Raw genomic sequence first — 72,089 nt, forward strand, 5'->3', positions numbered from 1 at the left:
GTACACTGATGAAGAAATGATTGGAAATTAGAATTCAAGCTAGATATTTTGGAGGATTATGATCAGTGATACTATGGTTTCATTAAAAGATTGTTTTAAAGACAACTGAATCTGTGAAAAAGTCAATTTCATAGTAGGTGTGTAAGTGGTGTGACTATCTTGAAGTTTGCTTAAAGCATCGGCTAGGGGACCTGGGAACTCTTTTCCCTGGTACTCGGGTCAAAACATAACCAAATTTCTAAATGGATCCTATCAATACAGTGGCTGGGTGGTTGGCTAACCATGGGATTGGATGGGGTTAGGCTGGACTGATGGATCCCTAAAATAAGACTCAATTCTGTTATGTTAGAATATTTGAAGTAAAATCACGGATAATCCTTGTTCTATGGAAAAGAATCAATGGTTGTGCCTCTTGATGAGGAAAAAAGCGTTGGTCTCTATGATCCAAGTGCGAGTTCCTCCCTTGACCCAACCATGTGACCTGTGGGTTTGGTCAGAATGTCAATGGGTAAATTTAAGGCTCTTGACTATGTTAGAATAAATTTTCCTAGAGGAATCGCCCGTGCTTTCTAGGTGAGGGAAGTTTTTTCGGGTTCAGTTTTGGAAGAATCAAGGGATTAGTCTCTTGTCCGGATATCCATGGGCGAGGTCCCGATTGAGAGGCTCTGCCCTGCGCAAGAAGTGCTACTTTCGCTGCTAGCATCCCCGAATTCGATGCGCGGTGGGGGCAGGGATCTTTCAATACTATATATCATTAGAGAGGTCTCGACGATGAGTAGATTCCAAATGTGCAATATCCGCCAACTTTTGATTTGATTTGTAAAAATTTCACCATGAGCCCATTTCTCTAGAGAGAGGAGGTGCGGAAATACTTAAGGGGCAAAAATGAGAGTCCATATTTCACCTGATGTATGGTCCCGCACTTATCCTAAAGGATATCGAAGGATCTTCATTCTTCATCTCTCACTCATCTTCTTGGAGGACATCCTCTTCATCTCATCTTGAGGACATCCTTTTATGCTATCTTGGAGGACATCCTTATCTCACTTGGAGGACATCCTTATGCCCATCCTTCATACCACTTGTACCCCTGTGTTTTTACATCAGTTTTGAGCTTTGTTATCTTCTTCACTCTGACCATGTCTTGTTTTTTGTATTCGTTGTGTCCTCTACCTATGTTCTGTATTTGTTGCATCCTCTACCTGTGTTCTATCCACCTCATTATATTTTTTGTGTCCTCTTTTCATGTTGCATCCTTGCATGCTCAATACATGCTCCTGTGGTAGTCCAATCAGCCCATCTAAGAGTCCTCTCTCAATACGCAACCATAGTTGGCGGAAGAGGTTCAACTACATACCACGTAGGAACCCTCTTCCACCTCTTCCTATGATGGCTAACCTTGGTAACCCCACCCATTGCAACATGGGAGGCCAAGCCAACCCTCTTGATATAGCCCATCCTCCTGCCCGAAAAACCCCTTTCCACCGTATTGGGCCAAGTCTACATCAAGCTTCCCACCTTCAAAGAACCATCCACTTAGGATGTGGAAGGCCACATCCAACGGTTCATCTTCATTTGTAAGAGGCAAGGTCTTGCGTTGGAGGATGCCTTTTAGTGCTCTTTTCGTCCACTCTTCAAGGTTTTGTAGACAAGTGGTTTAGTCAGTTTCCAATCTACCACTTTATAGACTGGACCACTCCCAAGGAAGCCTTCCTCCGGACCTTCTACCTTGGTGACTATGAGGACCACATTCTCTAAGAGCTAGGGAAGCTCCAACTTCTACGAAGGGAGAGAGTGTAGGAACTCATAACATGGACCATAGTGCTGGTGGCCCGCTTATCGACTTTCCCTGGTGATATCATGGTGCGTTAGTGGGTGACACAAGCCTTACCCAGGTCCACCCAGCATAAGATTCAAGAGAGTTGGTCCACACCAACCACATTGTTAGAATTTCAAGAGCTAGCCTCCCAACTTGAAAATGCAAGACTCATGTTTGACCTTGAGGTCAACTCTGTAAATCCAACAATGACACAATTGAATGACCCGATAACTTAGCTGAAGCGAGAGTTGGAGGCACTCAAAGTGAGCCAAAAACCTCCTAGCAAGGACATACCTTGATCCAACTCAAAAGGGAGATTAAAGAATTAATGACCCAAGAGAAGGAAGCCAAAAAAGGGTTGTGGTGTGCTATATGCAAGTCACACTAGGACACATCATCCAGGAATGTCCAAAAATGAAGTACTACTCCTTTTGTGAAAAAGGAGGACTTGAAGATAACGAGTGCTACTACCTTAAGCGCTTTTGTCAACTTCATCCACAACAACCTCCTCACCCCCCCACCCCCCCCACCCCCCCCTCGAGTCCCCAATCTTACACATTATGCCACAATTGTTGTTGCAGTTCCACAAACCTTCCATGCTGATACACCTCCTCCTTACCCACCCATCCCCCAAGTGACCTACCCTCCATCGCTCATGCCTAACCCTCTTACGCCAACCACCATGGCAGCAGCCCTCGTACACCATCCTATTTACCGTACCCAACCTCGTAATCATCTTATTATTTGCTATAGATGTGGGAAATATGGTCACCACACCAAAGCCCGTATCCTCTTCTTGAAGGTGCTCCACCCTACTGAGATTTCCCGGAATCCAAGGATCATTATACTCGGGACTGCCCCAAGCAAAGGGCATCCACATCCTCTGACTTCCATTTTTTGGCTCCCACCACCCACTTAGTATCCATTGGACATACTCCATCTCTAGGACAGTCTCCATCCACTTGCCAACCTTCATCTCCCACTCTTGGAGTGTCTTTCACACACCTAACACCTTCCTATGAGGAGGCTCCACCATCCACCATAGTGGTCACTTGATCACAAAAGAAGGCCATGCCTAAAGAGCAACAAGAGTAGGAGCCAGATGATAAATCCCTACCCGTTCCCTCCAAACTCATAGATCAATCCTTCTCGCAAGCTTTCAAGGATATCCACAACCAACTGAAGGCCATGCCTAAAGAGTAACAAGAGGATGAGCCAGATGATAAAGCCCTACCTGTTCCCCGCACACTCATACATCAGTACTTCTTGCAGGCCTTAAAGGATCTCCACAACCAACCTTATGTATTGGACAAACCAGCTACTCCCTCTCTTCCACATTCTCAACCACAACTTACCCCTTTCTCAATGGAGGATCTACTCAAGGGGAATACCATGTCAGTAAACCTCTTTGATCTACTGTGGATTAGCCTGAACTTCCAACAATGTCGTAGTACACTATTGGATCAACTCAATGGTACATCCACCAATTCTAGTGGTGGGCAATATGGTGGGTTTCCCCTTCCCTTCGGTGTTCCCGGTTGCATGGGTATCAGCCGTTGCCAATCCCTCTCTTACACACTATCGGAGCCCCCACCTTTCGGTGGAGATTCCTGGTACCTCAATTTCTGGGGCCATTTCGATGGTGGATCTAGGGTTAAACTCATAGTAGAATTCACACTCCATGAAGTAGGCCTCAAGGTGATGTGAGGCAATTTCTGTGTTCGGATGGCCGACCAACGGTAGTGAAAGGAGTCATTGTAGTCATCCAAGGGATTCCATTCTTACTTGACTTTGTGTTGATCTTGCTTCTTGAAGTTAGAGGAGCCTACTCTTTACTCATTGGTTGTCCATGGCTCAGAAGTACAGGTGTTCTACACGATTGGGGTTCCAGCCAGATTGTGGATTCCTCACCGAAAGCATGGCCCACAGGAACTCAAATTAGAGGAAGGTCTAGATTAAGGAATCTGTGGTGCCAGAGTAGCCCCCATCTCTTCTTCCACCTCCTCAACAACCACGTCTTGGTCAATGACAGAAGAAGGGCTTGTTTCCCATGGTGATGACAAACAACTCCTTGACAGGCTCCAGGCAGCAGAAAGCCTCACATCCTACATGGTGGAAGTTAGTGTGGAGAGCCCCCAAGACAAAGAGACAAACACGCACACCCAAGTGCCCCACTTGGGAGGACCCATCTTGAATCAAGCCAAGCATTGCTACAGGAAGAAGAAATTTCCTCTAGCCTCCACACCTCTACCCTACTCCCAACTGCTAATGGTTCCACCACCCTCCCCATCCCCACTTCCTTGTGGACATCAATGTTCCAACTAGCACCGTTACCTTGTCCAGTCTCCTTTACAACTTAGAAAGCCTAGTTACCCTCATGCTCTGCAGCATCTATTATAGCATCACCTTATTTCATCTCGAAAATCCTCATCCTCCTCTACCCACACCACCATAAGGGTCACTCATGAATCTCCCTCCCCTTCTACATATGCCATCAGAGCCGCCCTTGATCCTTGCCACACATACTTACACATCTCCTGGCTATCTTCCCAACCATTTTACAGCCTCTTGCACCATTGACCACTTTAGTAGGCAAGTGCCACCTCCTATCTCCAACGACCACACTTATAACACTCGTCCCATTCGAGTACCAAAACAACCATCACAAGCAGCCAACTCCTGTCACCCCACCATGTGCGATTCTTTACTTTCACTCCATGCCACCATTCAACACTCGATCACTAGCTCTACAAGTTGGGCATGCCAATGTGTCTGAAACGAGCCACAAGATCAACTCCCACAGTAACCCAACACAAACCCCACCCACCCTGGCAAGTAGGTTTATCTCTTAGTCTCTCTCTACAAAAAAAAGAAAAAAGAAAAAAGAAAAAGAAAACAAAACAAAACAAAAGAAGAGCTTGATTTTTCCTCTATGCCTTTGGTATGCCTTTGGTTCGGCCGTCAACCCCTCCTTCCCCACTCGTAGGTCTTAGCCACTACCCCCTTCTTTCTGTCCCATCAGCCGTCCCTTTTACCCTCCATTGGGACATCCTTTCCACTTTTGCGAGATCCACCTGGCTATCTAGAGGACTTCCTTTGCAGGATGTTCTTTTTAATCCATTTGGAGGACGTACATTTTTTTACCCATGTGGAGGATGTCATTTTTCACACATTGGAGGACGTTCTTTTTACCATCCACTCTTGGTAGACATACTTCCACCAAAGCTCTTTTGGTTTCTTCCTTCCACCCATTTGCGGAGGGCTAGCACCATCTTCACAAGTGGCCATCTCATCTTGGCAAATGTCATGGCACGCAGACACATCTTGAAGACATCCTTTTTTCCATCACCCTTGGGGGATGTCCTTTTTCCATCAACCCATCTTGGTGGATGTGCTGGTGTACCGTGGACACATCTCGATGATGTCCTTTTTTCCATCACCCTGGGGCGGTCATCCTCTTTTTTCCATCGACCCATGTGGCGGTCATCCTCTCTCACCTCACCATACCTCACGTCCATCCTCTTGCTAAAAACTAACCACCCTGATCTCTACTGTCTGCCGCCATCCTTCTCTCTCCTCTCTTCTCAAGCATCCACCCCATACCCTCATCGGCTCTACCACTAATATTCTATCTGCCAACCCCAAACTTGGATCTTCCCTGCCAATACTTTTGCATGTTTGCCCTTTTTTCCCCTCCCTAGCAACTGTCTGCCAACCCTCCTCCCCAAGGGCTGTCCGTCAGCTCCCTTTCCCATGGGATGTTCATGAAGTCCTATCCTGTTATATGTACATTATGTGTGCTATGTTATATACACATTATGTGTGCATATACTAGGAGGCTAACCCACATTAGGCTTGTGAGCATGGGAGCATGGGAACAAGCTCTAGTGGAGCGCATGGGTTAGGACTAACCTTAAGGGTTAAGATTAGGGTTAGGCATCCAAGGGTCACACATGGGGAATGGAAAGTCAAGAGTCACTTGAGGGCCCTCCTATATAATAGGGGCATGGGGCACACTCAAGAGGGCTTGGAGGCTTGGAGGCTTGGGCTATGGTCTCTTGTGTAGAGGTTCATGTCTACTCATCTACCATTTCACACTATAGCTACATGCTATTGGATTGGAGTTATACCTCTTGATGGTATGGGACATCAAGGTAGAGGTATGATGTATTTCATTATTATTCATGTGTGCATCCCTTGGGCTCGGGGGTGGTTGGGTGGTTGAGTTTATGCCTGATTTATGTATGTTTATGCATAATAATTATATAGAGAGATCTTAGGGTTTTAACAGCGGTATCAGAGAAATCTCTATTTAATTGTTGTTGATTTTTTAGTAAATTTTAATATTTACTAATAAAATAATATTTTTTATTGATTTGTGTTGATGAATTGCACGTGGATCATCGATTTGGTGATTGGAACGTGTGTAACTACAATTCAATGGACGAATCAACGTTGCGGGGAAATTCCGTGAGTTAATGCTAATTTTTCCTATTTTTTTGGTTAAAATCAAGCATTAATGGAATTTTTTACAAAAATACCATAAAGTTTATGGTGGATATTTTTGTAGAATGGATTCCCTGAATTTCTAGAATTTTTAGAAATTTTTCCTAATTTTTTAGGAGTTTTTTGAGCATTTTTTTGATTCAATTTCTACTGAAATTCAATAGGGGACAGCGTGTTGATGCATGAGATGCTCTCCCATGTGCGTGGGACTCTCTCCGCCTCTCAAATCTAATTTTTCCTTCTTTTTTCCGTGAGAAAATCTCTTTAAAATGATTTTTTTAAACATTAATGATAATTATAATTAGAAAAAAGTTTAATTAAAAACTTAATCATGGATTAAGTTAATCTCTCTGATTAACAGAGAGAGAGAGAAGAGATTGGAGGAGAAGGATTGTAATGGAGAGGAAAGGAAGGAGAGAGGGGGGAAGAGAGAGTCCCTCTCTCTCTCAGATCTCTACGCGCAGGCGACGGGAGGGGGGGCTGTGCAAAGCGGTAAAAAACGCCCCTCCCCTAAAAAAATCAAATTGGTTATAAGCTACAAAAAAAGCTTATTTTTCATTTTTTTAAAAATGAGTTTTTTTATTAAAAAAAAGCTTTTGAATTTATTTCTGAAAAAAGCTTGAAAAAAGCCTGAAAAATATGGGATTTGAGGAAAAAAATCCCTGAAAATTTTCTGAAAATTTCTTCTTGAAAATTCTTAGCTTTTCAACTTCCGGAAAACCTTTGGCTTTCTGTTTTCCTGAAACCTTTTGGCTTTTCAAACGAGAAATTAATATTTTCGAGGGTTATTTAATGTTGAAGTACGTTTTCTCGTGCTGACATTAGATAGATGCGAGTTATTCACATATTATTAATACGATTATACCTTGTATTAATGGATATTTATGTTTGGATTAATTCTAAACGATGTATTCATGATTTTTTACCATTGTTTAGCCATTCTTTTTGGACATGTTCCTTAATTTCTTTTGATGGCTATAATTTGTGTTCAAAGTGTGTTTCACACTACAAGACAATGCTGCCATACACGCGTTTCATACACGCGATAAATTACGAACGCGTGTATAGTCGCGCTTGTATTTGAATAGAATCGAGCGCGTGTATTTTAGCATTTAAGTTCGCGTGTATATTTGCATTTATCAACGCGTGTATAAACGCGTTTATATACACGCAGTAATACACGGATAAATACACGATAATATTTACGGGGTAATACTCGCTATTATACACGGATAAATACACGCCACTGTACACGGATTAATACACGCATGGCAGAGAAAAACTGAAAAAAAACTGAATTCCTTAACAAAATTAAAAACTATTTTCCTTAAACCATCTCATAGTACATTACAGTATACATCATTACACAATCCCACTACATGCATTTACAACAATGAAATATATTCAAAAATAAATCATGCATATGAGATGATAGAAATGTCATCAATTTAGAACATACAGTGACGGATTGGTTAGGGTTCGATCTCATCTTCAATAAGATCCATCCTTGCCAAACGATCAACATCAATATCCATTTGATCAATTGGTAAGGCTACGATTAAATTTATTCCACTATCGATATTCTGTACTCCATTGATAATGGTATCGATGTATTAGCTCCCTCAAAGCTACTAATGACACCGCAATCTTGTGTATTTCTCTTTTCATCAATTCTTTGTGTTCGAAAATGCTTGCCTTCACACCATATAGCATTGAACATAGTGCATTGGACCAAAATAGAAGCAATATTTGTGTAAGCAATGTGAATAAATATTAAAAGCAAATCACTTACAACTAATGCAAAACATTAGTTCTATGTACCTTTGACATGCATCCTCGTGCATACTCCCATTCTTCCCCCGTGATATGCAGCCCCTCGTCGCTCTCTGCTCTCTCCATTTCCTCATGCAACCAATCAACATGGATATCATTCAGAAGTGTTGCTAGATGCTTAGGGTACGCCTTCCGAGAGCCATGTTGCCTCCGAAAGAGAGCTCTTTCTGCTTGCCTTTTTGTCTTTGCATCCTCATATCTTGTAACCCATCTGCTCATCACATCACTATTAAGGATACAAGTGAAATTGAGATCATCAATCAATGTTCTGTCAATTACTTTACTCTGTCCTTTTCCTTGAGGCACAATAGAGGTCATCCTCAAGTCCTCTTCATTGCTCCATAGTCGTGGCAAAGAGCTGTCCACCTGACCAAGAAATTCTGAAATATATACAAGAGACTCTTGTATCAACCAACCCTCGACCATGCTTCCTTCAGGCCTTGCACTTTGCCTCACAAAGTCTTTTAAGGTCTTCATGAAGCGCCCTAGGAAGAACATCCAACGTGCATGCACAGTACCACATAAAGCAATTTCGTCCACTAAATGCACAATGAGATGTAGTTGACTTGTGAGAATGGTTCGCGGAAAAGTCTCCTCTACCAAACAAACCACCTCCACTGCCACAACAGGCGCATCATCCAATGTGGCTGGATCAATTGCTTTGGAACTAACATATCTGAAAAATAAATAAATAGTACGTTATACCTCATGCACGTTCATTTTGCAAGGTATAATGAAGGGTGATCTGAGCATGGGTTTTACATACCTCACAAGCTCGCCCATCTTATAAATACAATTTTTCAAACTCTTATTCGCACAATGGTCGATGCTAGTAGGTAGTATGAACTGCGCACATAAGAGCACATTTATGGTTTATGGCATTACAAAATTTAATTTCAACGTACGTACAAGACTTGGAAAACACTTACTTGAAGCATCTTGTGCCAATCGTGGGACTTCAACCCATATAGTTGCTCAACGCCTCTTTTCTTAGTGGTTGTAAAGGCTCCCTTCAATGATCTCATGCATCCAGTGGGAGTACGCAAAGTGGTGATGGCCTGCTTTACCTGCTTCTCCTCTTTCTTTGATATAATCCATGGTGCAGGCGGAAGACGAACGTGCCCACCCACCTCTCGTCGTGCGTAGGGTACCATGTTAGGGTGTGGTACTGCATCCTACTTCAATTTATCAAATTATATGTTACAACTCTATTAATTTAATTTGGATACCATGAGTCATTTGAATACCATCAATTTACATCTACTCACCTCTAAACCTGTTTGATTCCATTCTCCATACATGGAGATGTGATTCAAGGTAATTCGACATGCTCGTACAATGCATCCTTGACATCGATTACACATACATTTGATCCGTTGTCCCAACCACACATCGCGATTACGATGACGCATTGTCTCATCTTCCCCAGAACTGCTTGAAGAGGTTGATGACATCCTGTGTACAAATCAGAAAACACAAAATCATTATATGTTTTTAATGAAAGCACAAAATTGCGTGTATTGATGCGGCTATATCCTAAAACTTGCGTGTATTAACGCGGCTACTTCCTAAAAATCGCGTGTATTCACGCAGCTAATTTTTGCAAAACGCGTGTATGAACGCAGCTAAAATCATATACACGCGAATATACCTGCGTTCATAAACGCGAATGTAAACGCGGCTGCATATTTAAACTAAAAATAGCCCGCCTTCCCCAAATATAGATTTTGAACTTAGAAATCAACAGTGCATGCGTTTTTGCCTGTTTTCGCCTCTTCCAACAGCAAGGAGGGAGCAGAGAAAGGAGCACACACACGGGAGAAGGAGGGAGCAGAGAAGGAGCAGAGAGGACTCACTTTTTCAGAGGTGAGTGACTTTGTCCTGTGCCTTGTCTCTTTTGTCAGATTTGTTTACTTTGCTCTTTGCTCTTTGGGTTTGTCTTTTTGCACACGATTGGGTTGCTGCATCCTGACAGGGGCGACAATGGCTGGTCCTTTTATAAGGACATTCTGTCTTTGTCGGGGGGTCGGTCTTTTCGAGAAATTTTTTTCGCAGGTCGCGTGTACAAACGCGTGTAGAAGCGCGTGTAAGCTGTCTGCAGAGTTTTTTCACGCGTATATACACGCGTTTTTGGCCGGGTGTATACACGCGTTTTTTGACGGGTGTATACACGTGTTTCTGCAGACAGAAAACTGCGGCGTTTCAGATTTCATGATTTGCAGGCAATTGACTTGTGTAATGACAATGTGTGAGTCAAGAGACAGCCCATGATGTGCATGATGATGTTTGTTGCAGGTTCTTTATGGATATTCCAGGTTCTTCATCCGATCCATTTGCGTACAGCAATTGGTTGATGGAGATGATGAATCACTTTGGGCGCCAACCTGGTCCGGTTGAGCTTACAGAGTATATGTATGCCCATCCCCCTCCTTCCCTGCCTGGTGTCTATACCCCTACCGCGAGTATCCAGGGCACTCCAGTGCCGTCTATTCCTCCGAGTCCGACGAGACGGCATGCAGCTTCTCCTCTTCCACGTCCACCGAGGAGACATACCTCGTCCCAGACACACTCACGTACACCCTCACAGCCACCATCACGTGCTCCCTCAGAGCCACCGTCACGTCAGGGCTCACAGCCACCGTCACGTAGACAATCCCCCAGTCGTGACTCCACCCGCAGCAGTAGGAAGAGTGGGAGTGGAGGATGCGGCGGGTGCTTTGGTGGGGGAGGTGGGGGAGGTGGGGGAGGTAGTAGGGCACGCGGTGAGAGAGGAGATAGAGGGAGAAGAGTTAGAGGAGACAGTTCGAAAGAGGAGGAGATGAGAGAGATGGAGAGAGTGGTTTGCTATGATGTGACGGATAGGGGCGGGATAGTGATGGATGCGAGGGGGAGGGAGGTAATGGAGTACATGCGTGGGGTAGTATCAAACTCATATAGAAATTGTTTTATTAAATTTAAAGATCAAAATAGCCGATTAGTTGGGGAGGTGATAGAGGCTGTACACAGTCGGTACCCCAATCCCCCACATGCTACATTCTCGGATGTATGGGGAAGGACGCGAATAAGGGAGATCTTAAGTAATAAAAGATCTCACCTTAAAAAACTCGCGTACGATGACCGGCTAAATGTAGCTGCGGGTGGCTATCCTGCCGAGAAACCTGCCACTGCGCACAAACGCGAGTGGAAGGAGGCAAAGAAACGAGCAGAGGGTGGCGTGAAGAGCAGGCAGCATGTGGAGGCAGGACGGATCCAGATGGAGACCGTTGGATCTTCGCATTTCGGATCTGGCGGCGTCGAGTCATGGGAGGCAGAGTTCGTAAGTATCCTGCCACTTTATTTGATTGTTTACTTAATTCATTGATTCTATGAATTGTTTTAATCTTACAAATTGTGTTGATTATGATACAGCGACGGGTTACGGGGAGGAAGCCCACAACCCACGATACTGCGTATGCTCACCGGCATAGCAGACGTGACACGTGGGCCATCTTCAGAGCCGAGGGACGTATTACGGACGCGCAGTTTGAGTTGGCCATGAGACCATACGGTCGACAGGTACTTGAAAATTCGTAACGAATGGTTTTGGTTTATTGAATTGCATATATATATACTTATATACTATATATTACTTGAACAGGCACAAGCTGCTGATGATCCACCGGCCGCCGCTGCAGAGGGTGGACGTGAGCACTACTCCTCGGACATTCCGACCGATGTGAGCTCATCTGAGCATGGGGGGAGCACCGAGTCATCATCTGGGTCTGAGTAGTACTCAGACTTGTAGTATCACATTCCATATTTAGGATGTGATTGTATATATTTTTTTGTAAACTCAAGCCATGGGCTACTTCGAGATATGGACTCCCTTGTATACATGTATGAAATTTTGATAGTAATATTGAATTGATTGATCGATAGTATTACATTCATGTCTGTCTTGAATCGTGTAATGACAATGTATGCATTCATGTCGTTCTTGTCTTAATCTCCCTCGTGCATATGTTCTTCGTGGAATATGGTCTAATGGGATGGTCTAATGCACCAAAAACCCTAAACCAGAGAGTGCTATTGGGTGCTGGAATGCTGGAACAGTATTCAGGCACCAAATAGCACTCTCTGGATTTTTTTTTTTGCTCTCTGTTCGCGTGTATAAACGCGTCAAAACTACTAAAACTTGCGTGTATCTGCGCGGATACCCTGGAAATTACGCGTGTATTAATGCGTATAAACTGGCAATAACGCGTGTATAAGCGCATCTAAATTAAAGAAATGCGTGTATAGCCGCATGTAAAAACGCGTCTGGGACATTGGAACTGAACAGGATGCGGCTATACACCCGTGTATAAGCGCGTCTAATATAATAAGAAGCGTGTATAGCGGCGTGTATTAACGCGTCTGTATAAAAAAACGCGGCTACGTACCCGTGTATACACGCGTCTGAGAGGTACTGTACACGCGGTTTTACACGCATGTCTCTGGCCGCGATTATACACGCGCTGATACACGGGCCCGCTACTTTTTTTCACAAGTCATTTTTAGCGGCTAAGAGCGCGGGTATGAGCCCGATCCCTTGTAGTGTCACCTTTGACACTTTTCCATGATAATTTATTTTGCACTTATTAAAGTTTACATTAAGCTTAATTTCTTGTTAGTTGATCGGTTTGTTTTGGTGGATTTTTATTGGATGTTTTCCAAGTTTTATATGGACTCATTAGGTTCTGCCTAGATCACTTGTGTCTAGGGGTTTTTTATTGAGTGCTACACACATGTGTTTCACTTTCTTACTTTGGAGTTTTATTTGAACAACACAATGTTCATATACTCCAGATTGATGAGTTGGCCACCAATTTAAATGCTTCTTTTTGCATGATTTATGTCCATTAGATGGTATGCATTGATTTTTATGATCAACTATGGTGTTTATGGATTTGAGGAGCTTCTATGCTTTTATCCATGGTTTTATAAGGATCTTTTGATCTTTTGAATAATTACATGTGCTTTGAAGGTAGCATTTGCCTTCATTTTTTACACATAATTTTGGAGTATATTTCTTATACTCTTGTATATATTCCAACTCGGATACCTAGTTGCTTATATATCTAGGTGAGTTATTTTTCTACCCTAACTTTATTGTGTTTTGGGTAGTTATCATTAGAAAGGCGCCAATAATACAATTTATTTTCTAATGATGTACTCAGAAGGAGTTATTCCTTGATGTAGTCTCAAGTATATAGAGACAGGTTTAGTATGTGAAAGTCTGGATAAGGCCATCTTATTCCTTTTACACAGGATTTTATTCGTATTTTCCTAGACGGCATACTAGTTTTAAATTGTTAATTTATGTATGGGTGGTATCATGGTGGTATGGGACGCTAGTGATCCCTATCTTATGGGATAATTTGGGCTCAAGATTATAGCTTTGTTTACATCACTTAGCATGTTGATCTCAACATTCAAAGACAATCTTATTTTCTAAATTCACTAGAAGTTATAGTAGGCATTCTCTAGATAAACATCTTTTATCTATAGCCTGCATGTTTTGATGAGGGTAATCTCATCGGCATTTTCACTTGTTGAAATCTCTTTCTTTAGAGTTCAAACAAGTTTATCTTGTTGTGTTCGGATAAGGAAATTCGGATTCTTCCTTTGTTGGCATTTCTTTCTCTAGTTCCGTACTTTAGGTGATTTACACAATCAACCTGATAGGTTTACGGATGGACATATGTAACTCATCGAGACATTGATGATTCTCTATGTTGATATGGGTAACTCGAGACGTCGATTATTCCATATGCAGATGTGGATATGTCGGGGTGCTGATGAATCCCTGGTTTCTGTTGTTATAATGCCATGTTTTCTTACTTTATTCCGAATGGTTTACAACGAGGAAGTTACTTTGAATGTGAATTGCTCTGATCATCCACAGTCTGATGGGCAAACAGAGTGTATGAATCAGATTGTAGAGTATATGCTTCGTGTATATGTCTCTAGGAAATCATCATATTGGAAAAAATATCTTCCAATGATGGAATTTGCCTATAACAGTTCTAAATTTACGGCTATTATTTTTTAGTCCGTGCAAACTTATGTATGGGTATCAACCCAGGGCACCTATTGATGTCGGTCTTAAGGACATCGAGCTTGATGCATCGAGGGATTTCTTGCGAGATATGCAGGAAATGCTGACCGAAGCTCGGGATTCTATCAGGAGTGCTCATGATAGGGCACGGCTTTATGCTGATAGGGGATGCTCATCTCGGTCTTTTGAACCAGGAGCGTTGGTTTATTTTAATGTTCCTAAAGATTTTCAGACTTTGTCAATGGGAAAATGCTCGAATTTATCTCCTAGATATTGTGGTCCATCTTGAGTTATACATCGGATTGACACGGTTGCATTTGAACTTCATCCAGTCTTTCATATCAATATATTGAAAGGGAAACTAGGAGGTGAGGATAACATAGTTACTCCTCAAGAACTCTTTGAAGTTGATGAATTATCCTATGTTCCACATGAACACATGAACCTGATAAGGTACTTGAATTCAGGGAGAGGAAACTTTGTAGTTGACTAATCCCTGAGGTTAAAATTAGGTGGAAAGATAGGGAAATTGAGGATTTGACTTGGGAGTCGGTTGAGATTGTTCAGTGCAGTTCTCCTTCTTTTGATTGCAAGAGTGCAATGTTTTGAGAGAGGGGAAGTATGTTATATGTACATTATGTGTGCTATGTTATATACACATTATGTGTGCATATACTAGGAGGCTAACCCACATTAGGCTTGTGAGCATGGGAGCATGGGAACAAGCTCTAGTGGAGCATGGGAGCATGGGAACAAGCTCTAGTGGAGCATGGGTTAGGACTAATCTTAAGGCTTAAGGTTAGGGTCAGGCATCCAAGGGTCACACATGGGGAATGGAAAGTCAAAAGTCACTTGAGGGCCCTCCTATATAATAGGGGAATGGGGCACACTCAAGGGGGCCTGGAGGCTTGGAGGCTTGGGCTATGGTCTCTTGTGTAGAGGTTCATGTCTACTCATCTACCATTTCACACTATAGCTACATGCTATTGGATTGGAGTTATACCTCTTGATGGTATGGGAATCAAGGTAGAGGTATTATGTATTTCATTATTATTCATGTGTGCATTCCTTGGGCTCGGGGGTGGTTGGGTGGTTGAGTTTATGCCTGATTTATGCATGTTTATGCATAACAATTATCTAGAGAGATCTTAGGGTTTTAACATATCCATTGGCTGTCCACCACACTCTTAACACGATCCGTCACCTTCCCTTGGGTCACCCACTAACAAACCTCCACCCCTCCCCTTTCGCTGGTCCACCAAATTTCCCCCTCACGGCCATTCGACAAACCCCAACCCCCCCCTCACAGACATCCCTCCATCTCCACCTCCACCCTTCCTTGCGGCCATCCTCTCCATACTCAACCTCATCTCTCTATCAAACATTTCTCCATGTCAATTCCCATCACAACATCCACCTCACCCCTTAACCCTCCGACATGTATGGATGACATTGATCAAAATTGTGACACCTTTTTTGGACCGTTGGATAAAGTAAACTAGGGCCAGTAAACTAGGGGTGAAAAACATAGAATATAATGGCTTGAAACTACATGGTTTCATTGCTTGAAGGTATAATGTAGTGGTAAGATGTTTCCAAGGTCTTGAGTTCAAATCCTCTTTTGCACATAACATCTTGCTCCAAAATTTTCTAAGTCCCAAACCCAAATTCACCCTCATTCCAGGATGTAAACTAGGGAAGTAAACTATGATTTGCTAAGTAAACTAGCAAGTAAACTATGCTCGCTTAGTAAACTAGGAAGTAAACTATGATTGCTTAGTAAACTATGCCCGCTTAGTAAACTAGAAAGTAAACTAGGAAGTAAACTATGATTGCTTAGTAAACTAGGAATTAAACTATTTCCATTTAGTAAACTAGGAAGTAAACTATGATCGCTTAGTAACCTAGTGTATTGACCCTAGTTTACTCGCCCTAGTTTAGTGGACCTAGTTTACTTTATCCGGACAGCCCAAAAAAGGTGTCGTAATTTTCGATCAATGCCATCCATTGATGTCACCTGACAAGGGTCTTTAAGACCCTATGGAACTTAGTCCTGAGGCTCCCCCCCAGCTATCCATGCCACCCTCTCGTCGACCAATAACTCACTGCACCGCCTGGGTTATATGCCAGACCTCCTCAAGCTATCTGCGAATCCGCTCTGGTTGCCATTCACCACCTCTTGAACTTCCTATCTACCCTCTCTCATCGCCCTTCACCCATCACTCTGCACTCGGCACCTTGATAGCGCCTTTTGTCTGTCCCCTTCAGACCTACGATCGCCCACTGTGCCCACTTCATCCATACATCCATCCACATCATCCACATCAATCCACATTATCCACTCCTCCATCCACATCAATCCACATTACCCACACATCAATCCACATCTTCCATACATCTATCCACATCAATCCACATTCATTTCATAAGTATTCCCATTCTCATCTAATCACATCTTTTTCTATCTCATCACTTATTTTCTCATTTATCCTCATCAAATCTCATCCACTTGCATCTACCCATACATCTCATCCACTTGCATCTACCCACATATCCATCACTTCACATACATTAACATCTATCCAGTTTACATCCCATCTTATCACATCCATTTCACATCACATCTCATTCATTCACATCCCGATTCTCATGCTAACACATTCATTCACATCCCTTATCGTTCATTCACATCCTGATTCACATCCCATCACGTCCATTCACATGCCTTATCATTCATTCATATCTCGATTCACATGCTATCACATTCATTCACATCCTATATCATTCATTCACATCCCGATTCATAGGTTATCACATTCATTCACATCCCTTATCATTTATTCACATCTCGATTCACATGACATCACATCTCATGTATTCATTTACATTTATTTGATTTACATCACATCTATTTACCTCTCATTCTCATCACATCTATTCGTATCACATCTATCCATGCATTCATTCCCATCTATCTGATTCGCATTACATCTCATCACATCTATTTACCTCTCATTCTCATCACATCCGTCCATCCATCCATTCTCATCTATCTAATTCACATTACATCTCATCACATCTATTTACCTCTCATTCTCATCACATCTATTCTCATCACATCCATCCATCCATTCATTCCCATCTATCTAGTTTGCATTACATCTCATCACATCTATTTACCTCTCATTCTCATCACATCCATCCATCCATTCATTCCTATCTATCTGATTCGCATTACATCTCATCACATCCATCCATCCATTCATTCCCATCTATCTAATTCGCATTACATCTCATCACATCTATTCACCTCACATTCTCGTCACTTCTATTCTCATCACATCCATTCTCATCTATCTGATTCATATCACATCTTATCACATCTATTTATAGAATGTAAGAGAATTCTTATTTTTGATATAAAGATTCTTTACGCATCTATTTATGTATAAGAACAACTTTAGTGGGAAATAACACTTTTTTAAAAATTTGTTTTCTCATCTATTTATGCATAAATTCAATTTTAAGGAGAATTACACTTTCGAAATAAAAATAAATCTTTTATGCATCTTTCTATGCATAAATTCAATTTCAATGAGAATAACTCTTTTGAAATAAAAATAAATTTCTTTATGCATCTTTCTATGCATAAAATCAAAATTGATGAGAATAACTCTTTTGAAATAAAAATAGATTTCTTTATGCATCTTTCTATGCATAAAATCAAAATTGATGAAAGTAACGCTTTTATAATAAAAAAAATTCTTTTATGCATCTATTTATGCATAAATTAAATTTTAATGAAAGTAACACTTTTATAATTTTTAAAAAAATTCTTTTATGCATCTATTTATGCATAAAAATCAATTTTGATAAAAGTAACACTTTTATAATTAAAATATTCCCAATATGCATCTTTCTCTGCATAGAAATTAATTCTAATGAAAATAACACTTTTATAATAAAAATATTTCTAATATGCATTTTTCTATGCATAGAATAAAAAAAACACTTTTAGAATACACAAGAGGTGGGGATTGCTCTTCTTGAATATTAAAAAGATAAAACTTATTTCACCAAATTTAAGAAAATTTTGCCATAACCTCCTTTGTATGGCTAGCCATTTTTAAAATTTTTCTATCCTCAAGTTACTTAAAAATTGTCCCAAATGGTTTAAAGCATTCTAAACTAATCAAATTTCACTTTTAAAGAGAAACAATATGAAAAGTTTAATTCTAACAAATTGATTACTTATCTAGGATAAAGAAAGGTTGAATTTAAGAATGAAGAGAGGGGGAAAGCCTTTCCAACAAGGCATAACATCATTTTTTCATTTTAAAGAAAACAAAAATTAGAAAACCATTAAAAGAAATAAAGAAAAAGTAGGATTTCTAGCTTACATGAATTTCTGTGAGCTTTCCTTTGGCTTGATGGTTTGAGGGATCTACTCTTGTTTGCAACAAGAGTGGCCACCAATTCTTTTGAAGAGGAAAAGGTCAAAAACTAATGAATTATCAATAAATTCACTGTTTTTGGCTCTGGGGTGGAGTAGAGTAGCAGTGCATAAAACACTATTAACCATTTACAAAGGGGGAGGCTTCATTTATAGGAAAAAGTGAGCCTCTAACCAAGCAAACTGATTCTAGAATTTTTCAGATCAGTTTGGTCAATTTTTGACCGTTTTTAGGGTAGTTTAGTTTACTTTTTGGATCTAGTTGAAGCAAGAGAGAGGAGAGATGAAAATATCTCATTATTTGTGAGTTTAAAAATCAACCACACATGTGAAATAGGCGCCTCCTTCATGAGGGAAAATCCCCCACATCGAGGTGTCAAAAATGCATCATTTCCTCTAAAAATCTCTTTTTTAACTAATAACCTTGTCCTTAGTCAACTCTTCATCTTATGTGAGTATTTACTCATTTTTGGGGGGATTTTCTTTATTTCTTCAATTTATCTCCTCCCTACATTTAGATTAATCTGATTGGCCCCTGGGAACCTTAATCTAAAATTTTCAGAAAATCTGGACCCTTAGGCTAAGGCCTTTTGAACAAATTATAATTTATTCCTAATGCACCTTCTGAATTTCTTTTTGAACTTCTATTTCGGGGGAATTTATTTTACTAAGAAGAGATATTTTTTCATCCAAAAATATCTAAAGATTGAATAACCTCTCTCTAGAATATTTTCTCTCTCTAAGCCAAAACAGGGTAAAACAGGATCTTTCTTTTATTTCAGAGAGGAGAATAATTATAAGAGTAGAAGGGGAGGTACATACACCTCATAAATCTATTGTCAAAGTCAAGTTGATGAAAATCTCGTTTTGTCAGAATCATGAGGCGCGCCAGACATGGAAGGGATGGAGTTCATGTGCAACACATTCAAGAAACCAATTACCATTGGCACAATGGTGATTGATGCAGTTCATGGGGTTCGTAGCATGGCATGGAGCTCAAACAACAGGTTTGAGATTATGTTGCATGGATTGTTAAAACTAGATGTTGAACGTGCACAATTTGTCCTCATCACATTTGTAACATTCAAGCAACTTGTAGCCTTAGAGAGTGCTTTAGAGAGGGTAACTGGGAAATACAAGATGGCAAATGGTAGCGTGGATATTAACCCTCCTAATAGAGATCATGTGGACGGATCATTCAATACTTTTTTGGCACATGTATTAGTGAGCAAAGAGAAAGATTTCATGGACAATCATTGCTACCAATATTTGGAGCATAGACCATATATTTTGAATACTTCTGGCAATAGTGATAGTCATAATGGTGACTCAAATAGACATGAAGAGCAAACCAGTGCACACAGACTATTACTAAAGATGAAAGATGTTATTTCTACAACTACATAATCTTTTTGTAGGGAGGATGAGTATATTTTGATGTATTTGCATTGGGAAGTGCATGTAGAATGGCTCTTGCAAACAAACGAAAGACAGTTGCAATGGTTCCAAGTTTAAAATAATTACATGATGAGATTGAATCAATGTGTTCAAGATTTTCTGAGGGGGATCTTGAAATCGGTTCATAGACTGGAATCACAAAGCAATGAGATGATTCTATGTTTACAAATTAGAAGCTTTTGATAGAAGGCCCCGCACTAGAGCATATAGCTACACTTATTACAAAGGAGCATGAAGGGGCAATGTTAGACTTTGTTGATCAACTTCTTCTCAATAAGTGAGACACAGTAGGTATTTAAAAAGCATATTTAGTTCTCATTTTATTGGTAGGATAGTTTTTTCCATTGTGATATATAAGTAAATGCTCTAGGAATATCATCACTTAGATTTTTATGTATGGTACTTATGATCTTCACTTAGTAGAAAAACTTCTATCTCATTTTGTAAAATTCAAAAACACTATTATTGAGCTAATTTGACTGTATTAGAATTTGTTCATTGTAATAAAGTAAAACAATGCCATGCTTACATTAGATCAATTAGACCATGTGCTTACGATTTTTTTATTGACACCCCAAACAAAGATTTGGACACTTATTCAAATTTAATCCTCGCATATAGTTTATTGACACCCCAAATTTAATCATTTGGGTATGTCAATAAGGTTACGTAAAGTTTATATTCATACATAAGATTTGAAAAATTGGCCAAATCTGTAGCATTTACACCCATGACATAGATTTGAACAAGTGACTAAATCTAGAAATTCACATCCATCTATAATATTTGATCTCTAGCATTACCCACCCTTAACATAGATTTGGACAAGTAATTAAATCTAGCCAATAACACCCATGAACAAGTAATTAAATCTAGCCAATAACACCCATGAACAAGATGTCTACTATCATCTAGTGAGATTTGGATAACTGACCAAATCCAACATTCAAATCTATCCAAATATGTGAACAACTAATATAAATATAGGACCAAATTTAATTCTATGTACTTAGAGATATATCGGGTATTTTAAGAGTAATGAAATCATGTGTTTGTGATTTTCTAATTGAGTTTTGGTCGATTGACTCAATGTCTTCTATCTTTTCTTTTCCCTATAACACGCATACACAAGACAATATCTAGATAGATTTGGATAACTAATTAAATACAACATTAAAAACCATCCACAATGTGGACAATTGATCATATTACCAATTTGATTTTTTATAGTGTAAAATATATATAATATTTGTGAGAAGTTATATGTGTGATTTTTTTATTGAGTTTTGGTCGATTAACAACATGTCTTTCATCTTTTCTTTTTCAACAGATAAAGTATCTCACAGATGTGTTAACGAGGATAATGATAACATATGATTGGATACAAGGAATGTGATAGGCCAAATGTCTGTAATATTGAATTTGAATGGATTATTGTTAGACCGTTGCTTCACAAAGTTAAATAAGTATACAAGCTTACATTGTGGGACAATTCCTGAACCATTTACAAACATTGCAGCACTCACTTCAGGCATGTTTACATTCAACGTAAATATTCTGCCCACTCTGTTGCCTTTTGCAACCAACCTGCACTTGTCTTTAAAGTCTTCAACATAACAACCATCAGGGTTAAACCGAACCTGCAAACCCTGCTCAATCATCTGGCCCACTGAAACTAGATTCTTTGTTATGTTCGGTACATGAAGTACATTTGCAAGGTACTTCACTTTGCCATCCTGCATAGACAATGGCACATCTCCAACATGGGCAATTGGATAAGCTGTGTCATCCCCTGTTTCCACAAAACCTGGTCTTTCTGGGTTTTTCATCTCCTTGAACCACTCCCCATGAATTGTCATGTGGTTTGAAGCACCTGAATCAACATACCATACATCATCTTTTTGTGTTGCATCAACATTTTCAGACATGGCATTCATGACATGCTGCATAACAAACAACCTTTCATTATCCTCATTATTTTTGCTCGAGGATGCATAGTTGTTTTGCTCCAATTTTCCATTTTGCATGTCGACATGCTTCTTATAACACTCTGCCTGCACATGTCCAGGCTTACCATAATAAAAGCATCCACGTGTCGTTATACTGCCTTTGCCAATTTCCACGGCCTGCCTCTGATTTGGCCTCTTCCACCTGCGTGTTGTTGTTGTTGTTGTGAATTTTGGGACTGTTGTTGTTGCTGCTGTTGGCCATAATTTTGATTACCTGTTCGGCCACCTCCTTGACCACGTCCACGGCCTCCTCTACCTCATCCTCTTCCTGAACTTGTGTAGAAGGCCTGTTGCTCTTAACGGTTTTTGCTTTGTGAAGACTGCTAGTCTTCACCCAAGCTTTTCTCTTCTATAATCAGCATAGACACCAAATCTGTAAAATTGGGAATGTTCTCCCGAGTCTAAATAGACGTCCTGAACACCTTGTATTGTGGCCCGGGACCACGTAGACAAACTTCCACCTTACCATCATCATCTACTGACACACCAATAGATGCAAGGGATTCCACAATACCCTTTATCTTCAACGCATAATCATTCACAGACATGCTCTTTTTCTCCACAGTATGAAGTTCATTCTTCAACTGTATCTTACGTGCCTTGGTATTTGTTTCATAGAGCTTTACCAAGGTGTCCCACATCTCCTTGGGGGACTTGGCATCCTGAATGTGCCCAATCATGGTGTCCTGTATACTAATGGAAAGCCAATACATAACTTTCCTGGCTCCTTGGTTCTAGTCTTTAAACTCTTTCACATCTGCAGCAGTCGAATTTATGTCCGGTATCTCTGGTGCCTCTTCATGCTCACCTTCTATGTAATCCCAATAGCCCTTTCCCATCAGGTTGCTCGTCAACCTGAACCTCCAAGCATGGAAGTTATTCTTATCAAGCTTCTCAGCCACAATCTGGGTTATCCCATCATTTGACATCTTGCAAAACACAAAAATTTACCAGAAACTGCACTCTGGTTTTTCCTGCACAAACTGCTGTATTTTCTGTAGCGGTACTGTAGTACATTCAAATGTCACAACCAGTGACCTCAATGTGCATACATACACCCAATGGCAACTGTTGACCTCTTTGCAGCACTCACAGTGTCTACACAGCCAATCTGTCTTCTTGCAGTTCTTAAAACAGAGTTCTGCAAAGAATCGACGACTTACCCGCGCAGTGCTCGAAATCGCCTATTTTCTGAAAAACGGAGGTTGAGACGCGTCCGAAATGCGTTTTTCGCCTAGAAAACATGGTCCGATAGGACAGTATAGTTGCCCTATAGCTTTACTCCCACGAAGAAAGCTCCTCAATCAGAGATCGTTTGTCGGTGCCTCCCGTAGAGCTCCCGACAAGGGTGTGGTCATCACCAACGCAAATAGGGAAGAGTAGTTGAAGCTCTTACCCTCGTACTGCTTCCTATGGTTCTCTTTCTTGTAGCTCAGCCCTTAGCATGAACCAGGCTCTGATACCATGAAAAGATGCAGGGGGGAGGAGAGCTTGAGCTCTTGCAAGCACACACACACACTCACAAAACCCTAATAGAGAACACACAAGGTGAGAGGCTGAAAATCTTCTTCTTCTTCACTCAACACTCAACACACCATATACAAAGATAAGAGTACTCATAATATGAAAGGTACTCAACCAATACATATAAGGGTTCTCTATAGTGTGAACCCAACTAAATGAGCTGGCGCTATAACTATGCCAGTCTCTAGATTGGCCGTCACACAGCCTGTCATCCCACTGGCTGCATATCACCCAAGATCTCACCAACCATGCCAGTGGTGTAAATATGGGGCCTATCCCCCAGGGGGGTCATCAATGTCCACCGCCTCACTAGATGAGGTTGATATCTCAACATATATAGGAGGGCCCTCAAGTGACTCTTGACTCTCCATTTCCCATGTGTGACCCTTGGATGCCTGACCCTAACCTTAACCCTTAAGGTTAGTCCTAACCCATGCTCCACTAGAGCTTGTTCCCATGATCCCATGCTCACAAGCCTAATGTGGGTTAGCCTCCTAGTATATGCACACATAAAGTACATATAACATACTTCCCCTCTCTTAAAACATTGCACTCTTGCAATGAAAAGAAGGAGAATTGCGCTGAATAATCTCAACCGACTCCCAAGTCAAATCCTCTATTTCCCTATCTTTCCACCTAATTTTAACCTCGGAGATTAGTCAACTACAAAGTTTCCTTTCCTTGAATTCAAGTACCTGTGCGCTTTTACCGCACGAGTCAGAGATGGGGACTTGCCAAACACCGTATGCGAGCCATGAATGGCTGCAAGCATACAACCAGAAACTAGCAAGCTCAAACAGAAAGCAAAGATGTGTCACTCACCGCTCAAACCGTCGTCGTGAAGGATTCTCGCGTTGCAGTGAAGAAGGAGCCGCCGTCTCCGCTCTAACGCCGTGCCGCCACACAGTGCTCGATCACTCTCTCTCTCTCTCTCTCTCTCTCTCACACATACGCAGGAGAAGGGGACTGAGAAGATAAGGCAAGAGCACACTTTGTATTCAACACAGTGCTCGATCACTCTCTCTCTCTCTCTCTCTCTCTCTCTCTCTCTCTCTCTCTCACATACGCAGGAGAAGGGGACTGAGAAGATAAGGCAAGAGCACACATTGAGAATGAGAGTTTTAGGGTTACATTTGACTCTTATAGGTGACTTAGCCGTTCATACATGGGCGCCCATACATGGCCGGCCAATCCTAACCCTTATCCTACTGATATTCAAGGTGTGCCTCTCATTGGCGATCACCCAATCCGTTTATCCTTTACATGTGGTGCCGACAAGCCCGGCCCAGGACTCAGAATACTTAGATTAATTACATGACGTAAAACGTAGTACGTCTAAATGTTCGTCATAGGTTAACATGCCTCCTTTCCTGATGTAGATTCCGTCCTCGGAATCTATGGTATGGTAAGCTCGATAGGGTTTGTTGTGGGAGCCCGTCTGCAAAACAGGAAAGTAGAGTGAAAGTATGCTGGAATTCAAAAGATATAGAGTGTAATAAAGTCAAGCATATTAGACCACAATGGATATTGCCATAAGAACTTAGTTTAAGGGGTCACAATAATGAGCTAGCGTAGCAAATTAACAGGAGTTTAAAATTATTGAAAGTAAATCAAGAGTTAGCAAGGTGTCAAAGGTTAATCAAGGTTTATAACTGGCCTAAGTCAAGGAAAATAACCAAGCTTAATAAATAAACAGATGACCACAATGTGTCTACTCTACGAACAAGTTAATACCACGAGCCTAGGGACACAAGAAACATCAGAGTTACAGGAGCCTTTTGCCTTTATTTCTTTATGCACGTGATAATTTTTACACACAATGGCAACCTCCCTAAGGCAAAACTAACATCGATCCTGGTACCATGTTTAACACAAAGCATTATCGAGGAATCTATTAGTTCACCTTAGGCAAGGCTACCCCCTACAAACCAAGACATTGGTCTGGAGTAGAATACTCCTCGCCTACCAAGTGTCAATAAGGCGATAGGCCAACATTAGAGCACATAATAGACTTGCATTGTCATTTATTGTAGGCTTTTTGTTTTTTTTTGTTTTTTTTTTAAATTTATTTCTTTTGATCTTCGCTCCTGAACTATAATATGTTCTTGCATCCTTTCGACAAAGAGGTAAAAGCTAGAGGTCAACACACACACAGCCAAGTTGTTCAAACATTAAGATGGTTATAACCCTAGACTTAAGACAACCATATTCCAGGTTAACTAAAGACTTCATGCATTCTCAAGAATATAGCCAATAAGGTTAAACTTATTAATGATTTACACCAGCACATCAGGCAACTTCAAAAACTAAGTAGTGCTTTGACAAGTTCCATGTGGTCATGCATTATAGTTCATACAATTAATTGAACAATAAAAATGAAAGAGAATGGGCATGGAAGAATTACACATGTATTTTGGAGATCTCCTTGATTCGATGAGAAATGCCCGCAATTTGATGAGATATTTATGTATGAACGTTGCGGCTATCTCAGGACTTGAAAGCGAGCCCACCTCAAAACGTTTCAACCTGTACAACCAACTAACAAGCACTATACCTCGAAAGGCACATCGGAAAGGCACATCGGCGGGGAAAATAAAAGACTCGTTTAAGGACTCCAAACTAGAAACAACTTGAAAACACTAACCTACCTACCAGTCTCACCACACTACTACTGAGGATATGGTAAGAGGATGTTGTAGAGTCCTGGCTCTAACCCTATGGCTAAGCCTCTATCTGCATCATCCAAATAAATAAAGTCAGCCTCGGTAGTAGTGCCATGAGTTTCATCCGTCCATTCATCGTCGTCAGATATATCGTTTTTGTTTTCCCATCCACATAAACTCATCAAGAATGTAACCATGCAAGGATAGTCATCTTGTGGAAAAGGAAAGCATTGGGCTATCAAGGATATGTCCTCTATGGAGTAGGGGTCAGTCATGGTCAATAGGCAAATTAGCCATTCCAATTCCTCAACATTTTCCTCTCTAGCTAGTACATCTATATGATCCAATTCAGTTTGAATTATAGGATAGCACATGTGAAATATCCGAGAAAGGTACAGATGATACCTCTCACCAAAGGTGGGAGTGGATGAAGTGTGTGATGCTTGTGCATTTGCCATATCTGCAAACACAGATATAGCATCAGTAGGTTTATGAAAGGTCAATCTAGTTCCTGATTGTATACGGATATTTCTCCTCTTAATGTGCTCTTGCTCTTTTTACTATTTTTTATTTTTCTTTTCTTTTCTTTTTTGTGTATGAAGCTATATATATACATCCCCTTGAATTTGGCAATTACATGGTCAGGGGAGAAGGGTAGGGAGGAAGCAATAGAATGTCGAGCGTGAGTACATGCTCCCCCTTTCCTTAGGCAAATTATATTTTTTGCAATGATGTTGCAGCCTCTTGGAACCAATTTGTCCAGTGGGTCATAGGTGGTGATGTGGACAGATAGCTTTTTATGACCCTTTTGGCTCCATCAAATTGCAGAGATGGTAGTGTACGCTTCCATTGACGAATGGAGGAAATGGTTTTCGACGATACTTTTACAAGGGGAGACATAGACTCATCGGTCTTTTGTTGGGTGTTGACAAGAGTAGGTGTAGAGCATGAAGAAACTTCTATATCAACGTGTGCATGGCATGAGGAGCTAGAAGCTTCATGTGGCTCCCCCCTTCCTGAGCTAGGTGGTATTGATCGATATTGTTTGGGAATCCAAACTAGCTCTAGAAGAAGTGGTGCAGAGCACTCTGTTACCTTTCCCTTACCACGGTCTTGAATTGTCGTTGGGGTGGTAACATTTGGTTTGCAAGGTTTTACAGGTGATGTAGAGGGATTCAGCTTATGTTTCGGGACCCAAATCTGGTCATTCCCTTCGTAGTACCCTTGGGCTACTAATAATTTTTTTGGAATCCATCATGATGTTACGTTGCCTTTTCTTGGGCGGGTTGCTACTTTCCTTCTACGAGGCTTCTTGTCTGAACGAGATTGAGCAGGGGGTAGCTGTTAACGAAGCTTTTGGGACCCATTTGTATGTACTCTTTGGCATAGTAAGCGGAGCCTTGGAGACCACACAGCCTGTTTCCACTCTTGGCGTTGAAGCGTTAGAGGGGTGGCAAACAATCAAAGATGGTTTTGCCACTTGACTTTGTGATTTTTTGTTATATAGCATTTTGTCCAGAGTTGATGACTTAGGTGCAAAATTTTGAGCGGTTCTTGCGTTGTAACTCACCTGGTTGCCCAATCAATATTGCACTTGGTGGCTAACATCCATTTGCACCCTAAGTTTACATTCCCCTCCATTGTACGAGCAGGCATAACCAAAAAGCTTTGAATTACGGTCCCCTTGTCATAGGCAACCGGAGTGTGCGGAATTCCTGAGACAGGGGTTTTCTTCTTGTTGATTCCTTTAACTTGGATAGCACTCTTGGATAAAGGTGGTTTTCCAAGTTGACACCACACGCCATATGATAGCAAATTGTGTTGAGCTCTTGTATCCAATAATGCATTATACAACACCTCCCCGTAAGGACTCTGTAACTCAATTGGGTATCTTAGAGGCGGGTCAGATTCCAGTGAATCCTCCTCTGTCTCCTCAAAAAATGCTTGCGTAATTCCCAAGTTGGCTTCTTGTTGGCGCGTAGCACGCTGTTGACGTTCTTTGGCTTCAATTCTTGCTTGTATCTTCTTAAGCTCAACTTGTTCTTTGGCTTCAATTCTTGCTTGTATCTTCTTAAGCTCAACTTGTTCTTTAGCTGCCTTCTTCTGATGGATTGAATGTAACTCCTCTTGGCTCAGGGGGTCATAGTATCTTTTGAATTTACTCCCATTAAGGAATCCAATAGTTTCAACTCCGTCTCGAGAGTCTCCACTCGGATGGTACCTTGCGGGGTAATTTCACATACTCTATATGGTCCCTTACCAGCATATTTGAGCTTCTTCTTTTCGTTACGCACTCCATACATCAGGACTTTATCCCCAACGTTGATGTCTTTGTCTTTCAAGTGGCGATCAAACCATTTTTTCCTTCTATCCTTCTCCACAAGGGCATTATACATAGCCAATTGTCTTTCTTCATTTAGCCGCTCAAGGATATACAGATGCTCTACTAAGGGATTACCATCCCAACCCTCTTGAGTAGCAACACGAAGACTAGGAATGACAAATTCCCACGGCATGACTGCTTTTTGGCCATATACCATTTTGAATGGTGTGCAATTAATAGCCACTTTGTACGCAGTACAATAGGCCCATAAAGATGTCGTCAGCTTTAGATCCCAATCCGTGCGATGAGCTTCAACTGTTTTTGTCAAAATAGAGATTAAAGTCTTGTTGGTACTCTCAGCTTGGCCATTCGCTTGCGGATAATAAGGGGTAGATTTATGATGGGATATCATGAAATTTGTTATGAGCTCCTTAATCACTTCATTTATAAAATGCGTACCATTGTTGTCACAAGTTCAAAAGGACAACCGAAGCGTGTGATTATATTTTCAAAGAGGAACTTGGCTGTTGTCCTCGCATCTGCCTTACGTGTCGCTTTCGCTTCAGCCCATTTGGTCATATAGTCAGTGGCCACAATAATATAGCGAGATTGTGTGTTACAAGCCGCTGGGCTAATTGGACCTACAAAGTCTAAACCCCACTTTTCAAATGGTTGGTTTACTTTAATTGGGTGTAGGGGCATCTGATCTTTCTGCTGGGGTTTCTTGTAGCGTTGGCATTCATCACAACCCTTTAGAAAAAGTGATGCATCTTGGAACATAGTGGGCCACCAATACCCTGATTGCAAGATCTTTCGCGCAGTTAAGTCTCCTGAGAAGTGACCACCGGCTACGCCCATATGTGCCTTTTGTAAAATGTATAGATACTCATCCTCTCGGGCACAACGCCTAAGAACGTCATCCTTTCCTCTTTTATAAAGAGTCCCGACCATCAGGAAATAGGGTTCGCATTCCTTGATCAGCTTTCGCGCTAGATCTTTACGAAGCTCCTTGGGTGGAAAGCCATTAACCAAAAAGTTAACAATCTTCTCACTCCATTCAGGCATTGTCTCCACCATGAACAGGGAAGTGTCAGGTAAGTCATCATCAACTCCCGTAGGGGCTTCACCACATTAGGTATGCGAGACAAATGATCAGCCATGACATGTTTTTTGCCAGGTCTAACAACAACAGTGAAATCAAACTCAAGAAGAATCAATAGCCATCGTGTGATTCTTCCTGTGGAGCATGGTTTGTTTACCAGATACAACAATGCTTGATGATCCACATAGAAAACAAACTTGGTGGCAAGGAGGTAATAACAAAATTTCCTTACTACATATATCATTGCCAACCCTTCTCGCTCCGTAGTGGTGTAATTCATCTCAGCATCGTTCAACTGGCGACTAGCAAAGCTAATGGGGTAGTCTAGTTTGTGTTCTCCAGGTTGAGTTAGTACACACCCAATAACAAAGTTTGATGCATCAATATGCACATGGAAGATTAAATCCCAGTTAGGCATTCTCAAGATTGGAGCACTCGCCAAGGCCTTCTTGAATAGCTCATAGGCACAGTCACATTCTTCGGTCCAAATAGACTCAATGAGAAGCTTGTACAATGGTCGAGCTATCTCAGCGAAGAATAAAATAAACCTTCAATAATAACCAACATGGCCCATAAAGCGTTGGACTCCCTTATAGTTGGTGGGTGGGGGCAATTCCAGAATGACCTTGATTTTACTCTCGTCAGTGGAAATCCCATTTTTTGGACACTATATGCCCTAGAATAACTCTGTGTTTAACCCAGAATTGGCATTTGAAAGGATTTAATGAGATGCGATATAGTCTACACTTTTTAAATATCTTTCGTAAACACATCAAGTGCTCGTCCCAAGAGGAATGAACACAAAGATCGTCTAAGAAAGCTTCACAAAAGTCCCTTAGATATTCCTTAAAGGCCGTGTTTATCAATCGTTGGAATGTTACAGGTGCATTGGTCAAGCCAAAGGCCATAACGCGAAAGGCAAACACTCCAAACTCCGTGAGATAAATGCTGTTTTAGCTTGGTCCTCTACTGCAATTGTGATCTGATTGTAACCAGAGTACCCATCTAAAAAGCTATATGCCTCCTTGCCTGCAACTCTTTCAAGCACATGTTCAGAATATGGCAAGGGGTAATGGTCCCTTCTGCTAGTGGCTGCATTAACCTTTTTGAGATCAATGCGCACTCTGAGTTTCTCATTCTTCTTTGGTACGATGACTATCGGAGAAACCCATTCTGAGTGCTCAATAGGGTATATGAATCCACATTTTATAAGCTTTTCAATTTCCTCTTGTACAATCTTTGCATACTTAGGATTCATTGGGTAGGGACGTTGCTGGACTGGTTTAGCAATGCTAATCATTAGAATCGTGTGTTGAACCACAGAGGGTGGAACACCCTTCATATCATGATATGTCGAAGCAAATATGTCTTTGAATTCCTTAAGAAGCTTCTTGAGTGTAGCTTCCTCCGTCTGGGTGAGGTCTTGAGCAATAAAATATGGGTTAGACTCCTCACCTAGATCTGCTAGTTCTATCGCCTTAACTACCGCCGGGCCATCGTAGACACCGCTACTCCCGTTGGTAGAGGCGTTTGTTGGGCTTTTGTGTAGACCACTTTACGTTCCCCTGTGGTAAATGATTTGAAATGCTCGGGTGCGGGGTGTAAGTCTACTAGTTCTTGTTATGCTAGGCTTTTTTCTTTTAATTCCGCCTCCTTTTGTTGTTGAGCTAACTCTTGGTTTTGCCGCCTTCTGGCAGTACGACTTAGTTTTGGCTTCTCTTCGATTTCTAATTGGGCGACGTCATGAGGCTGCGGAATACACCACATGACACTTTGGAGGTATTAACCCCACTTATCTGCTAACTTTCGATGAGCGTCACTAGCTCCTACATAACTAAGCCATTCTGCAGTGGATCTCTCTCTATTTATTGTAGTTCGTACATTAGCTCGATAGCGTTGTCGCTTATGTCTTGTTTTCTTCTTACCAAGTTTTTGATTTTTGTTTCTACCAGATTCGGACTCACTTGGTTGATCTTCACTTGTGTCCCCCTCACTCTCGGATGAACTGCAGGAGGTCACTGTCCTAGGCCTTGAGCACGTTGCTTCCACACTTGGGTGAATATTTGATTCATCCCCCCCATCAGGCTCAGAGTCAGTTTCTTCTTGAGATTTAGGCTTAGAATTACATAGGTCCGAGTCTTCGCTACTCCCAGTGTCAGGGGAGTTTGCCACTTTCTTGCCATCAAGAGTCAAGTGCATAACACCTATCATGTTTACTCGCACTAATGGTGGCATATCTTGCCCCTCAGGCATTACAACTTGTGCCTCTATTTCCCCATGTGTCTATGGTTGCCGCTAGGTGTACCCAATCCACGTTATCCGACTCAGTCATACCCGATAGGACATCCATATAAGGAGAATCTTTCCCATCATCAGTCTCTTTTTTGCATGTATAGCAATACCTTAATGGGGTGGAGTGAATAGTGGTATCCGATTGATTATCAATGATAACCTTGCTTCCTAAAGGATGTGCACGACCATTCTCAAGATCAACTCGAATGACAGAGTCTTGGAATTGGGAGGTAGACATGGTTTTTCGACCAGTAATGCACCATTTGTGCTTCCCTCATGAAAGGACATCCTAAGATCATTTGATATGACATAGGATGCTTGGAGAAGTCCATTACAATGAAGGTATGTCTTACCTTGTATCCTAGAACCTTGATCTTAAGGTCCCTTAACATTCCAATAGGTTTAGCTATGGTTCCATTTGCCATCTTAACCACTATGTTGGTGACTTCGAGGTGAGGTCTTCCCATAGATTCCCAACAGTTTTTAGTCAAATTGCTCACTCCAACACCACCATCAAGGATTCCCTTTAGAGTTAATCCCTTGGTAGTAATGGGGAGGGTTGCATTAGATTTGTCCCCTTCAAAGTATTGTCCCAACTTGTTAACAGGTATTTCAACGACCGAGTCTTCATCTAGGTTGGGTTGTAGATCCCAATGTCCCCCTTCATCTTGAAGCGTGTCGGGTCTATCCATATTTGCAAATTGTGGTAACCCCGCCTTCAGTTCTCTATTGAGAAATGCCCGGAGAGCTAAGAATAGTTCAGGATCTCCGTATACCTTGGATATGATCGTGGTTCTGATTTTAGAGGACATGAAATCCATTAGCTTGGACACATTCAATGGTACTTTTCGAGATATCGGCCCCTGGCTAGGGACTGGTGAAGATGGAATCACTTCCTCTTTGATGGGGTCAGGCATTCCCTCACTAAACATTCTTTCAAGCAAGAAGGGTGGTTGCCCACTTCCTCATGTCATATCCTCACTTTCTTCCTGAATGATACTAGGTATAGCTAATGGTTTATGGCTTTTGTGAGGTTGAACTTGTGTAGGAAACACTGTGTCTGGAATTTTGATTCTTCTATGGTCGGCTGACTCCAGTTCTCTTTGTGTTTCTTCCACCAAACCCCTTAAGTGTTGCACTTGTTCAATCTCCTCAACTGGGTTTGGGTAGGTTCCAATCTTTTTCTTGAGGGTTTTCGGCCCACGTGGCTTGTCTCGGGGAGTCTCAGTCAGTTTGGGTAGCCGAGAGGGCATTAGCTAACTTGGTTGTGGGGCCGAGGAAGTTTCCTTCTGTTTCCCCTGATTTATGTATTTGCTTGATTCTCCTTCGTTGAGCTCCCGAGTGGGTTCCTCCCTTAAGGTAGTGGTTTTGGTCCCCATGGTTTCTATTGAATTGGAATCATCTTCAGGATCATTCATATACACGGGGTCATCTCCTATCCCTATGTTAGTCTTTGAACTAGGCTTGGAGCTCGTGGCATTAAGCGATCTCTTCCACCGCGTTTTCTTTTTCTTTGCTCGAGCAATTGATGCAGTATTCCTCTCTTCGAGAATGTAGTTTTGATTTTGAAGCATTGACCATGTAACTACATTCGCAGGTACAACAAGTGTGGTTCCTCGTGCCTGGTTGGTGACCTCAACCAAATTCAATGGCGTAATCTTGGGTGCACTAGGATTGTGTGGACATTGAGCGATCAAATGATCTATGCTACAACGATTACATGTAAGTACCGGCATTCCTGATCTGCTCCCTTGATTTGGTTGCATTTGAGTAGCGATCTTCTATAGCCTATTAGGGCACTCCGCTACACGATGAGGTCCACCACAATCGTAACATTGAAGAGGTGGTCTCCTCGCCAAGGTATTAAGGTTTTGCCCTCTTGTGGCAAGAGTAGCCGCTTGATATACAGGCTTGACTTGCCCGAGATGATCCTCCATGTAGTACTGGGGAGTCATTTCAAACGTATCAATCCCATATGGAGCAGTGGGGTCTATCTCCTCTTCATAATCCCCACACGCACTATGTGACTCACATCCCATCTGGTTTATAGGGGTAATCCTTGGATGTGGGGGTTGTGGTCCTAGCACTGGCGGTGGTAACGACACAAACTGGACTACATTCGGGTTCCTTGGAACTATGTGTTGTGACGGTTGCTCGACAGGTGGTGCAGGCATCAGCGCAGGTACTTGAGGTGTGTTTGACCAGGCTAGTGGTGCCTGATTTGCCAACATACGCTTAAGTACTAGGCAATCCTTAGATTGATGGCCATACTTACCACATGCATTGTAATTCGATTTCCTTGGAACTATGTGTTGTGACGGTTGCTCGACAGGTGGTGCAGGCATCAGCGTGGGTACTTGAGGTGTGTTTGACCAGGCTAGTGGTGCCTCATTTGCCAACATACGCTTAAGTACTAGGCAATCCTTAGATTGATGGCCATACTTACCACATGCATTGTAATTCCCATTGAATTTGACTCTGAATGTGGGACATTCACTCGTGCTATGTGGTCCTAAGCAAATCGAACACCATTGTTGGTCTCTTCTTGGGTACATATGGCTATTTTGAGGAGCTCGATTACCCCTAAAGTATTCTTCGAGAGCCTTAACAGACATTGCGGATATCTTGGGCTCCTTGGCAATAGGTTTTACCGTCATTGGCTCGTGCCCAGATACTTGCGAACTAACGAATTTTGTCTCCGAAGACATCTTTTTACCTGCAATCATCAAGTTGTCTTCTAACTGGATTGCATTGGCAGTGTGACTGCTTCCCACGTTGTAGAACCTCTAATGACTAGGCCATTGTATATGTCCTCATGGTGCAATCCTTGGATGAATCTATCGAGCAATTAGTTGTTATTGAAGCGCTCATCGGGAGTGCAGCAAGAATTTAGATGCTTTAATCGACTAATAAAGTCTCTCATTGACTCCCCTTCCTCGCGTTCAGCTTTTTGGAGTTGAGATGCTACTTCCCAAAGCACACCCTGACGTATGTATTCTTTCAAGAACAATCTCTTGAGAAAGGGATAGTGAGTACGCTCTTCAACCCTTAAAGTTCGATATACCAATCTCTGGCTTTTCCACTCAAGGTTAGGCCTAAGGCTTTACACTTATGTAGCTCATTGTGCTCTTCCAAGTAATCACACACGTGTTCAAAAACTTCAATGTGCTTCCTAACATCTTCGTTACCACTGAAGTTCTGAGTGAGCTTGGCCACTTGTACCGCCTTGCTTCTAGGTTCTCTCTCAAGCAGGCCTCGCATGTTTTCCGCAATAGATCTTCCGATCGTCTGAGCAAACGCTGCGAGATCACCTAGGTGAGCAGGCATAGCAGGTGGAGGTACTTCTGGGATAGCCTGGTTGACAGGAGTTGACATTGGTCTTGATATGTACGCAGCTCACATAGGATATGATATGTGACGAGGCCTAGCTCCTCTTGGATAAGGGTCGTGAGATAAGGTGGTCATGGAGCATATGCCATTGGCATACTAAGAGGCATAGGAGCTACATGAACATGAGTAGCGATAGGTACATATGGTCGATAGGCACTGGCATGCACTGTTGTAGGCACTCTTCCACTAGGTAGTGGTGTCATACTAACTACAGTGGTAATAGATGCACTTTCCATCATGCTCATCATAGGAGTAGGCATTGTGGATTCCTTAATGGAAAGTTGAGCCAAGGTTGGAAAGCTAAAGTTACTGCTCGTGGGCTCAACCTGCATTGAGACTCCATGCAAAACAACATACAAAGGGTCTATGGGACTCACCAAGGGAGTCTCCAATTGTGACAGGGTTGGTTGTTTGGCCTTGCCCGTATCCAAAAATCTCATAGGGCCACTGGAAACTAGGTTCACTCCCCTATTCTGCCTCTCAAATTGGATAATTCTATGAATAACCTCACATATCATTTGTTGTTGCTCCTCTAGATTAGTGGCACTAGATGTAGATCGTAGGACTTCTAACCAACCTACATGGTATGTGTAACCCATGTATAGGTCAGTCAGAGTCTCCGTGTGTAGATCATATTCCCAATTTTCATTGAGAAATATCCCATCTAGACTTGGAGTGCCAAGCGGTTCTCTTGAAGTGGACGCAATGTCACTTCTTATGGATTGACTTCTAGGGACCTCTACTTTAGGAAGCGCGTCAGAAGGTGGTAGCTCCGTAGGGCCTTCATTAAACGAAGTGGGTAGAATATCCACATGGACACTCTTTGGGAAGGTAGGGTCTACATGAGATGTGAATGGCGAATCTACTACCCCTCCTTCTTCGTTTACTTCGCTTGTCGCATGTTCAGAGACATTTGTGATCAAGAATGGGGTTGGAGGAGATACTTGGTTATCCTTGAATATTTTCATTAAATGTGGAAAGGTGAATATTTGGCTAGTCCTTAGTTTCTTAGAAAACCTCCTAAACATTGCATCAATATCCTCATGTGTGTAATCAACCATCAGAAATCCTAACAAGACCACCTTAAATACTCCTTTGGCAACCAACAATGATAGATAGGCAAACAAATTTTGGTTCTTTGATGCACAATTATCCAATTGCGACATCAAATTCTCTAGTAACTTCTTGAATTTTGAACTAGGATTTGTGTTCAACACTTATGTTGCTATCCCAACATCATTCAATGTAGTTGAACAAGCATCCACATAGCCATCGTCATGCGGGTAATGCTGATCAAGAGCCTTTCTAGAGTTTAATGCATTCAACAATGTGCTAGTAGATTTGGGCATACCATCATTGGAAAGATCTCCACACTCATGTTTGTCACACCTCTCAAGATTACTTAGACACAAGGCAAGAGAACCTATTGTGAAATTTGGATCAGATGGCCATAAGGTCATAGAAAAATGTCCATAGTGACCTTGTCCATGTTATCATTTGTGTAAGTGACACTAGCAATTGTGTTGACTTATTTGTCTCCTTGGAACACACCTTCATTCTCGGGATCATTGTTTTCTTTTGGTCCATCTTATCATGTATTATGTATATGTACTTATTAGGATTTAATTGTGAGGTCAATCTCCAAGTATAATAGAGATTTCTACAACTAAGTTGTACAAATCTCTATTTTAGATTTCTATAACTAAGTTGTTGCAACATGTGGGGATTTCTTTGATGCATCAATATATTACGTTCATCTTGCACTTTGTGGCTCCAAACCGATCCTTTATTCCACTGCATATAGTGCACTTTGAAAACTCACTTGTTTTGGCAAGGCTAACATGCTTGAATTCTGTATTCCAGATCCTACCAAATGTTGATGTCGACATTTCTTTTTGCTTGAGATTCTTCAATGTCATATTAACCTCATTCAAAATGTCCACTTGCTTATAGACATCTAGAATAACTAGTAGGGTTTTCCTAGAACCATCTATCATGGTCCTGTTCTTGTGAGGCATCTCTCAGAATTGTTTTGTATAAATTCTCGAATTATTTCCCTTCCTAGTTTAGTGTGATCCCATTCCTTTCTTATAATACCCTTATTTTCGTGCATTGACCTTCATATAACATTCTCAAACTGGCCTGTCTATCTGTAAAATGTTGTAGTTGGAATACCATGCATCTCATACCATGCCCTTGAACATACTTACATACCATTGATTGAGAAGCTATACTGTCTTGTCCCCACTCCGTCCACAACATGCCATTTTTGAGATTGCAAGCAACACCCTCAAAAATCTTTGCAGAGTTGTAATATTACATCACGATCAACAACTTGGCAACATTTTCTCCTACAACAATCAATTGTAGCTACATGGGAAACAACATCTAGCGTTGTCTTCTTTGAATTCCCTGTTATTCCCAACACTTTAGGCTGCCTCTTCACCATGTAGTATCTCCTCTTCTTAGTCAGAGCATTAACCCATTCATCATTAAACTGGTCATCCATATCATTGGAATCCTCTTCAATGAGGAGCATTGAACCATCCTCAAATGTGAGTCTTTTAATAGACCATCGAATGAGATTATTACCATTTTTTAAAGAAGGTACTGGTTATTGAACTTGTTGGATGTCTTGATGAACCACCACGCCCATCATCTCCACCTAAAACGTCAAAACCAACAGTCTCATATAGAAAGACCAACAATATGACCCCTTTCCTAACACATTTCTCTTTGCCCTCTCACCACAACAACATAGTTTTTTCTCTCCAACTCTCACAGATTGAAATTCCATCATATGGCACTACTGTTGAATCATGTCCACCATCCATGGTTGAGCCCAAAACTTCTTGAAAGCTAGGTGCTACACCCAAGATCTTTAGAGCATTATTACACCACTTGACAATGCTACTGATTGCATCAACTAATTTCCTTGCATCTAAAGTTGGGAATGGTAGTGCAATGTCATCAATTCTCATAGAGACATGGTCTTTCCCAAGTGTTCTCCATGGGACATATCTTCCTCATGGGTTGCATGTATCTTGCTTATTGCCACCATCACATTATTGATGATCAACTTGACACATTCTCCATGAGAATATTGAGATGACATTTTTCCTACAGATAAAAAATATACATTATTTCAGTTCTTAGATCAAGTGTCCAAATTCAGTTAGTGGAATATATGTTATAATCTATCATTACTATCATCTTCTTTCACTTACCACTTGATAGAATTGACCAATTTTACAAATCTATATATAATATGAATATTTTTTAGGTTACCAGGTGGCAAAATCCTTTAACTCCATCGAATACATGGACTACTTTTTCTTGGATTATTACCCAAATATTTGTACATATCCCATTCCTGCTTCCAAATGCCACAACTCTCTAAAGAAATGGTCAGTTGTCCAAATCCATCTCTTAGAATTCTATCACATACTAGTTTTATGAACCAAGTGTTGGAGCTCTATATATGGCTCACTCTACCTAACTTGGTCTCACCTATATATATGTATCTTGTCCTTAATATGAATCAGTCTTTGGGAGCGTACATGATGTGTCTCTTGTCTCATCTCTCTACATTTCAACATGGTATCAGAGCATCTATAAGGGAAGCATCTATGTCTTCTTGTTAAATTCATGATTATAATTTCATGTCTTACAAGATTGTTCTTTGATTATGCGTTGTCTACATGATTTTATAGCTTAACTTGTTGTAATTAGAGTTGTTTCTTAATTGCATCCTTAAAACCAAAACCTATCAAGAAAGTTTGTCAAACGGAGTTGTGAGTCAAAAGTTATGACATTTCAGGCAAACTACATCTGTAAAAACAACAAAACAGGTTCTTTGAATAAGCAAACAGGTTTTTTGTGTGAGCACACAGGTTTCATCTTCGTCAAGCGTCTTTGTGAGCAAACCGCCAAATGTAGCTTTTTCGTTAAGCATCTCTTATTATTTTGCTATTTTTAGCAAAACGACCAATCTAGCTTTTTCATCAAGCGTCTTTGTGAGCAAACCGCCAAATCTAGCTTTTTTCGTTAAGCGTCTCTTATTATTTTGCTATTTTTAGCAAAACGACCAATCTAGCTTTTTCATCAAGCGTCTATCAATGAATCTTGCGTCCCACGTCTCTCTATTTTGAGGACTCTTTTCTTATTGATGTCTCTTATCTCTTGCGGTCGTCCTTGTCTATGGTGTGCAGATTTTGTGATTTTATATTATACGTCTTCTCGCAGACAGATATGGCTATGACTGTTCTTGTCAATGGTTTTCCTTCTGGCCAACGTTCTATTCCTTCTTTTCAAGGCCAAGGGTTTCCCAGTTGGAAAGCAAAGATGTTGTTAATTCTTGAAGGCAATGAGCTCTCAGATGTTGTTATTGGCGATTCTCTATGTCCGTCTTAGCCTACTATTCCGGATTCCGGAAGGCCCTATTTTTGATGCATGGCGTCTTGCTTATATGGATTGGCAGAGGCGTGATAAAGTAGCTCGTCGGTACATTCTTTCTGATTTAGTGATTCTCTCATGCTTGATGTGTATGACTTTCCTACTTCCCATGACGTATGGGAGTATCTTCTTATAGCAAATTTTCAGAGAAAAATTCTATTATAGAAACACTTTATTTGAGAGGTTTGCTTTCAAAGTTACAGTATGAAGTTGGTACTGCTATGACGGGGCATATTGATTCTTTCAAATCTATTATTAATCAACTTGCTGCTGCTGCGGGTGATCCTATTCCACGAAAGCAACTTATTACGATTCTTCTTGATACGATAAAGGATCCGTCTTATGACAACATTGTTACCATCCTTTCTAACAGGGACGGTCTTGATTTTGACCAAACTTGCATATCTTTGATTGAGTATTCTCAACATCAACAACGACGTAGCGTTGGTCATGATGCAGCTATGTTTTCACAACAAGAGGAGCCTGAGTCACAACAGTTGGAACGGGCCTTTTATGTGCGAAGGCGTCCTTTTCAACGAGGCAACCGCAGAGGTGGTCGTCGTGGTGGTAGTTTTTCTCATCTCAAATTTCCTAACAAGCATTGTTCTTACTGCAACAGGAATGGTCATACTGAAGATGACTGTTGGGCAGGTCAATATGATGAAGAACACAACATTACCACAAAACAACCACGTTTATCTAGAGATTCTTCTTCTTGTGATTATTGTGGAAAATCTGATCATCCCTCTTCCATGTGCTTTAAGCATCGATTTGATGTAGATCAAAATCGAGCATATGCAGCTGAGCATCATGATAATGTTGTGCCTGAAACAAGTTGTGTTTTATGTTCAGTTCCCCTAGATAGAATACTTCATGTACGTGATGGTTCAATTTTCATTATTGATTCTAGTGCTACAAGAAATATGACATATGAATCTAAGTGGCTACATAACTATCATTCTTTACCTGGTAAGCGTGTTGTTTATCTTGCTGATGATACAACTTGTCAAGTCAAGGGCATTGGAGATTTATATCTTGGCACCTTATCTTCTTCAACGCGAGTTTTATGAGGGGTTTTACATGTCCCAGAACTTCAATGTAATCTTCTTTCAGTTGCAAGACTTGTTGATCTTGGTTTGTTTGTTGGATTTGACCACACCAAATGCCGCATTGAGAAAGATGGACAGATTATTGCAACTGCTTCTCGTAATGGTAATTTGTTTGAGCTCTCTCTTAATGATGCTGTAGCAAATGTTGTCACTGCTCCTGGTGATCATGATTGCAAGATATGGCATCATCGCTTTGTTCATGCTGATTTCTCAAAGCTTCTTGATCTTCATCGTCAAGGTCTTGTACATGGAATGGATCTTAAAGCTCATCCTCATATGGGAATGTGTGAGTTTTGTGCTCTTGGCAAACACAATCGTAAACCCTTTCCTCTCTCGAATTGAGTTCATTCTCATGATTTGTTGGATCTTGTTCATACTGACATCTGTGGACCTTTACCTCCATCGAGAATACAACATCGTTATTTCATTCTCATGATTTGTTGGATCTTGTTCATACTGACATCTGTGGACCTTTACCTCCATCGAGAATACAACATCGTTATTTCATTAAGTTTATTGATGATTACTCACGGTATACAGTTGTTTTCTTGCTTTGACAGAAAATTGAGGCGTTATCAGTTTTTAAGCAATTTCACAAGGCTGCCAAACTTCAAATTGGTCGTTGCCTCAAGAAACTTTGCAGCGATAATGGTGGAGAATATGTGTCTCATGAGTTTGAGAGTTATTGTATGGACCATGGTATTCATCATGAACATAATATTCCATATTCACCTCAACAAAATGGTGTTGCTGAATGTAAGAATTGCACTATTATCAATGCTATACGATGTATGTTGATTCATTCTGGGTTATCTTGTGTTTTCTGGAATGAAGCTCTCTTGACAGTAGTCTTTGTTCAAAATCATATTCCTACTACTGGTCCTTCTGGTAAGATACCCATCACAGCATGGACAAGTGAAATTCCTTCTGTATCTCATTTTCGAACCTTTGGATGTATTGCTTATATTCATGTTCCTAAAGAAACACGAGCAAAGCTTGATGCTCCTGGGCTTAAAGTTATTTTTATTGGGTATTCTGACACTTCCAAAGGCTACAAATTCTATGACCTGTCCTCCAAGAAAGTGCTTGTGAATCGTGATGCTATTTTCAATGAACAGCTTATGGGCGGTACATGGTCCATGGATGATTCTGATGATACTAAATCTTTGCTTCAAGCTTTTCCATTCTTGTGTGATGATGAATCTTCTTCTATAGAGCAACTTTCCTCTTCACAACCATCTAAAGAGAAAATCTCCTCTTCACAACCATTGATTCCGAATGCTATCATTGATGATGTTGACATTTTTATTGATCTGCCTATTGATTTTGAGCATGGTTCTTGTCATGCTTATGATGAAGATTTTGATGCTAATGTTTTCTCTACTTCTGAAGATCCTGCCACGTACAATGATGCTATATGTTCTCCACAAAAGGATCAATGGCAAGAGGCTATGGAAGCAGAGTACGATTCTCTTATCTCTAAAGGTACATGGATACTCACTGAGTTGCCTCTCCTGGCCGTACTGCCATTAAGTGTAAGTGGGTATATAAGATAAAATTTAAAGCAGATGGATCCTTTGACGAATTCAAGGCACGTTTAGTTGCCAAAGGTTATTCTCAAGCTGCTGGCGTTGATTATCATGACACCTTTTCACCAGTTGTTTGCATTACTAGTATTCGGGGTTTATTGGCATTTGCTGTTCAATTTGACTTAGAAATTCATCAGATGGACGTGCGCACAGCTTTCTTGAATGGAGATTTGAATGAAGAAATTTACATGGAGCAGCCAGAAGGATTTGTTATTGCAGGTAAGGAAGATCTTGTTGCTCGTCTTCATAGGGCTTTATATGGTCTTAAAGAAGCTTCACGGGCCTGGTACATCAAGTTTAATCTTTTTCTTACCTCCCATGGCTTTCTCTCTTGCTCTTGTGATCCCAACTTATTTACAAACACCAAAATGGTAGTTTTGTAATCCTTGCCCTTTATGTGGATGATACAATCCTTGTTTCCAATGATTTGGGATTTCTACACCAAATTAAGCAGCTGTTATCTTTGGCATTTGATATGGTGGATCTTGGAGAGCTTCACTCGTGTCTTGGCATTCAGATTCAAAGGGATCACAGCAAAGGTATTTTTACTTCGACAGTCAAAGTTTATTGAAGATACTATTAAGAAGTTTGGTTTGGAATCTGTACATTCAGCAACTACTTGTCTTGCGAGTTCGACAGTCAAAGTTTATTGAAGATACTATTAAGAAGTTTGGAATCTGCACATTCAGCAACTACTCCTTGTCTTGCGAGTTCCATGAAAAACACTTCTGATGGTGGTGGCCAGCTTGTTACAAATCAACCATATTCCAATTTGGTTGGATGTCTTCAAGTTGTTGGTTTGAACACTCGTCCTGACATTTGGTTTATTGCTAACTATCTTGGGGCAACATCTTGCATGTCCTTCTCTTAAGCAAAGCGCGTGTTGAAATACTGAAAGGCACTGCAGATTATGGTTTGGTTTATCAACAACGACAATTCACATCTGACTCCATTCCATCTCTTTCTCTTTTGGGTTATACAGATGCAGATTGGGCCAGCTCATATTTATCTATGCGATCTACTAGTGGCAATTGTTTCTTCATTAATGGTTGTCTTATTTCTTGGACCAGCAAGAAACAACGTTGTGTTGCAGTTTCTACAACCGAATCTGAATATGTTGCGGCATCACTTGCAGCTCGTGAACTCATTTGGCTTCGACAAGTGTTGATAGATATTGGCCATTCTCCTCTTTCTAGTACACCCTTGCGGTGTGATAATCAGAGTGCTATTAGTCTTGCAAAAGACTATGTCCAACATAACAAGTCAAAACATATTGCTGTACATTACCATTATGTTCAATACGAAGTACGCAAAGGCACTATCATGATTGAACATTGTCCAAGTGACCAGATGATTGCAGATATTCTTACCAAAGGTCTCAATGAGTCACGCTTCATTCTCTTGCGCTCAGAGCTTGGAGTTGCCTCGGCCTCACTCTTTCTAGATAAGGCTCTTTACTCTTATGGTAGTTTTGTACATATATCATTTGTAATCTTCTAGACACCACGCACTTTGCACATTTCACAATTGCACACTATGACCTCTTGGTCCTTTTCTATATTTGTACATAGATGCACAATGCACTTTCACATCATTACTTCTGGTTCATATTTTTACATTTGTATAGGGGCTTGGGTTTTTCCCTTGTCCTCCCCAAAAAGGGTTTTTTCATCCATACCTAGAGACCCTTGTTTGAGTGGGGGTGTTGGAGCTCTATATATGGCTCACTCTACCTAACTTGGTCTCACCTATATATATGTATCTTGTCCTCAATGTGAATCAGTCTTTGGGAGCGTACATGATGTGTCTCTTGTCTCGTCTCTCTACATTTCAACACCAAGCTGGAGGGAGGAATCTTACATCCTACACCACTTAAAAAACCTGAGATGTCCTCATCTCGCAAAATTAGAGGAGAACTCATTTCCTTAAGATCCAACTGATTCTGGGGTTCCTTATAGTCTAGTGACCCAACAGAATCCTGGGATAAAGATCCCTTATATAAAACTCATCATCAGATAATAATACACTCAAATCGTAACATTCAAATCCTTATTACAATAATGGTCCATTAGACCGAAATTCCTATCTGAACAGTCCTTCATGGAAATTTTCAATTATACAGATTTTTAATTTGACATCCCTTAACTTGATCCACTGGGTCAAGTGTTAACAACAGCAATCTGCCAGCACAATCCACTAATCTCATAGTGATTTGCTGAAGTCATTAATGTCATTCCTCCTACGAACATTATCATAGGGACTCGTCCCATTCATCCTCATTGTGGTTTTGCTTAGTTTATTACATTTTGACCAAAATTTAGAAATCTTCATTTTTTAATCAGAATCCAAATCAACTCATCTATTCTCAACCATAATTTAAAATCATATTAACCACATTTGAATTCATCATCTGGATAGTATTAATGCTTATAATTTCAAGTCTTAGATTTACTCATATATACTGCGAGCAGTAAAGAGCTGCAGTTATACACTCAGTATATATGGGTAGTCATGGTCCTTAGAACTATAAGGTAAATACCATCATGTCTAGACCTCAAGCAAGTCAGGGATTCCATACAATTACGATACTTCCATCTGAAGACCCAATTACCAATTTACGAATTTCAGTTCGAATATCAATTTGTATGAATTTTACCACACAATTACAACCTTTTACTGCTTCTTCATAAATTTTTGACATTTTTGGCTTCTCGGTTGATCCTCATTAGCCAAATTTGCTCTGATGCTAGCTGTAAGATCCCTGACCCCACTGTGCAACGAATTCTAGGGTGCTAGCAGCGAAAGTAGCACTTCTTGCACGGGGTAGGGTCCCACACTCGAGGCCTCGCCCAACGAATATCCAGACAAGAGACTAATCCTTCGGTTTATCATCCAAAACCCAACTCGGAAAAACTTCCCTTGCCCGGAAAGCACAGGCGATTCCTCCAGGATAACTTTTCTCTACTTTTCTCTAACGTAGTCAAAAGTCTTATTTAATTGAACTGATCTGACCAAACCCGTAAAAGTCCCATAGTCAGAGCAAGGGAAGATTGCACTTGGATCATAGAGACCAACATTTTTTCCTCATTGAGAGGCACAGCCGTTGATTCTTTTCCATAGAACAACTTTTATTCGGGATTTACTTCATCTATCGTACCAACAAAAATTTAGTCTCATTTTAGGGATCCATCAGTCTAGCCTATGGGTAAGCCAACCGCCCAACCACTGTAGTGGTGGGATCCAGTTAGGAATTTGGTTAGGTTTTGTCCCAGGGCCCCCTAGTCGAAAATTCGTGCAAACTTAAAACTAGTCACACCACTTACACACCTAATATGAAATTGCCTTTTCACAGAATCAGCATCTTCTAAAAACAATCTTTTAATGACACCATTGTGTCACTGATCATAATCGTCAAAATCTCCGGTTGAATCCTTATTTCCAATCATTCCTTCATCGGTGTACCTATGGCATCATTGGCAACTTGAACACTCACCACCTGTCCACTCAGGGGCCTTTTCGATAGTTCCTAGCTCTTAGTAACCGGCAACATATTCACATAACAAAATGGAATCTCCGTTGAAGATCAGCAAGATCAACCAGCGGATCCATATAAAAGAGCCTTGGACTCATCCCTTGAGGACCAGCAAGGTCAATCAACCAGATCCATGCCCGAATTCAGAAAACAACTCTTACTCCTTGTTCCAATATCTTCCCCGATGTACTTGTGGGTATCTTCGGCGACCCAGAGCCCAAGCACGGTATGGTCAGCACTCTCTAGGATCCTTGCAGGTCACCTAGCGCCTCACTCATAGGCCGCTTCCTTGGTCCCTCATCCACTGTACCGAAAGCTCACCATTTTAATCGAACCGAGGCTAGTCAAGACATCAGTCAAACCTTGCTATGCGACATGTCCTCTATTGACTTTCCGTCAGCAGTTGCGCAACTTTAACAGATAGGTCTCCACGACCTCATTCACAAGACGGTCAAAATGCTTCCCCAGCATTCTTGACATAAAACAATCACTTAAAAATAGATTTCACATAGAAATACAGTTCCAACAATATTTCCATCTTTTCTCATCACTCCACATCCTTTCACATTAGTCCCCATCTTTTCTCATCTTCCCATAATTTTTTTTTCTTTATCGATCCCTATCACATCACATCATTCCCACATCAAATCACATCCAATCGCATTATCCACACATCAATCCACATCATCCATACATCCATCCACATCAATCCACATCATCCATACATCCATCCACATCAATCCACATTATCCACACATCCATCCACATCTTCCATACATCCATCCACATTAATCCACACATCCATCCACATCTTCCATACATCCATCCACATTAATCCACACGTCAATCCATATTATCCATACATCCATTCACATCAATCCATATTATCCATACATCCATCCACATCAATCCACATTATCTACACATCAATCCACATCATCCATACATCCATTCACATCAATCCACATTATCCACACATCAATCCACTTCATCCATACATCCATTCATGTCAATCCACATTACCCACACATCAATCCACTTCATCCATACATCCATCCACATCATCCACATCAATCCACATTATCCATTCATCCATCCACACCAATCCACATTACCCACACATCAATCCACATCTTCCATACATCTATCCACATCAATCCACACGTCAATCCATATCATCCATACATCCATCCACATTAATCCACATTATCTACACATCAATCCACATCATCCATACATCCATTCACATCATTCCACATTACCCACACATCAATCCACTTCATCCATACATCCATCCACATTATCCACTCATCCACATTATCCACACATCAATCCACATCTTCCATACATCTATCCACATCAATCCACCTTCATTTCATAAGTATTTCCATTCTCATCTAATCACATCTTTTTCTATCTCATCACTTACTTCCTCATTTATCCTCATCAAATCTCATCCACTTGCATCTACCCATACATCTCATCACTTCACATACATTAACATCTATCCAGATTACATCGCATCTTATCACATCCATTTCACATCACATCTCATTCATTCACATCCCGATTCTCATGCTAACACATTCATTCACGTCCCTTATCATTCATTCACATCCCGATTCACATCCCATCACGTTCATTCACATCCCTTATCATTCATTCACATCCCGATTCATATGCTATCACATTTATTCACATCCTATATCATTCATTCACATCCCGATTCACATGTTATCACATTCATTCACATCCCTTATCATTTATGCACATCCCGATTCACATGACATGACATCTCATCTATTCATTCACATTTATCTGATTTACATCACATCTCATCACATCTATTTGCCTCTCATTCTCATCACATCTATTCTCATCACATCCATCCATCCATTCATTCCCATCTACCTGATTCGCATTACATCTCATCACATCTATTTACCTCTCATTCTCATCACATCTATTCTCATCACATCCATCCTTCCATTCATTCCCATCTATCTGATTCGCATTACATCTCATCACATCTATTTACCTCTCATTCTCATCACATCTATTCTCATCACATCCATCCATCCATTCATTCCCATCTATCTGATTTGCATTACATCTCATCACATCTATTCACCTCACATTCTCATCACATCCATTCTCATCTATCTGATTCATATCACATCTATTTATAGAATGTAAGAGAATTCTTATTTTTGATATAAAGATTCTTTACGCATCTATTTATGCATAAGAACAACTTCAGTGGAAAATAACAATTAAATTATAAAAATCCGCTTACGCATCTATTCATGCCTAAATTCAATTTTAAGGAGAATAACACTTTCGAAATAAAAATAAATCTTTTATGTATCTTTCTATGCATAAATTCAATTTAAATGAGAATAACTCTTTTAAAATAAAAAAAATTCTTTATGCATCTTTCTATGCATAAAATCAAAATTGATAAGAATAACTCTTTTGAAATAAAAATAAATTTCTTTATGCATCTTTCTATGCATAAAATCAAAATTGATGAAAGTAACGCTGTTATAATAAAAATAATTCATCTATTTATGCATAAATTTAATTTTAATGAAAGTAACACTTTTATAATTAAAAAAATTCTTTTATGTATCTATTTATGTAAAAAAATAATTTTGATGAAAGTAACACTTTTATAATTAAAATATTTCCAATATGCATCTTTCTATGCATAGAAATTAATTCTAATGAAAATAACACTTTTATAATAAAAATATTTATCATATGCATTTTTCTATGCATAGAATAAAAATAATACTTTTAGAATACACAAGCGGTGGGGATTACTCTTCTTGAATAATAAAAAGATAAAACTTATTTCACCAAATTTAAGAAAATTTTGCCATAACCTCCTTTGTATGGCTGACCATTTTTTAAATTTTTCTATCCTCAAGTTACTTAAAAATTATCCCAAATGGTTAAAAGCATTCTAAACTAATCAAATTTCACTTTTAAAAGAGAAACAATATGAAAGGTTTAATTCTAACAAATTGATTACTTATCTAGGATAAAGAACGGCTAGATTTAAGAATGAAGAGAGGAGGAAAGCCTTTTCAACAAGGCATAACATCATTTTTTCATTTTAAAGAAAATAAAAATTAGAAATCCATGAAAAGAAATAAAGAAAAAGTAGGATTTCTAGCTTACATGAATTTTTGTGAGCTTTCCTTTAGCTTGATGGTTTGAGGGATCTACTCTTGTTTGCAACAAGAGTGGCCACCAATTCTTTTGAAGTGGAAAAGGTCAAAAACTAATGAATTATCAATAAATTCATTGTTTTTGGCTCTGGGGTGGAGTAGAGTAACAATGCATAAAACACTATTAACCATTTACAAAGGGGGAGGCTTCATTTATAGGAAAAAGTGAGCCTCTACCAAGCAAACTGATTCTAGAATTTTCCAGATCAGTTTGGTCAAATTTTTGACCGTTTTTAGGTCAGTTTAGTTTACTTTTTGGATCTAGTTGAAAGCAGGAGAGAGGAGAGATGAAAATATCTCATTATTTGTGAGTTTAAAACTCAACCACACATGTGAAATAGGTGCCTCCTTCATGAGGGGAATTCCCCCACACCGAGGTGTCAAAAATGCATCATTTCCTCTAAATATCTCTTCTTTTTTAACTAATAACCTTGTCCTTAGTCAACTCCTCATCTTATGTGAGTATTTACTCATTTTTGGGGGGATTTTCTTTATTTCTTCAATTTATCTCCCCCCTACATTTGGATTAATCTAATTGGGCCCTCAAAACCTTAATCTAAAATTTTTAAAAAAATCTGGACCCTTAGGATCAGGCCTTTTGAACAGATTATAATTTATTCCTAATGCACCTTTTGAATTTCTTTTTGAACTTCTATTTCGGGGGAATTTATTTTAATAAGAAGAGATATTTTTCCATCCAAAAATATCTAAAAATTGAATAACCTCTCTCTAGAATATTTTCTATCTCTAAGCCAAAACAGGGTAGAACAGGATCTTTCTTTTATTTCAGATAGGAAAATAATTATAAGATCAGAAAGGGAGGTTCTTACATCTGCACACCTCAAAAGCCGGAGGGAGGAATCTTAGAGTTCACAAATTTACTACCATGCCTCTATCCACGAATACCGTTTGGCATGGACTTCTGCTCGTGGCCCCTCTATTTTGCTGGGACACCCCTTCCCACCTTCTCTCTGTACCCATAGATTGGACCCATCACACTATCACCAGCTAATCTCCTCATTTCACTTGTTTATCACCTCGCTCCTTATCGACTATCACCCACCTCTTCGTCCCTCACTATTGCCGTCGATCAAAGCCATAGCCGCCGCTGGTGGCAATGGGATGCACTACTCTGTTTCTAGTCTCATAAGGGCGCAGTTTTTGCAAGCATAATAGGAGCAGTGGGCACGTGGCAAGCCCCTTGTTAATCTCACTCACCCCCTGAACTTCACAGCAACACCCTTATCGCCAAAATAGTTATTGTCCCCTCAATCACCACGTGTTGTAGAAAGTTGGTTAGGCCCGTGGCTACAGTGGTGGCGAGTGGATTAGCTGCACTCACAATATAGAAGGTATCCAATGCTACATGGCAGAGCTGGTTGCTTCCTTGGCACATGGACTACATAAGGCCACTTCTATTTGGAGTTCGGATTCTGGTTGCTTCCTTGGCACATGGACCACATCACGCTAGTTCTATTTGGAGTTTGAACTTCTCTATACCCCTATGTGAATCCCTGAGCATGTGCTTCAGTCACAACTTACAGGTGAACATTCTTTGTAAATTCTCATAGTCTTGTATCTATCTATCTATTACCCATGGGCAACCAAGGCACAAGGAGAGGAGAGGGAAAAAAAAATCCTAGATTTTTTAAAAATAAGAGGAAAAAATCCCTTCCATTGACTCTCTGTATTCCGATTGACCCTTTGTATTCAAAAAAGAAATCTTGGATTTCTAAAAAATAAGAAGAAAAAATCCCATCCATTGACCCTTTGTATTCGATTGACCCTTTGTATTCGATTGACCCTTTGTATTCCATTCATGTGTTTTGCTTCTTAATGTCTTTTACTACATATGGGGTAGCAACGCAGAGGTTGCGTACTAGTATGGTTTCAATGGTTGTATGGCTAGACCTATTTCCAGAGTCAGAAATCTTATGCTTGAGAAGGTTGTAGGAGCCACTGAGTGTGGTGCATTAGTATATGAGAGCGAAGGGGGCAGAGGGTTCGATCCGCCCTTGGTGGAGTAGGGGGGATAGCTTGATCTGTGGTGATGGAAGCTTGACCCACCTTCTCATGTCTTGGTTGTTGATGATGGTTATCTTTTGTATTGGATTTTTGGTAATTTGGAGGATCGTTCCACTGGTGAAGGCACCACCAGCACCTGAGTTTTAAGTAATATTGGTGTTACCTTCTGGTTGAGTTTGTTGTAGGTCTACTTGCAGTTCTAGAGCTCCCTGCAAGGCAACATACCTCTATCTTCCTCAGTGAGATAGTGAGCACTCTAGTGGTGGGTGACTTGTAGCCACCAAGGGTGCCCACACATTTGAACTGTCCACCCAAATTGTCCTCCAAGATGCAACCTGGACTGTCCACCGCAAAGCGATTGGTGAGTCAACAAAGGTGCAATCATTGGGATCATCTACATCATTAAAGGCTCCAACGACACTAATGGCACCAACTAAATCTCCACCATCATCTCTAGAGATAGGATATTCCACCAAAGGCTATGGTAGGATCCACCAAAGATAGGAGATGCCACCAAAACTAGACCTTGGGCATATATGGTCTCCCACCCATCCTGAAGGATATCGAACATCCTTCATTCTTCATCTCTCACTCATCGTCTTGGAGGACATCCTCTTCATCTCATCTTGAGGACATCCTCCTTATGCTTTCGTGGAGGACATCCTTATCTCACTTGGAGGACATCCTTATGCCCATCCTTATCTCACTTGGAGGACATCCTTATGCCCATCCTTCATACCACTTATACCCCTTTGTTATCAATTTTAAGATGTGTCATGCTGTTGACTGTGACCTTTGCTGAGTGTGCATGGCACACTCAGGGACCTGTATCACTGTTGTCTAACTAGTGCAAGAATTTACATTTCTTTTGCAATCTCGTCTCTTTTATGTTGTGTTTTCTACATAGTGAGCTTATGTGTTACGTTATGAGCATAGAAGACTTTGAACATACTATCCAAAGGAGAGCTACCAGATAGTGTACCGAGCAACCAACCCTGCTATAGGTCTTGCAAATAGGATGGCATCAGAGATGTACTCATTGAGGCTAGTGGTAGTGAGACCAAGAGATACCTGTAGGCTTGGCAATGGCACTAGTAGATATGTAATCATTGAGGCCACGGTTGGTGTGATTATCTTCTATATTATCTAGCCCAATAGAGGTAAGGCACTTTGCTCATGTTACATTAGATCCATCCATGATGGCAAATACACCTCCCCCAAGAGAGGCAATGGAGTTTGTTGTCTTAATCAATCTATCCATATAGGCTCTGATCCTTATGGAGAGAGGTAATAAGGTAGCCTGAGAAGCTATGAAAGTTAAATTAATTGAAGATGGCTTCATAGATTGGTCAAGAAACTAAAATTAGGTGAGGATGAGGCCCATGTGAGACTATAGGCTCTAGTAGGGTGGTCATCTCTATCTTAATACTATTACATGTACTCTAGTGCACAAGCATAGTCTAGGCTCGTAGGACTTGAAGACATGTGTGAGTGAGAGAATTATGAGATGCCAACATGGGTGAGATCTAATATTGATAGAAACTTAAGCTTAATTATAAGGGAGTCACGAACTTCTCGTATAAATGGCCTACATACATTTGTGGGCATAAAGAAAATCCATGACCATACATTCTATCCTAGTTGAGGATACATTTTGGAATTAAAAAGTAGTCCACCACACCCTTCTGACCCTTTTTGTTACCCTCATCTACAATGTCTACAAATACATCACCCTCCTATAGAACATCTATCAATGTGTCACAGTCTTTCATAAATATAGGATCTATATGCTCCTAGAGGGTTGTAATGTGTGTGTAGGGTACTTTGGGATCTAGATCTACTCATGAACAGTTCCTTTCCATCCTAACATGGTGTAATCATTCCAGTCTCATCACCATCTATACATGCTCAATGAAATCAAGCAATTTATCATGTGAAGATTCTAGGGTCACTCTTTCACATTTCCCTAATAGAGGAGTACAATGCAAGGGTGCCTACTATTATGTCATAATCATGGCCTTTATGTTAGCATGGCTATCATCCACACACCAAAAGCACCTCATGATAACTCTGGCATCATGTATGGGGATAAAAAGTTATTATGCTACCATGCAAATTCGTTAGCAAAACAATCCACCACTTGGAGTGCATCCCTAGATCACTCTATATCATGCAATAGTTGGTCATGTCGAAGAGGAAATTTCACACATGCATCCACACTATCATGCTCTATAGGGTGATACAATGTGAAATACATATTGTTTCTCTCATTGGTTGCATGGTGACAGAGCACATAGTCAGAACACTTACCTCGTGTAACTACATCAATACTTCACGTGTGAAGGTGGCGGGCTGTATAACCACTAGAGTAGCCGTTGCCAAGATCACAAAGAAAAATCTTAAAAGGATGGATGTTCACTACTGCAAGGTTGCAAGAATGCACGAGTGAAGGTTGCAAGGAAGGTTGCATGCTAGTTGACAACTAGTAGAGAGAAGTAAAACATGGTTATAGTATTGAGGAAGTAATAGTCTTTGTGTTGAGTATTTGCTCTATAATGATCCTAGAATGATTCTGGAAATAATCAAAGAGCAATGCAATTCATCATGTCTCTGTGTACTCTCTCTAATGTGTTGAATAAAAGTGATGTGTCTCTGTTTTTTAATAAACATGATGTGTACTAGACAGAGAGAAAGTTATGTAGCAGAGTGAGAGTGTGTCTAGTTCTAAAGTGGAGCAGTGTTTTGAGTGTCCTCATAACCACTCTAGAGCTGGTGTTTCAATCCACAAGCTTTGGCAGAGGGCTACACATCTCCCATGGCATTATTTGACTAGTTTGTTACTTCAGACTATTGTCTTGCCATTTTGCCAAGAGGGAAATCAATCATAAACACTTGGCAATCTTGCTTGTTGGGAACTGTACTACAACTCCATTGGGAAACTTCTTGTTGAGGGAACTCTACACCACACCTCTGCTAGAAAACTACCTACTACTAAGGGAACTCTACTGCCCACAACTCCACTAGAAAGCTTCTTGATGAGGGAAACATGTACCGCAACTAGGCCAAAAATCTTTCCTTCTAGGGAAATTGCATGGGTAGCATTCTGCACCTTCAAGCAAAGGAAACTCTGAAAGAGAAGTTTTTGGTTCCGCTCAAACTGATCTCTCAAACTGATCTTACTATGATGAGATCCCTAAATCAGGTTTGCAGAAAAGCCATAGCATGTAGGGGATCTGTTGGTTAAAGCAGTGCGGAGAACCTTCCACTACAAAACTCAACCAGCAAAAATGGAGGCAAGCATGCCTTCCGCATGATTGTGAACTTGAGAATGGAGAAAAGGAATGTCTTCCAAGAAACCCTCTAGGGAGCCCATAGAACTAGGAGTGTCTTGCACCGTTCCAATGAGGAAGATAGTTAGAAACTTCTAGAACCACACATGAGCAAGAGAGAGCGTCAAATTGAAAGCAGAATTTGGACCAAGAAAAGGAGTGCTAAGAGCTAGAAGCTATGCACACTCTAGGTCCAGAAAGCCCAAGAAGGTGAAGCAACAAAAGCAGGAAGAACAACCACAACAATAAAACCCCTGGAAAAGGTTCAAGGGAGCCATGGCATCATTAGCCAAAACTTTTCCGGTGTTCTCAAGAGAGAAAGAGGAAGATGCAGATCTACATGTAAGGAGGTTTGAGTAATACTGGAAAGTGGCTAGTGCTCGGGATGTGGAAGAACCAGAGCTAAGTAAAATCTACAGAGATGCTTTCATGAACACCTTTAAAGACAGAGCCATGGAGTGGGTGTCAAGATATAGACAACCATTTCCAGACTTATGAAGAGGTCATGACTACCTTTATGGGGAGATTTTGCAAGATAAAATATGTAACTTAAATTTGTGATAAAATGAGAGAACTTTGACAAGAAGATAAGGATGTAGAGGCCTAAGCAAAAAAAACTCCTTAGCTTGAGAGGCAGAGAGTGGCGGAACAAATCCAACCCTCAATGTAAATAGTTGCGAATTGGTTTTTCCAAGGGCTTAAGCCAGACATCCATGGAGCAGTCAATAGAAAGCTAGCAGAAATTGAAGAGGAGTTTGAGAAACTGGTCAAGTTGGCCAAGATTGTAGAAAAAAGAGGCCAAGAAAGAAGATAAAATATGAAGCCTAGGAAAAGTGTGACAACTGAGGAGGATGATTCAAGAGATACCTCACAGGACACTCTAGTGGTAGGAAAGATAAGAAAGGACAAAAATGAGAAAATCATGGAGGTAAAAATGAGCCTGGAAGAACTTGTGTTGCAGGTGAAGCAGCTATTGCAAGAGATGAAAAGGCGTAAAGGCTCATAATTCCACAAAAATGTAATTTTCTCTTAATGCAAACAAGAAGGCCACCTCAAGGAGGAATGCATAGTGCCACCAACATGTACCATTTGTAACATGTAGAACCATAGTACATGAAACTATATATACAACATGAAAAATAGAGCCTCCATGGTCAACAGTATGGAAAGAGTGGAAAGAAGACCCCCAGGATGGGTAGGTTATGGGAGAAGAGGACATGGAGAAGCCAAGGACATGTCGATGGTTCTACAACCTTCACATTCTACTATTGTCAATAGCCTAGCCACACCAAGGCAAAATGTGCCATGAAGTAAAAACATGATGAAGAAAGACATGCGAAATTAATGTAACTCAAAGAAAATATGTCAAGTGCTGACATGATGCAAGAGGATGGCATACATATGGAGATTCAAGCCATCTTGGTAGTCACAAGGCAAAAACAAATGAATATGGTATAGTAATAACTCCACTAGATAATCCAGACTTGCCTAAAGCCCACAGCAAAAGGCAGCTGTGGACTGGGAACATCACGAGAAGGTGAGGATCCAAACCACTAAGGAAATAGAAATAAGGCAAGGTAAGCATAAGGAGGGTAGCTCATGCAAAATCATTGCACATCACCCAAAAGCAGGCAAAAATCTACTTAAGATGCGTATACAGCACAACGTTGAAATCTACTTGAAAGAAATCAAGAAGGATGGTGATTGGTTGCAAACCAATATAGTATCAATGCTATTGGATAGACAGGTTCTGCTAAGACAAGTGCTAGACTTATGTCCGAGCTTTAAGGCTAAGACCTTGATGAAAGACATTGAAGGACTAAGCAAGGAGCTGAAGCACTTAGAAGAGGAAGAAAGTCCAGAATGCAAGCTGAGGAACCCCCAGCATTCAAAGATGATGAAGTGGACAATCTAACTGAACAATGTGCTCATCAATGATGCAATACTCAATGGTGGATCCGGAGTAAATGTCATAACTAAGGAAACTATAGTGAGATTGTGTCTCAAATGAGGTCCCATTCCATTCAACATAAGAATGGCTAATAATAGAATGATGGTTTCTAAAGGCATTATCAAGAATGTCCAAATGAAAATCAAACAAGTAGACTTCAAGGTCACTTTGGTGGTCATAACCATTGAAAACCACACTGGGTCTTACCAAGTGTTATTGGGAAGGCCTTGGTTGAGACATGGCAAAGTAAAGCAGGACTAGGGAAGAAAGAAAAGCAAAATGTTCGTGTTGATATTTTTGATGTACTAAAGAGATTAGTAACACCTGATCAAAGGCCAATTCATGGCAGAGACATTAAATATGTTAGAAAGCTTTGATGATGATGAAGAAGATAGAATACTCCATGGACATCCCGACCTGGTGCCCTTATACATGTTACATGTGGATGAAGTGATGGGGAACTATGCAGAAGAAAAAGATGAAAATGCAGAAGAAGAAGCCAAAGAAATGAAGAAAAAGAATAAGATTCCGCAAAGCAAGAGCAAAACCATGCACGAGAAAGCCTAGGAAGAGATTGAATGGGCCCAAAATCTGGAGCAAGAGGAAGAGATTCAAGAGATCCGTGATTGGGTGTAGAAGCAAAAAGAGAACCATAAGAAAAATGCGACGAAAGTAAGCCTAGACTGACTACAAGAGGTGAATCTGGGAAAATCAAAAGAAGAAGAGCATGTGAAAAACTAGTCTAAAACTAGAATAAGAATTCAAGAAAGAGTTGGTGTCCCATTATGAAAGAATACCAAAATGTCTTTTCTTGGTCGTATGAGGACATGGATGGGATTGACCCTAAATTATTCCAGCACACCATCAATTTAAGAGAAGGAGCCATACTAGTCAAACAAAAGAGGTACATAATAAAGCCTAACTATGCCAAATAAGTCAAAGAAGAAATTGACCGACTACTAAGAGTAGGTTTCATTGTGCTAGTAGAGAAAGCTTCTTGGATATCCCCAATTATGGTAGTTCCCAAAAATAATACGAAGATCAAAATCCATGTGGACTATTGCAAGGTGAATGCTGCAACTACCCTGGATCCCTTTCCACTTCTGTTTACAGACTCTTTGCTGGATGAGATAGCTGGAAAGGAAATGTACTCATTCCTGGATGGATTCAGTGGGTACAACCATGTAAAAGTGGCGCTAGAAGACATGAAGAAACAACCTTCATCTCACTGAATGGGGTTTCTTCGTGCTGATTGTCATGATGTTTGGCTTGGAAAATGCACCTGCTACTTTTCAAAAAGAATGGTGCAAGAGATCTTCTATAATTACGTGACAGACTTCATGAAAGCTTTTGTAGATGACTTTAGTGTGTTTGAAGATAAGTCAAATTACATTTTTCATTTGAGGCTATGTTTACAAAGATGTATAGATACAAGGCTTAAGCTAAATCTAGCCAAGTGTGCATTTGCAGTAAGATCAGGAACACTGTTTAGGACACATTGTGGCCATAGATCTTGCTAAAGCTAAGGCCATATCGAAGATGTCTTCTCCTCAAAATTCTTGGTAAGGTTAAGTGGCTTGCTAGATTTTTAAAATATTTAGCACGTGGCTAACCCATTGTATGCACTTATCGAGAAAGATGCAAAGTATGAATGGAATCTGGACTGTCAAAAAGTATTCGAATGGCTAAAGAGAATTGTGTCAACTGCATCAGTAGTAACCACCCTAGACTAGAATGAAATGTTCCATGTGTATGTTGATCCTTTAGACAAAGTGGTGGGTATATATTGATCTAATGCAGGAGAAGCAAGAGGGGTATATGAAACACATTCAATATGCTAGCAAAACCCTCACAAGGGCGGAAAGAAACTATAGGACAACAGAGTGGGGAGCTTACTTGATGATTTATGCTGTGAACAAGTTTCAACACTATCTCTTAGGAAACAAGTATGCTAGAGCAAATCCCTCACAAGGGTGGAAAGGAACTATAGCACAACAGAGTGGGGAGCTTACTTGATGATTTATGATGTGAACAAGCTTCGACACCACCTCTTAGGACAACACAACAGAGTGGGAATCTCTCTCGATGATTTATACTGTGAACAAGTTCCGACACTACCTCTTAGGAAACAAGTTTGGTTTCCATGTGGACCATCAAGCCCCGATCTATCTGGTGAACAAATCCTTTATGGTAGGGAATATGGCAAGGTGGATTTTTCTACTACAAGAGATTGAGTTCACCATCCAACACATGCCTGATAAAGAAAATGCGATGGCAAACTTTTTGTCTAGACTAGATTCTAGAGAACTTGGTCTAGATGGAGTGGATGACCAACTCCCAAACACCAACCTATTCACAGTAGCAGCTACAGAAGTGGGAGAAAATTGGTATTATGATATGTAGTTTTAGAGGATGGAAAATTCCTGGAAGGTTACATTGCTAATAGAAAGAAAACAATTGCCTTAAGGAGCAAGAACTTCACTATGATTACAGGGTAGCTCTACAAAAGAGACATAGACTAGATCCTATGCACGTGTGTCTTGGACCATGAGCAGTAAGTAGTATTAAGGGAAGCATATTGTGGCATTCCCGAAAGATACATGGGCAGAGAAATCATAGCCCGAAAATTTTTGCAAGCAGGCCTATGGTGGCCAACGGTCATGAGGGATGCCAACAGCAAAGAAAAGCAATGTGATGTCAGTCAACACATGTGTCGACTCGGTGATTTTGATAGATTTTACATCTCACCCATAATGCCATTATTTCCATTCATGAAGTGGGGATTTGATTTTTTTGGACCAATCAAGATGCCCACAAAAGGTAGGAGGTGTGAATACATCATTGTGGCAGCTTATTATTTCACCGAATGATCGAAAGCTAAAGTCGTGAAGAGAAATTCCGTAGAAGAGGTGGTGAAGTTCCTCTTCAAGGAAATTATTGCTAGGCATGTATTGCTGGTGGAAATATTCAGTGAACCAGGGCACCCATTTCATGAACAAGGTGATGAAAGGGTTGATGGAAAAGTACCTAATCAATCATAAGAAGTCCTCAACCTATTACCCACAATGCAGTGTGGCTAGTCGGAACAAGGTTCTGACCAAAATTGTGAAGAAGATTATAAGTGCCAACAAGGATGATTGGGACCAGAAGCTAGATGTAGCCCTATGGGAATTCTACACATCTTACAAAGTTTCAATGAGGCAAACACCATTCAAACTAGTCTATGGGCTAGAGGCAGTAATGCCCATGGAATTTGTTGGTACCATTTTGAGAGTGGCAATCCAAGAAATGCTACCAATGGATGAATCTGAGGAGCATAGAATACAGGAGCTCCTAGCCTTAGAAGTAGAAAGACAACTTAGCTCTCTACAAGCGGAGATAGTGTAGAGGAGAAGAAAAGCTTAGATTGGCAGGCATCTCAAGCACAAAATTTTCAAACAAGGAGACCTGGTATTGGTCTACAACTCCAAGTTGGGATCGCTCCCTGGAAAATTCAAAATCTGGCGGGGACCATTCATGGGGTGAAAAACCCGGCCAATCAAAATGCCTTCACATTAGAAAGCCTAGATGGTATGCCTTTTCCCAAAACAGTGAATGGCTTCACGATGAGGAAATACATGGGCGAACTGATGGAAGTTAACCATAAGAAGAATACGAGAAGGGCAAGGAGCTAGTCGGAAGCATCCCTTTTGGCATGGAGGTGAGGAAATGGGAGTGGGTGGGCCCATATTTATAGCGTTAATAAGAACACGATCATGGGGTAGAAGTTAATATGGGTGCAGAAACTCTAGGGTACGAGTGTACGCTTTAAATGGCATGGGCATGGCATTGGAGGTAGAGATTGGAACGGCCACAATTGGACTTAGGGTTGGTACGGCCGTGGAAGTTGGAGTAGAGGTTGGAATGGCCATGGTACCGTTGGAGGAGAATGGTACGGTCGTGGAAAATATATTATATATATATATTGGGGCACCCTACAAAATAGGTTTTGTACCCCTAGGAGTAGCCAAAGTTGAGGTTATATCATTGTTATGGACAGTGGGCTTCGGTTGGGGGGGCAAGGGGTCGTCTCGTGAAGTTTTCTCTTCCCTTTCTCATGTTCGATAATAGTGGCGGAGCCCACTTTGTGGTTCCATTGGAGAGTTGGTAACTACAGAATGACAAGAGTAGGGAGTTTTTACTTTGGTGATTTGGGGACCCAAATTTGGCGATTCCCCTCAGAGTAATGTTGAGCCTGAAGCAGAGGTTTTGGGATCCATCGGTAATTTGTTGGTGGGTAAGGCTAAGGGTCTGGGCAAGAACATTGTGGCCTTCGAGAGCGTTTGGGTTGGCGAATGTCATGTTCTCTCTGGGCTTGGTGTTTTCAAATTGGTTTCCTGTGAGAGAGACGAGGAGCTTGTGTTGTCAGTATATGAGTATTGGAAGTGGATCGTTGGGGGATCCACATAGTGGAAGTATCTTCATAATACCTTACGCAGTGAGAAGCCTTTTAGGTATCCACTATCAAGAGTGTTTGCCTTGTGTGCATTTGTTAGAGTTGTTAGAACGATTAGTGTCGTTAGTTCTATGGGGGGGCGGGGGGGTCAATAGACATTAGGGGAAGGTTGAGGTCTATAGGGGCCCTTTAAGATGCCATGTGATTAAAAGGTTATTAAGGAAAAGGGCCAGTCATGTGATGCCATGTATACAAAAATGTTGGGTGATTAAAGGTGGTCAAAGATTCTCTAGAAGATGCCTTTTTGTACTTTTCATTCCCAAAAAGTGGGGAAGAAAGTTTTTGAAATTTCGAACATCCATAACTTCTACATATGAGCTCAAAATTTGTCGGAGATTAGAGATCCAGAATCTACTCGTTGAGCTCTTTCCATAGATATGTCAGATGATATGGTTTTGCCTACTCAATTTTAAATTCAATTTTGGCGAGAAACTTTGAAATTCAAACTTCTAGCCATTTGAAGAATAAGAAGGTATCTAAAGTCAAAGAAGGTATCTAAAGTCAAAGAAACTTAACATTTTAACAAAAAGTCATTAAAATCATAATATGGCAGCTTAAAGGGACCCTATAGACCTCAACCTTCCCCTAATGGGTGGTAACTTTTGAGAGTTCCGTTGATGGGCTACGGAGGCCAAGTGAGTAGTTGAGAGGATACGGGAGGCACTGGAGTGTCCAAGGAGCGCGGCCTCTTTTTGAGTGGGGGATGACGGTGCATGAGGGAGTAGCAGGCATGGGTTCTTAGTCTAGCATTAGGACTCTAACTTGGCCTAAGGCCAATTGTAGGATAGCCAACCTTGCATCCCAATTGATGTTGTGCCAATTGTGTCCCATGCAACCTCTTCCGAGAAGAATCTCTTCATGTATGGTTCCTGTAGGCATCACATAAAACTTCCCTTCCAAGGGATTATTTCCAATATGGAACAAGATTGTGATTGTGCCTAAACAGTGAACTATGAAGAAAACAATATTTTTCCCAGCCCTAAAAAGAAAATTTTCTGGTATTTTATATTTTATTTGGGTTTTTTTGTCTTGGCTGCTGGCCTACACCTTTTAGGGTGACTAACGAGTGCCCCCCTCAATATATATATCCTTTCCTATCTTTTATCATAGGTGTACCACTTCATTGTTATATCCGGTACCATTTGGTCACTACCTGGGACAACAGCCCACCTTCTACTAGTATAGGCCACCGTGGGATAGTAGCCCTCTCTACTATCATCTCTTGGGCGCCTACATCAAGGCTGACCTCAACATTTCATCATCAGACTCACATATGAATCACATCAGCCTTACATCAGGCTTTTATTGACGCTTACATCAAGCTTACTTCTGCACTATTATCTACGTTTTATATCAGCATAGATCAACGCCTACATCTGCATTTTACATTTATAGACATCAGCGTTCTCATCACGGCTTATATCAACGTTTATATTAGCCTTACATCAGCCCATACATCAAGGCTCACATGAATGCTTACATCAGCATATCTTCTTTGTTTTCCCATTGCCCATGGGACAATAGCCCCCTCTGCTATAAATAGAGCATATGAGAGTTTTTACCTCATATCTCACCATTGGGACAACAAACCACTCTCTGCTACATTGGGAACACGTCCCACTCTTTGCTTCAGGTACAAAGCACCTGTGTAACCAGAGCTTGCACCACTCAAGATGACAGCCCTCTCTGCTCCTCATCAACCAATTTAGGTACGGAGCACCTGTGTCATCAGAGCTTACACCCTTTCAGGTCTTGTGGCACCCTTGTCATTAGAGCTTGCTCCAACACCACCACTCGGGACGGTAGCTCTCTCTGCTCTTCATTGACCACCTCAGGTACAGCAGCACCCTTTTCATGAGAGCATGCATCACCTCATTATCCATTGCCAATATCACCTCAAAGTGCCTTTACTCCGACCGACACGAGCCTTTGACACCAACCACCACTCAGAGGGCTTTTCCTCACATCAACGCGAGCCTTCGTTAGCAACCGTGCTTCACCTCCAACATCATCTCTGCTTTTGCATTGGTCTTTCTACTCAGAGTCACCTGACACCTGAGGGCTCTTCTACATATTTGCACTTACCCTTATATATATTCACTCACATATTTCATGCTGTGTGGTTTTGCTTCGATCTTTTGTACATCTGGTCCTTTCTTCCTTTTTACCCTTGCATGGTATTAGAGCTATCGTGTGAGCAAAGGGATTGAAGACCTCGAGAACACATAGCATGGATCGTTTACCCGCACTCCTGAAGGACCGATTCTTCTCACCAGAATATACTTCTCCAAACTCTAGTCTGGACCACATTAGGAATGGGACTTCTTACTTAGTGGAGAGTCTTGTTCAAGATTTTGCTTTGGGAGACGATCAACCCATGTACATCCACTCATCCTCTCCACCTTTTCCATCATGATCGCCCTCTCTGACCTTATTAGAATTTGCTTCCAAAGGGGGATACATTCCTTTTGCCATTATGTATATGTGGGACCCTAGCATCCATCATCTTCTCTCATGGTCCCCTTTTTGGCCTGAGAGGGGGTGTGAAGAAAACAATATTTTCCTAGCCCCCCCAAAAAGGGAGGTATTTTATATTTTATATGGGTTTTTCTCTTGGGGCAGCTGCCTACACCTTTTAGGGTGACCGACCAGCCCCCCCTCCCCCCTTATAGTATATATAGCGTTGCCTATCTTTTATCATAGGTGTACCACTTCATTGTTATATCCGGTACCATCTGGTCACTACCCACGAGGATAGGAGCCCACTTTCTGCTACTACAGGCCACCATGGGATAGCATCCCTCTTTGCTATCATCTCTTGGGTGTCCACATCAGGGCTCACCTCAACGTTTCATCATCAGTCTCACACCAGGCTTTTATCGGCACTTACATCAGGCTTACTTCTCTACACTGTTATCTGCATTTTACTTCACCATAGATCAATGCCTACATCAGACTTTAATGGCGCTTACATCAGGCTTACTTCTCTACAATGTTATCTGCATTTTACTTCAACATTTTAGGGTGACCAACCAGCACCCCCCCTTTAGTATATATAGCCTTGCCTATCTTTTATCATAGGTGTACCACTTCATTGTTATATCCGGTACCACTACCCGGGATAGCAGCCCACCTTCTGCTACTACAGGCCACTATGGGATAGCATCCCTCTCTCCTATCATCTCTTGGGTGCCCACATCAGGGCTCGCCTCAATGTTTCATCATCAGCCTCACATCAGGCTCACATCAGCCTTACATCAACATCAGGCTTACTTCTCTACACTATTATCTGCATTTTACTTTAGTATAGATCAATGCCTACATCAACTTTACATCTGTGTTTTACATCTTAGACATCAGCGTTTTCATCAAGGTTTATATCAACATATATATTAGCCTTACATCAGCACATACATCAGGGCTCACATTAGTGCTTACATCATCATGAATATCTTCTTTGTTTTGCCACTACCCATGGGATAACAGTCCCCTCTTCTATACATAGACCATATCAGCGTTTTGCCTCAGCTCTCACCATTGGGATAGCAGCCCACTCTCTACTAGGCATGTAGCACGCGTGTCACGAGAGCTTGCACCACTCGGGATGCACCACTCAGGATGGCAGCCCTCTCTGCTCCTCACCACTTTAGGTACGCAGCACCCATGTCATCAGAGCGTACACCCTTCAGGTCTTGCAGAAACCTTCTCATAAGAGCTTGCTCCACCATCACCACTTACAACAGTCCTCTCTACTCTTCATCGACCACCTTAGCAGGTACAACAGCACCCTGGTCATTAGAGCCTACATCACCTCATCTTCCGCTACCTACAATCACCTCGAAGTGCCTCTACTCCCACCAATGTCAGCCTTCAACACCGACCACCACTCAGAGGGCTTCGCCTCACATCGACACGAGCCTTCATCATTGACCGTGCTTCCACCTCTGACATCATCTCTGCTTCTCCACTGGTATTTCTACTTAGAGTCACCTAACACGTGAGGGCTCTTGTACATATTTGCACTCACCCTTATATATATATTCACTCACGTATTTCATGCTATGTGGTTTGCTGTGATCTCTTCGTACACAGCTGGTCCTTTTGTCCTTTTTCCCTCACATGGTATTAGAGCTATCGTAAGCAAAAGGATTGAAGACCTCGAGAGCACATAGCATGGATCCTCTACTCGCACTCCTGGAGGATAGATTCTTCTCACCAAAAGATGCTTCTCCAAACTCTGATCTGGACCACATTGGAAACGGGACTTCTTAGTCAATGAGAGTCATGTTCAAGATCTTGCTTTGGGAGATGATCAACCCATGTACATCGACTCATCCTCTCCACCTTTGCCATCATGATCGCCCTCTCTTACTTTATTAGATTTTTCTTCCAAAGGGGGATACATTCCTTCTGCCATTGTGCGTGTGTGGGACCCTAGCATCCATTAGCTTCTCTCATGGTCCCCTTTTTGGTCTCCGAGGGGGTGTGAAGAAAACAATACTTTTCTGAACTCTAAAAAGGAAATTTTCTGAATATTTTATATTTTATTTGGGGTTTTTTGTCTTGCCTGCTGGCCTACACCTTTTAGGGTGACCAACCACCACCCCGCCTCTGTGTATATAGCCTTTCTAATCTTTTATCATGGGTGTAGCACTTTATTGTTATATCCAGTACCATTTGGCCACTACCAATATCATTTGTTGGGTGCCTACATCAGGGTCGTTGACCTCACTATTTCATCATCAACCTCACATCTGGCTCCCATTAGCCTTACATCTGGCTCCCAGATGTAAGGCTCCCATTAGCCTTACATCTGGCTCCCATTAGCCTTACATCTGATATTGGCACCCAACAAATGATATTGGCCACTACCAATATCATTTGTTGGGTGCCTACATCAGGGTGGTTGAACTCACTGTTTCATCAACCACCCTATATCTGGCTCCGATTAGCCTTACATCTGGCTCCCATTAGCCTTACATCTGGCTTTTATCGGCACTTACATCAAGCTTACTTTTGCACTATTATCTACATTTTACATCAGCATAGATCAGTGCCTACATCAGCAATATATCTGTGTTTTACTTTAGCAGACATTAGCGTTTTCATCAAGACTTATATCAACATTTATATCAGCCTTAAATCAACGCATACATCAGGGCTCACATCAGCATTAGTATATCTTCTGCGTTTTGCAACAACAACCCATGCGACAACAACCCCCTTTGGTATACATAGATCATATCAGTGTTTTTGCCTCATCTCTCACCCATTAGGACAACAACCCACTCTGTGCTTGATCGGGATGGCAACTCACTCTCTACTTTAAGTATGCAACACCCATCTCACCAGAGCTTGCACCACTTGGGATGGCAACCCTCTCTACTTCAGGTACACAGCACACGTGTCATTAGATCTTTCACCACTCAAGACAATAGCCCTCTTTGCTCCTCATCACTTTAGGTATGCAACACCCATGTCATCAAAGCCTCCACCCTTCTCATCAGAGCTTGCTCCACCACCACTCGGGATGGAAGCCCTCTATGCTCTTCATCGACCACCTCATGTACATCAGCACCCTTGTCATCAGAGCCTCATCACCTCGTCTTCCACTTCCACTATCACCTCTGAGTGCCTTTGCTCCCACCGACATGAGACTTCAACACCGACCACCACTCAGAGTTCTTTTCCTCACATCAACGCGAGCCTTCGTCTCACCGACCCTGCTTCAGCTCGCGACATCATTTCTGCTTCTACAGTGGTCTTTCTACTCAGAGTCAGCTCACACACCTGAGGGATCTTGTATCTATTTGCACTCACCCTTATATGTATATTCACTCACATATTTCATGTTGTATGTTTTTGCTTTGACATCTCGTACATCTGGTCCTTTCGTCCTTTTTCCCTCACATGAACTTCTTGAGAGGCCACTAGTGTGACCGCAGGAGTCTCTTTCAATGGGGGTTTCATGAGGGAAAGCTAGGTGTCATAAGACATTAAGCTATAATTAGCCCCTTTATCTACAAGAGCTTAGTTTTGGGTGAAGCTTGTCACGTTTGTCATTCCTAACCATAACCAAGCAGGCTTCACCTCCCAATCTTCTTCTTCGAGATCTACAACTTGGGCCATGTTGACCACAATGTTTTTCCCCTAATTTTTGCTTTGCTAATCTTTAGCCTCTTGTTGGGATACTTGTTTCATTTCTTCGTGGTCATTTTTCTTTTCTTTTTTGGTCATGAATGGCCTTGAGGGTGGTTTTGGTTAGTGTGCCATAGTAGCATTTTAATTTTCTACCATTGAAATATCCTGCCATCTTGACACCATCCGAGTGTCTCTATGTGCACTGCACCTTGCGGGGTTATCTCAGTGATGAGGAAAAGTCCTAAGCCTCTGAGAAATTGAGTTTTTTTTAATGGGCTTTTGTGCTATAGAGGAGGATCATGTCACCCTCGTTCATTTTCTTGTCCTTCAGCTGGTCATCAAACCATTGTTTACGCTTTAGATTTTCTACAATCATGCTATATATAGCTACTAGGAGATGTGTTTCATCAAGATTTTCAATCTCGAAGAGGCAACAGCCTAGGAGACTTCCTCGTGAGGTTTTCTTTTACAACAATTCATAAACTTGGGACCAAGATCTCCATTGGCATAACCGCTCAATACCATAGGTTAAACTGAAGGGTGTCGCATTAGTAGTAGCAACCTTGTAGGATGTTTGATAGGCCAAGAGTGCTGCCGAGCAACTTCTGTTCCCAATCGTTTCCAATGGCGAATGGCCTCAACCATTTTGGTGAGAATGGCACATAGAACTTTGTTGGTGCTTTCTGCTTGGCCACACTAGCTTGGAGGCAATATGGGAAATATTTCCTATGAGTGACAAGGAATTCTTGTAAGAGGAATTCGATAACCTCATTAATTAATAAAGTGTGTTTCATTGTCGCTCACAAACTCAAGGGGGCATCTGAAGCATGTGATTAACTTATTTATATAAGAATTTCACAGTAGAGCACGCATCAGCTTTATGGGTAGCCCTTGCTTCTACCCACTTCATGTAATAGTCCATGGTTGTGATGAAATATCAAGCTTGAGTGTATCTAGTCGTGGAACTAATGGTTCTAATGAAATCAATGCCCCATTTTTTGAATGGTTGCAGGGACACAACAAGGTTCAAGGGCATACTATCCTTCAAGCAAGGAATTGCCGCTTGTTTGGAATTCATTGCATCGTTTGACATATTTCACTATGTTGGCCATTAAGGTGGGCCACCGTGTAAAAAACTGACTATGAGGACTTTGCATGCAGTGATATTTGCCGTAAAGTTCCCCCTACACAGGTAGAGTGAGCCTCTTATAAAAGGAAGACATATTCTTCTTCTCCTCCTCGGACAGAGCATTTTGATTTAATAGCAAAGTCCGTTTTGTGTTGATCCTTGGGGCCGATCAATACCTGATTGTAGTCAGAGAATCTATCCAAGAAGTTGTAGGCTTCCTTTCTTGTGACTCGTTCGAGCACGTGCTCTGCGAAGGGTAAGGAATAGTGATCAAGTATGGTGCTGACATTTATCTTTCTAAGGTCGACACACACACGTACCTGTCCATTCTTTTTGGATACTCACACTTGGTGATACCCATTCTCTGTGCTCTATTTCATAGACAAATCTGGCATCAATGAGTCAATTGATTTTTTTCGGAACCATCTTGGAGTACTTTGTATTCATAGGGTAAGCCCTTTGCTTGATTGGTCTCACTCCATCAACCATAGGAATGGTGTGTTTGACTACTTCGGGAGGTACACCTTCATATTCGTATACTTCCAAGTAAAGAAATCCTAGAATTCTGTAAGTAAGGTGATGAGTTTGGTCTCTCCCTCGATTGAGAGGTCATCCCCAATGTATATTGGCCTCGGGATTGGCCTCGAGTCTTTGCTTGGCCCTCCTAGGTTAATTTCCTTCACCTTGGCTGGACCGTCATATATTATCCCTGGTTGTCCATGGTGGGACCTTTGGGTTAAGTCATATTGCACAAATTTATCGGCCATCTTAAAGGTTTTAAAGTGTTTGGAAACTTTCTTGGTCTCTTCTTCCCTAGCGCTTTTCTCTTCTATTAGTTTTTTGGCTTCTTTTCTGCGCTAGCACTAACTTCTTATTGTGTGCTTTGTGCGTAGGAGCGGGAAAGATTTTGGGGTTCAGGTTGGGGGTCAATGGGTTCTATCAACTTGGAGGTGGTCGTGTGGACCAGGAGAGAGTTATTTGAACTCCTTTTGCCATATTTGGTTGAAGTGTTCATGTGCTTTAACCACCCCTATGTATTTTAGCTAGTGTGGGTAGGAAAACATAGTGTTCCTGGCCAGGGAATCCATCGGGTTTGTGAGTTCTATGTGAGTGTGTCCCTCGTGATGGTTCCACTTTATCAACCTTTTTAGGTTTATGAGTGGAGATATCCGGCAAGTATGCAATTTTAATCATGTAGAGAGATGTGATCTCCTACCCATTGGCTATCGCAAACCTAGTTCCCGTGAGTCTTCTAGCTCCAGGAGAGGTACACATTCCTTACTATCCTTTTCCTCATCTATTGTTTTATGGCATGTTTTGACACAGGTGGACTATAGTGGATTGGGTCGTTGTTACTGAGTCCTTTGCAAAGGGTAAACCGCTCATGGGATGTATTTTCCACATGCGTAGGTTAATCTTAATTGTTTCATATTTCCTTCGACTATAGATGTAGGCAGTATCCCAGTCATGGATCATTTTAGTTTCTCTCATGAAGGGTCATCCAAGGATGCAGCCGTATGAAAGTGGCTGTTGAAAGTTCATCATCACCACAATGGTGTGGTAGAAGGTGGTTTCAAGGATCTTTATTTTTAAATCCTTCAAAAGAACAATGCGTCTAGTAGTAGCTCCATGAGCGATTTTTACCAATAACCTCGTGTCATCCATGTCTAGTGCCCCCCCCCATTTTTCCTAGCATTATTTGGTAACAATGCTCACTCCTGACCCCCCATCTAGGATTACAATGACCTGAAGTTAGTAAAAGGTTTGACAATGCAGAATTGAGCTCATCACATTCAAAATATTGTCTAAGTTTATTGACTCGAGTTGTGGGGGTGGTAGTGATCTCCTAGGGTTCAATGAATTCATCTTCCTCTATGTCTCATTAGAGATATCTAGCTCCACGAATTCGTGAGCAGCTTCCCCCAGGCATCCCTCCATTCAATGTTTTTGATCCTTCCATCAGCTTGGGCTACCTTGAAGAAAGGTGCCAATGGGGATCTGCATCTGAGAAGAGAGGAAGGAAGAGAGACCTACAATGTATCCAGGAGAAGAGGTTGTTCCTTGACGAAGGTAACCTTAGATTGTCCTCAAGCTCTTATTTGTATAGGGTATTTGGATTGGGACCTCTATCTCTATTCTTTTAAGATGGTAATCCCTCAGATTTTTTAGATATTCAACTACCTGGTTTCCTTGGTGGGGGTAGCTGCTGCAATGGTTGTTGTTGCTTGTGTTGGCCTATGAGGGATTGACTGCTTTGGGAGCTCTCTATTATATACCTAAGCATCTTTAGTAGGTTGCATGTTGGAGATTGAGGGTCATGGCTCTAAGTAAGCTGTTGGAGGCTCATCTTCTATTTGAGATAAGCAATCCCTAACCAATTCTTGGGCTACCAAGAGCCTTTCCATTTCCTCAATGGGATTAGGGTATTTGGCTAGCTTTTTAGGGAGGTGGTTAGTGTCAATTGGTTTCTTGGCAGCACCGGCGGTGGCTAGAGGTAGTAGATGTTTCTCTTCTAATGAAGAGGTTGATGCATGGGTGGTTGTGCCATCTTCCAAACCACTGTTAATAACAACCGACTATCCCCTTTTGTCGATTTTCATGGTTTTCTTTCTCAAGCATCTAGTTGCTCATGCTTGTTCTGGGACATTCTTTGAAGATAAAACCTTTGCGTGTTCCTCGTTTTGCCATGTCGATGCCTCTATCTGTCCTGCAATTTGGTTATGGCATTGAGAGGCACCGTATGGATGAAGCTATCTCTTACACTCAAAATGTTAATGCTGGTGTTGGGATCAACTTCACGCAATTTTCCCACTGTCCCTGGTCTCAATGGAAAATCTTTATACATGTGGTCTATTCCACACCTAACGCATAAAGGGGTTAATGCAAAAGTGCCTACATAGGCATTTGCCATCCCTTTTTTGATTGGATACTTCGGTGGGGTTGTGTGCAATGGTAACATTGCATGGGTGGTTGTTTAGCCATATAGTATTCATGTCCCAGCCCCATGGAATTGGGGCAGTTAAGTATATAGGGAACCTTTGGTCGCTCTCCATCACATAGTGGCTTAAGATCTAGGAGGGTGGACCATTTGGATCCAGAGGCTCGTAAGTGGTAACTTCAACAACTTCCCCCTCGTCCCCTTCTTTGAAAATTTCCATCCAGGTTAGCACAAATAGGTGTGAATCGTGTGGCAATGGGGGTAGGTGTGACTCATGGGAATGGGGGTGGGTTGAGGTGGGAGTACTAGGAGTGGTAATAATAAACCCTAATCCTAAAATCCCTCCCTAACACTTATAAACCCTATAAATATGTAAAAGCATAAGAGAAGAAACATACAAGAAGAAAGACATCTCTTACCTTGTGAGGTGTGTATGTGTTGAAAACCTATAAAATCAAACCAAATTAAGAAAAACAGTACTAAGAAAAAGAAAGATCTCTTTCTTGCAGGGCTTTAATAGAGAGCTCTTAATTAGGGTTTCTATGTAGAATCTAGGGATTAAGCTTCAATAAGAAGGGAAAAAAATAAAATAAAAACTTAAAAGAGAGAAAAGAGAAGGAAAATACTCATAAGAAATCTTTCATACAAAGCTTTTATGCATAGGAGACGAAGGAAAAGAGAAGACATACCTTGCTTGAGCTTGAGAAGG

At 41.0% G+C, this 72,089-nt stretch overlaps 1 pseudogene; it reads right to left on the minus strand.

Moving 5' to 3' along the window:
* Positions 1 to 4,529: 4,529 nt before the first annotated feature.
* LOC147606533 (uncharacterized) lies at positions 4,530 to 33,827 on the minus strand (annotated as a pseudogene).
* Between the last annotated feature and the right edge of the window lie 38,262 nt (positions 33,828 to 72,089).

The sequence above is a fragment of the Cibotium barometz genome, chromosome 57, assembly GCF_041138505.1.
Source record: "Cibotium barometz isolate CiBa-2024 chromosome 57, ASM4113850v1, whole genome shotgun sequence".
Classification (NCBI taxonomy): domain Eukaryota; kingdom Viridiplantae; phylum Streptophyta; class Polypodiopsida; order Cyatheales; family Cibotiaceae; genus Cibotium; species Cibotium barometz.